A 72,089-nucleotide genomic window follows, 5' to 3' on the forward strand; every position below is an offset into this window, starting at 1 on the left:
CAACCTGCGAGTGGAGGAGAGGTGGGGGCCGAGTCTCACAGTCTGGGGCCGGTTTGTGAGGAAATCCTTAATCCAGGCACATGTGACAGTGGGGAGGCCGAGAGTGAACAGTTTACCAATGAGGATGTCCGGGATGATTGTATTAAAGGCTGAACTAAAATCCACAAAGAGCATCCGGACGTAGCTCTGCCCCTGCTCCAGATGGCTCAGCACAGAGTGGAGAGCTACGGTGATGGCGTCTTCTGTGGATCTGTTTTGGCGGTAAGCGAATTGGTGGGGGTCGAAGTCTGGTGGTAGATAGTCCTTGATGTGCTGGAGGACCAATCTCTCGAAGCACTTCGTGATTACCGGATTGAGGGCAACAGGACGGTAGTCATTAAGGCTGGTGATGGGAGACTTCTTCGGCACAGGGACGATTGTGGCTGATTTTAGGCAGGACGGAATAACTGCCTGGGCCAGGGAGAGATTGAAAATTCTGGTGAAGATGGCAGTGAGCTGGTGGGCGCACGCTTTGAGCACCTTACCAGGGACTCCATCTGGGCCGGTAGCCTTCTTGGGGTTCACTGCCAGGAGCACCCGTCTGACATCGTGTTCCCCGACAGTGAGTGGGGTAGTACAGGAGCCAGGTGAGGGTGGGAACAGGGCTGTAGCAGGTGAGTGCTGCTGTTGTGATGTTTCAAAGCGGGAGAAGAAGCAATTTAGCTTTTCTGCCAGCGGCGCACTCAGGTCTTCTGACTTTGTGGCACAGCCTCTGTAGTTGGTAATGTCTTGTATGCCCCGCCATACCTCCCGTGTATTATTGCTGGACAAGTGGGACTCTATGCTCCTCTTGTGGTCCGCCTTGGCCTTTTTAATACCACTTTTCAGGTCGGCTCGAGCAGCCCTGTACAGAGCTCTGTCACCTGACCTGAAGGCAGCATCGTGGAGGGGTAAAATGCAAAGCCGAGAGTGAGGGATATGGGTAGAATGGGACACGGGGGGGAAAGGAAAGAGTGGGAATACAAAGGGAATAGGGAAGGGTTAGAGATGAATGGAAGGGGAAGGGGAACAAACAGGGTGATGAGGCAGTGGAACAAAGGTTTGTGCACAGCGAGGTGGGGATAGTAGGGGGTTTGGGGATCGTTTACTTGCAATTGGATAAATCCAAATTGGATACGGCATTGGGGAAGTTTGTTAAAATGGCTAGCAACTGGACGTTCCACAAGGCCTTCCATGACAGAGTGCAAGTATTCAACAAAACAGTTGATTAGCCTATGCTTGGAGGGGACAATAGGTGCAGGTCCAATTCGGCCCTTCGAGCCAGTACCTCCATTCAATGTGATCATGGCAGATCATCCCCAATCAGTACCTCGTTCCTGCCTTCTCCCCATATCCCTTGACTCCGCTATTTTTAAGAGCCCTATCTAGCTCTCTCTTGAAAGCATCCAGAGAACCTGCCTCCACCGCCCTCTGAGGTACAACAAATTACCACATTAGGGACCACATTAGGTGCAACAAAAGCAATAAACGAGGCTGGAAGATTAGCTTTTTCTAAATGTGCATTATCTAGAAAAATAGTACTTTTTAAACTGTCCTTGCATTAAAAAATGTGAATTTACTATGTGGCATCTCTTCATTAGCAAGTGCCTGGAAAATCCACAGAAATATTGGAGCAAGTTATTTAACTCGACAATTAATCCTTTAAGATTCAAGTTTACCTATTACCTATCCTATTTCAGTTAAAGGCTACTGAAAGATTATATATATATATATATATTTGGCAAATATCCTCTTGGCATTCATGCATTAAAATGTCAATTTTACAGATTGTTTAATTAAGCTTCCAATTTGGACATAGACATATTTCAAATTTGATTAAATTGTAATTCAGAATTAATTGCAGGAGATTTAAAACAAAGGTTATGAAATATGTATAATTGATACCAATAAAGAAAAGCAAAGCTCGTCCTTTTATTGTAATGAAAGTAGAAAATGGTATCAACATGCAGCAGGTGGTCAGCACCTGTGGAGAAACAGGCCTGACATTTCATTTTACTGCATTAGAACAAATAAATTAAGTGCAAGTACAATAAGTACAAGTTGTACAGAAACAAAGGAATGCCTGGGACAGGGCAGGTCAGAAAAGATTGAATGGTATTGGGCAGGAAAGGTACCAGAAACTAATGAATAACATAAAATATATGCACAAGTATGATTGAGAGCTAATACAAGAATGATATAGCATGGAAACAGGCCTTGCAGCCCAACTCGTCATGTTGACCAAGATGTCTCGCTGAGCTAGGCGTATTTGCTACCATTTGGCTCATTGCCCTCTAAATCTTTTTTATCTATGTACCTATAGATTTGTCACTTAAACATTGTTATTAAACCCACATTATAGCTTCTTCTCAGCTTGTTCTATATACCCACTGCCATTTGTGAAAACATGTTTAATATATCATTATGCTTTTTGAACATTGAAATTTGTTTATCCTTGTTAACTAACAGTTTTCATAACATCTCTGTATGCACCAGAAGAGAGTAAAGGAGATCTATTTCAGTTATTATTCAGATTCCAATTTTTCTAAGACCATTTATTAGTTAATGTACTCACCTTCTTGAATGATGTACATCAAATAATGTATCATCTTCTTCTTCATCCTCCTGATCTAATGGCCTCATTTCCATGTTTTCCATATTAGTTTTCAGTATACCATACTTTCGGTTTTTTCTGTTAATTCTCCTCATCCTACAATTAAATTAGACAGAAATGGTCACATAAATAAATAAATAAATAAATAGATAGATAAATAAATAAGCGGTCACATCAATAAAACATCACCATAAAGATGCATCCAACTGTGCAGATATTCAGCTCCCTTTAAGGATATTCCATGTTATAGAATGCTCATCCGTAATAAATTACATTAAATGCTTTTGACTGGTAAATATCTCAAACACCACAAACAAAATGATAAACCTAATCTCACGTCCAACCTCCGCAGTTTTGGGGACAGAGCCTTCTCCAGGGCAGCTCCCAGGCTCTGGAACTCCCTCCCCCAACTGATCCGCAATTCCGTGTCCCTCACCATCTTCCAGTCCCGCCTCAAGACCCATCTCTTCACCTCTGCCTATCCTTAGCCCCACGTGCCGTCCCTTTTCACCTGTGCATTAATTGCCTCATACTGTGTTTTGTATTGAATTCTGTATTTACTTTGTGTACCAGTCATGTCTCTACTATTTATTTCATTCCCCTTACATGTTTTTCCTCTACCCGCTAAATTTTTGTAAGGTGTCCTTGAGACTCTTGAAAGGCGCCCATAAATAAAATGTATTATTATTATTAATCTCCTTTTACTTTAAGTACAACATCTGAGGGAGGCCTGACACACAAAAGCATGAAAGGAATATGGAGGTGTGAATGGTGAAAAAATATTTTCCCATAAAATACCATTGGTTCCTAATAAAAGTATCACCCACAGTGAGCAACAAAACAAAAACTAACTGTTATTGAAATATGACAGTTTCAAATCAGGACGAGGAAATTACAACCACATTTTGCAGATCATTTCAGATATTTGACCCTCTTGCTATGGCATTGCCAACACTTTGGGAGCCAAAATGTACTCTGATGTGCATTTCAATATCCATCACCAAGAATGACGTATGACCGCTATCCTAATACCCGAGGTTCAAAACAATAACAGAGATGGTAGAAAAATGCACCTGGCTTCAGCCTCATCCATATGTTGTTGCTCATGTACGCCTCATTGAGAATTGTTGAGAGGAACACACACAGAACTCGTGGAGTTGAAATCCACAACTTCCATTATGTTGCATTGGATTATCAAACTGCTGACTGGGATACATTTAGATGGACATGGCATCGGCTCAAAACTGAACAACTGCAGAATGAGTTTCGGGTCAAGAGTGTTTAATTGTCATATGTACTGAAAATGTCACAATTACATTCTCATAGCAGCATAACAGGTCTGTAAACACAGTACTCATAAGTAACACAATAAAAACAATTCAATACATTAATAAAATACTCACTCCTCCTGGTTGTACCAATGACATCTACTAGTTTAGTAGATAATAAATCCATAAAAAGTAAAAGTGAGATCCTTATCGATTATTATTTATATGCAGGTGTAAATGGACACACCTTCCTACCCAAATCTACTATACTCTGATGTCTCCTTGTATATCACTGTTACAGTTATTCATCCAATCCTTAGTCCATAATGTAATACAATAAACTTTTCTCCACATAATTCTTCCCAAATGTTCAGCTCACTTGCATGAACAAGTTTTAAATAGAGAACCATGTTGGCTGTGTGGTGCAGAAAGTAACTAAATCTAACATAACTAAAACTCTCATCTTGTTATCTTCTGGTTTGCGTCGATTTTACATTTGCGAAAAATTACATTCGTGATAGCGCTATGATTTTCGCCAAGGCTGTATATTTTAAAAATTATTAAGGTTTAAAAACCTCCGCTGCCAGTCACCAGCCGCGGCCCACCTACCTGAACGGCCCACCTAAGTGCCTACCGGCGCAGCATTCCTGCCCGGGATCCCAAGGCCTGGGCGCTGAGCCTGGCCCTGAGGGCGCCGAAGGCTGATGCTCGTCCTGGGCTCGCAAGAAGGGAGAGGAGCGGCAACCTCGAGATCCTGGGGAGGTGAGGAGGGAGAGTGGGGGGATTGAGGGAGAGGAGTGGTAGGGAGGGAGAGATAGAGGGAGAGATAGAGGGAGAGATAGAGGGAGAGATAGAGGGAGAGATAGAGGGAGAGATAGAGGGAGAGATAGAGGGAGAGATAGAGGGAGAGAGAGGGAGATAGAGGATAGAGGGAGATAGAGGGAGATAGAGGGAGATAGAGGGAGAGGAGGGGAGATAGAGGGAGAGAGAGGGGAGATAGAGGGAGAGGAGGGGAGATAGAGGGAGAGGAGGGGAGATAGAGGGAGAGGAGGGGAGATAGAGGGAGAGGAGAGGGGGGGTAGGGAGGGGAGATGAGTTATGGAGGGAGTGACTGAGGGTAGGGGAAAGGTAAGGTGAGGGAGGGATTTGGGGTGGGGTAGGTGGAGAGGAGAAGAAGAGGGAGGAGGTGAGGGGGGAGAGTGGTGAGGAGATAGAATACAGGGAGGGGAGGGAGAAGTGGGGGAAGTAGGTAGTGGGGAATAGAGGGAGAGGAGGGCAGTGGTGGAGGTGAGGATGGATAGTGGGAGGGATAGGAGGGGGTTAGGGAGGTGAGAGGAGTTATGGAGGGAGGGCGGGAGTGACTGAGGGTAGGGGAAAGGAGAGGGAAGAAGAGGTGAGGGAGGGATTGGGGAGTGGAGGGAAAATAAGAGGGAGGATGAAGAGATGGGGGATGGGGTGCTGGGATAGAGGGGAAATGAGCCGCGCCTACGCAGTTGGGGGCTATGGGTGAGTGGTGGAATATTGCGCTGGGGGAATGGATTGCGTTGGGGGACCAGGCCTCCGTATGAGCAGGAACCCAACGGGTCCCACTTAGTCTAGTAGGTAATTAAAGTCAGCAATATTTCAATTTTTTTGTCATGACTTTAACTCATTAAAATCACACCACCAATTGTGATCTATTTATAACCATATAACAATTACAGCACGGAAACAGGCCATCTCGGCCCTACTGCCGAACAACTTTTTTCCCTTAGTCCCACCTGCCTGCACTCATACCATAACCCTCCATTCTCTTCTCATCCATATGCCTATCCAATTTATTTTTAAATGATACCAATGAACCTGCCTCCACCACTTCCACTGGAAGCTCATTCCACACCGCTACCACTCTGAGTAAAGAAGTTCTCCCTCATGTTACCCCTAAACTTCTGTCCCTTAATTCTCATGTCATGTCCTCTTGTTTGAATCTTCCCTATTCTTAAAGGGAAAAGCTTGTCCACATCAACTCTGTCTATCCCTCTCATCGTTTTAAAGACCTCTATCAAGTCCCCCCTTAACCTTCTGCGCTCCAGAGAATAAAGACCTAACTTATTCAACCTATCTCTGTAACTTAGTTGTTGAATCCCAGACAACATTCTAGTAAATCTCCTCTGTACTCTCTCTATTTTGTTGACATCCTTCTTATAATTGGGCGACCAAAATTGTACACCATACTCCAGATTTGGTCTCACCAATGCCTTGTACAATTTTAACATTACATCCCAGCTTCTATACTCAATGCTCTGATTTATAAAGGCTAGCATACCAAAAGCTTTCTTTACCACCCTATCTATGTGAGATTCCACCTTCAAGGAACTATGCACGGTTATTCCCAGATCCCTCTGTTCAACTGTATTCTTCAATTCCCTACCATTTACCATGTACGTCCTATTTTGATTTGTCCTGCCAATGTGTAGCACCTCACATTTATCAGCATTAAACTCCATCTGCCATCTTTCAGCCCATTTTTTCCAAATGGCCTAAATCACTCTGTAGACTTTGGAAATCCTCTTCATTATCCACATCTGCATACTTACTAATCCAATTTACCACCCCTTCATCCAGATCATTGATGTACATGACAAACAACAAAGGACCCAACACAGATCCCTGAGGCACCCCACTAGTCACCTACCTCCAACCCGACACACAGCCATCCACCATTACCCTCTGGTTTCTCCCATTCAGCCACTGTTGAATCCATCTTGCTATTCCGGCATTTATACCCAACAGTTTAACCTTCTTAACCAACCTTCCATGAGGAACCTTGTCAAAGGCCTTACTAAAGTCCATATAGACAACATCCACTGCTTTACCCTTGTCAATTTCCCTAGTAACCTCTTCAATAAATTCAAGAAGATTAGTCAAACATGACCTTCCAGGCACAAATCCATGTTAACTGTTCCTAATCAGGCCCTGTTTATCCAGATGCTTATACAGGTGCACAACCTTTTATCCGGTGTTCCAGAAACCGAAAAGCTCCGAAAACCGGCCATTTTTTCCAGATGTCGTCTGCGCACCAAAGCTCGCGTTTGGCGCCAAACCTGACCCAAAACGACCCACGGTCAACCCAGGTCTGTACTACTGTAGCGGCTGCCTCCTCCCTGGAGACCGGGAGACGCTTAAACATCTGTAAATCATTGCTTAAATGTTAGTCAGTTAGTTCGGAGGGCTTTTATGTGAAGGGGGGTGAAGGGGTAAACTTTAATTCTTAGTCCCCTACCTGGTCGGAGAGGCGGGGAGCGGTCAATGCCTTACCGGGTCGCTGTGCAGTAAGCTCCGCAGCACTGGGGCCGGTTGTAGCTCCGACCCCGGCAACTCTACCCCTGGCTGCGAGGCGCTCCAAATCCAGCGCGGCCCGCGGCCCGCCGCCCCAGCGGGGTGCGGGCAATGCCTTACCGGGTCGCCGTGCGGCAAGCTCCGGAGCGCTGTGGCCGCCTTCTTCCAACATCGCGGAGCGTCGCTGGATTTGGAGCCGCGGAGCTGGGGGCTCCGTCCGGCCGCGGGCGGCGCTGGTTGGAGCTCCGACCCCGGCAACTCTACCCCTGGCTGCGCGGCTCCAAATCCAGCGACGCTCCGCGATGTTGTGTGTCGGCGGCCACAGCGCTCCGGAGCTTGCCGCACGGCGACCCGGTAAGGCATTGCCCGCACCCCGCTGGTGCGGAGCTGGGGCGGCGGGCCGCGCTGGATTTGGAGCGCCTCGCAGCCAGGGGTAGAGTTGCCGGGGTCGGAGCTACAACCGGCCACAGCGCTGCGGAGTTTACTGCACAGCGACCCGGTAAGGCATTGACCGCTCCCCGCCTCTCCGACCAGGTAGGGGACTAAGAATTAAAGTTTACCCCTTCACCCCCCTTCACATAAAAGCCCTCCAAACTAACTGACTAACATTTAAGCAATGATTTACAGATGTTTAAGCGTCTCCCGGTCTCCAGGGAGGAGGCAGCCGCGGCCCGCCGCCCCAGCTCCGCACCAGCGGGGTGCGGGCAATGCCTTACCGGGTCGCCGTGCGGCAAGCTCCGGAGCGCTGTGGCCGCCGACACACAACATCGCGGAGCGTCGCTGGATTTGGAGCCGCGCAGCCAGGGGTAGAGTTGCCGGGGTCGGAGCTCCAACCGGCGCCGCCCGCGGCCGGACGGAGCCCCCAGCTCCGCGGCTCCAAATCCAGCGACGCTCCGCGATGTTGGAAGAAGGCGGCCACAGCGCTCCGGAGCTTGCCGCACGGCGACCCGGTAAGGCATTGCCCGCACCCCGCTGGGGCGTCCGGCCGCGGGCCGCGCTGGATTTGGAGCGCCTCGCAGCCAGGGGTAGAGTTGCCGGGGTCGGAGCTACAACCGGCGCCGCCCGCGGCCGGACGGAGCCCCCAGCTCCGCGAGGTTGGGAGTCGCCGACCAGGTAGGTAGGAGACTAAGAATTAAAGTTTCCCCCTTCACCCCTACACCACCACCACCACATAAAATCCCTCCAAACTAACTGACTAACATTTATGCAATGATTCTCCCGGTCTCCGGGGAGGAGGCAGCTGCTCCAGACTTTTCAAGCCGCCCGCGCTACCTACCTAATCTACGCTAAAAATCTTCCATTCTGAAATCCGAAAATGTCCGAAATCCGACAAGTGTCTGGTCCCAAGGCTTTCGGATAAAAGGTTGTGCACCTGTATATATGATCACTAAGTATCTTTTCCATTAATTTGCCCACCACTGAAGTCAAACTAACAGGTCTATAATTGCTAGGTTTACTCTTCCCCTTTTTAAACAATGGAACAACATGCGCAGTACGCCAATCCTCGGGGACTATTTACTTTTTAAATGAGCAGATAGTGTTAAACGTCTAATTACTGATTATGGTTTATTTATAAAATCATTTCCAACTAAGTTTCATTACAATTCATAGACCAATGGAATACATGCAAATTGAACTAATGAACCATGAATCATATCAGGAAGATCACAATTGCATTTTGCCACATCATTCTGGAACTCATTCTGCAATTGTGCATTGTGGAACAATGTGGCAATAGTTACTAAATCGGCCTGTTTATAAAACTTCACTAAATAATAGCTGGCCTTAAATCAACTCCCCCCCCCCCCCCCCCCCCCCTCCCCCCCCACCCCCCCCTCCCCCTCCCCTCCCCTCCCCCTCCACCCCCCCCCCTCCCCTTCCGAAGATCATAAAAGACAATATACAAATACAAGTATGTCTTCCTAATTAAGGGACTGGGGCTTAAATTAATTAGAGTTATTTGAACGCAAGCATTAGGATATGGTACGATCACTTGAGAATCGTGTGGCTCAGAATCAAGTTCAGGAGCGTGGTGGCAAAACACTTTTTTTTTTTTTTTTTTAATAGCATTTTCAGTTCCTGCAAGGAGTCTCTGATTGTGCTGTCTATTCAACACAATTTGGATCTTATCATATATCCAATGGTCAGCCTGTTTCTCAATCAACAAGTAGATCCTAATACTACAAGGCTCTTTGAGATTTTCCAGACTGCTGATGTTATTCTTTTATTTTTATACCCTAACACATCTATTTTTTTGGTTTATGTTACATAGTGTAATAATAAATCCCAGTTTAGTTGATGTGTCAAACACCAACAGGTCCAGATTTTAACTAATTGGTAGAGGGATTTGAAAGGAGGGGAGGAATATTTTTCTCATCCTAAGTGACAAGGTCTAGAACATACCTCACAAGAATAGTAGAGGCAGAAACCCTTACCATTTCTCAAAAAGAGCCTGAATGTATACTGCAAGACTAAGAAATCAAGTGCAGCAAGATGTAGCTCAATTGGGAACGATATTGGTATAAACATGGCAGACCAAATGATCTCATTCTATGCTATACATTTTCTATAAGCAATTTACAAAATTCAACAAATCTTGCAACAATACAAGACAATGTATTCCTCATTTAGATACCATTTACAACAAAGAAAACCCCCTTTTTCTCCCCAACGATTCAAACAAAGATAGAGGGGAAATCCTTTAGGACCGAGATGAGAAAAACATTTTTCACACAGAGAGTGGTGAATCTCTGGAACTCTCTGCCACAGAAGGTAGTTGAGGCCAGTTCATTGGCTATATTTAAGAGGAAGTTAGATGTGGCCCTTGTGGCTAAAGGGATCAGGGGGTATGGAGAGAAGGCAGGTACGGGATATTGAGTTGGATGATCAGCTATGATCATATTGAATGGCGGTGCAGGCTCGAAGGGCCGAATGGCCTACTCCTGCACCTATTTTCTATGTTTCTATACAACCCATGAGGTATTTTTAAGCTGTAATTGCTGTGGTAAAAGGAGAAAATACAGTAGGCAGTTGTGTTCAGATAATCTTCAAGAACAGCAAACACTTCATAAAAGACAATCTTGATGTAGGAAGGAACTGCAGATGCTGGTTTAAACCAAAGATAGAGGGACAGGCAGCATCTCTGGAGAGAAGGAATGGATGACATTTAAGGGTTTCAACCCAAAACGTCACCCATTCCTTCTCTCCAGAGATGCTGCCTATCCTGCTGAGTTACTCCAGCATTTTGTAAAGATCTACTCTTGATAGTATTTGCTAAAAGGTAAATGGTGACCTGAATTCCACTGCAAATAGTGTCTTTGAAAAACTCATCAAAATAGTACACCACAAATAAAATGGGTGGCTTAAACTGGAAAGGTAGCAACCATTACCTTTCCCTAATTGCCCTGACTTCACAAAAAGTCAAGCATAATGCAATAGCTAATTCCATGTATATGAACTCTTCTTGAAGGCGATACGTAAACTATTTGAGGTTTGATGATATTCAACACATTCTCCCCTCCAGATGATAATGCAGCTTGCATTTTATATGTCATGATTGGATTATGCTTTGAGGCACTTTGGCTGCTAATACTATGAAGGATATAAAATGAAATCAGAATTTATTTTTTGTTATAAAATGAATATTAGCAAACATACTAACCAACAGATTTAGATATAAATATGATAGAACTCTGTTGCATAACATGCCAGAAATGTTTACTCTGAATTTTATAACTGCGATTTTATTACACTAGCCAATTTGATGCAAGTCATTTGTTTCCCAGTACGTATTCCATTGCCATCATAAAATATTTGCCCAAACAGTATCAGATGCTCAATCCTGTTCCCCATATTACAATCGAAATATAGAAGCTGAAACGACAACATCGATTCAACAGTGAATCCATTGAACAAATTGTATTTGAGACACCAAGCATAACTGAGCTTGTTACCAAGATTCAAAAAATGTCTTACGTGCACACAGAAAAACATTACATTTATGAAAATGTTATACAAAGTTCAAACGTAAATACCATGCTTTGTTCTCCATACCAAACATGCTCACATTTATTTTTCTCACAAAAAACATAATGGTGCATCCTGCTATTTGAACAGAATTGTGCATGTTTTATTTTGTAAAGAAAAATGATCGATATGTACAATGCCAATGACACAGCAAGAAGATCGGGGTACATTGAACTTCAGGAACAATGGGAAAATAAAACCAGAAAAAATAACAAGACCACGGAGCATTGTTCTACGGCTCGATGGATTCAATGTAAATAGGGGGAAGTAAATATATCAAGGGAAAGAAAGTATTCAAGTGATTTTATTTTTATCTCCAACATCTGAAAAAAATGAGAACGAGGCGTTAACATTCAGAAGAAGCCTGATTGATAAGCAATTCTTAACTATTCACATACTATTAAAAGGGTACACCTAAAAAAAAATGATTTCCAGAATGTGGACATTGATGGGGGCCTGGCCAACATTTATTGTCAAACCTTAATTACACCTGAACTTGTGGGATGCCAATGTATTTTGGTGGGTTGTAAAGGAATCAGCCAGATTGGTGGGCAAGTGTGGATAACATTTTTTTTTGAAGGACAATCATGAACTAGATGTGTTTTTGCAACAATTAGGTAATTTACACCCCTTTCATTACTATTACTGATCTTTTATTAGCTTTTACTTATTCCATTCATTATTAGACTTGATTTTACAGCAAGCTGAACGAGCAATTAACTTGCATATTTATCACCAATGAAAGTCAGCGGGAGGGTACAAGATGCAATGCAATTCTTGCTGAGCTCTATCCAGCACCTAGACCGCCAGGGGACTTATACAAGGATTTTGTTTGTTGATTTTAGCTCTGCATTCAACACCATTGTGCCAGAGTTACTACACTACAAACTCTCCAAGTTGACTGTGCCTGAACTCCTCTCAGTGCAGTTCCTGACAGTCAGGAAGCAGCATGTGAGGTTGGGAAAGCACATCTTGGACCCGCAGATCCTCAGCATAGGAGCACTGCAAGGCTGCGTACTCTCTCCTCTCCTTTACTCCCTCTACAGCAACGACTGCACCTCCACAGACTCCTCTGTCAAGTTTCTCAAGTTGACACAACCCTGATTGGAATGATCCAGGATAGGTAGGAATCTGCCTACAGACAGGAAGTGACACAGCTGGCGTCCTGGTGCCTACGTAACAACCTGGAGCTCAATGCTCTTAAGACAGTGGAATCGATAGTAGACTTTAGGAGAGCTCTCCCTCACCATCAACAACACCAATCACATTTGTGGAGCCTTTTAAGTTCCTTGGAACCATCATCTCCAAGGACCTGGGGGGGGTACCATTGACCACACAGTCACAAAGGTCCAACAGAGGATGTACTTCCTGCAGCAGCTGAGGAAACACAATCTGCCACAGGCAATGATGGTCCAATTCTATACTATCATCGTAGAGTCTGTCCTCACCTTCTCCATCATAGTCTGGTTTGACTCAGCCACCAAGCACGACATCCGGAGGCTGCAGTGAATCGTCCGATCAGCAGAGAAGGTTGTTGGCTGCGACCTTCCCCCCCCTCCCCATTGACGAACTGTACACTGCAAGGGCCAGGAAGCGAGCGGGTAAGATCATCTCTAACCTCTCTCACCCTGGCCACAAACTCTTTGAAGCACTTCCCTCTGGAAGGCGACTCCGGATTGTCAAAGCTGCCACAGCCAGACATAAAAACAGCTTTTTTCCCCCATTAGTAGCTCTACTCAATAACCAAAAGTCGGTAGCCTCCTTTTGCTCTGGTATTTTATTTCATTCACATGTTTAAACTATAATGTTTTATTATTGTTTAATGCTTTATGTGTCATTCTTAATTGTTACTGTATGTAACGTTGTTACTTACGAGCAAAACACGAAGGCAAATTCCTTGTATGTGTACATACTTGGCCAATAAAGTTATTTATTCATTCATTACTCTTAGTTCCATATTAACGTGCATTTTTGTTGTTGTTTACAATAGATTCTGTACTATAATCAACACTAACTGCCTGAATCAGAAAATAGCAAGCATTATTTTGGTTATAAATTACAAACAGCTGGTATCTGAATTCTGTGTTGTGAGGCACATGTCAGAATTTAGTATGCAATTTTGGTCTTAATTGATTGCAGCATTAATGCTTCCCCTATCTGGGCTTATAGGTCCAAGGCCATAGTGTCAAAATAAGGGGTTGGCCACTCAGGAGAGAACAAGACATTTATTCAAACAGATAGCACTGAATTTCTGAATACCCTACCCGACAGATCTGTGAAGGTCAATTGTTGAAAATGTCAAAAAAGAGAATGATGGATTTTTACATATAAAGGGAATCAAGAAACATGAAATTATTGCAGGAAAGAGCAACCAAGGTGAAAGATGAACCATGGCCTGTGCAATAAAAAGTGTTACACTTCGGGTAAAAGAGACTTCATCCTTGAGCTGAAACGCTAACCACCATTTCCAGTTAATGGTGCCAGTTCCCACCATTTAAAAAATAATCTGATTTCCAGTATCTTTTTCTCCCATTAGCCATGAAAAAAAACTGTGCAAGAGGTTGCTGCTTCTATTTATTATATACTACAACTTGATCAATTCCATGCCACGTCATTTTTATGGAAGATGCAGAGAAATAGCTCACATCAATTCAGAAACTATACTGCTACCCTGAAATGGTAATAATGCAAGAAGTTTGGAGGAGAAGGGAGATTCTGTAATTACTGTAGGGGTCAGAAATATATATATTGACCACAAGAGGCAGCAGATGGTGGTGTTTTGAGCAATTACAAACTGCTGGCAGAATTCAGTTGGCCAAGTAGCATGCATTTAGACTGGAGCAGGTGCATGTAAACCTTTGTCTCACCTGGAAGGGTTGTTTAGGTCCCTGAACGGAGGGTGTAGAGACTAGCGTTGCAACTCCTGCAGTTGCAGGGTGTAAGTGGTTGGGGTGGGTGAGGAAGGATGAGCGAATCAAGGAGCCATGGCAAAAGTGATCTCTGCAGAAAGCAAATATGGGTGTGGAGGAGAAGATGCAACTTGTGACGAGATTATGTGAAAGGTGGAAGAAATGCTTGGGGTGAAAGGTAAGAACCAGGCCAATTTTATCCCTGTTCTGCCTGAGGAGGCAAGAGCAGAACTGCAGAAAACATGGCTCAATCCACAACTGCAAGGTGGAAACTATGTTTACTGAAGAAGAGGACGTCTCTATAAAGACCAAAGGCGCTGGTCAGGTCGCATTTGAAGTATTGTGAGCAATTTTGGGCCCCCTGTCTGAGGAAAGATATGCTGGCTCTCGAGAGGGTCCAGAGGAGGTCTTCGAAAATGATCCCAGGAATGAGTGGGTTAACATATGATGAGTGTTTGATGGCACTGGGCGTCTTACTCCCTGGTATTTAGAAGGATGAAGGGACCCCATTGAAACTCACCGAATAGTGAAAGGCCTGGATAAAGTGGATGTAGAAAGGATGTTTCCACTAGTGGGAGAGTCTAGGACCAGAAGTCATGGCCTCACAATTAAAGGACATTCCTTTAGGAAGGCGATGAGGAGGAATTCCTTTAGTCAGTGGGTGATGAATCTGTGGAATTCATTGCCACAGAAGGCTGTGGAGGCCGTAATTGGATATTTTTACGGCAGAGATAGATAGATTCTTGATTAGTGCGAGTATCTGGGGTTATGGGGAGAAGGCAGGAGAATGGGATTGGGAAGGAGTGATAGATCAGCCATGATTGAATGGCGGAGTAGACTTGATGGGCCGAATGGCCTAATTCTATGAAATGATGAACACTTATCTCAGATGTTATAGAGACGAACACCTCAAACTTGAGAACATAAGAGAAACTGAGAGAAAAGGGTTACATCTTTGCAAGAGACAGGGAGTAAGGAGGTGTAGTCAAGGTAGCTGTGGGAGCTAGTGGGATTGATGTAGTTGCCAGTGGATAGTTTTGCTCCTGAGATGGAGACAGATAGATTAAGGGTAAGGAGGTGTCAGAGATGGTCCAAATGAACGTTAGGGCAGGGTAGAAGTTGGCGGCGAAGTTGATGAAATTGCCAAGTTCTGCACAGGTGCAGGAGGTAGCCTCGATGCTCTCATTGATGTAGCAGAGAAAGATTTGAAGAGTGGTACCAGGGTACATTTGTAACAAAGAATGTTCAATGTAGCCAATAAAAAACAGGCATAGCTGGGACCCAAGCAAATGCCCATGGCTACCCTTGTGATTTAAAGAGAGTGCAGGAATCAAAAGAAAAATTGTTGAGGGCGCAGGGCTCTCGCTTAGCTTTTTTTCCCTGTTGCCAGCCGGGCAACCTAGGCAGCTTTTTAGGTTGCCAAATGACAGTTTAGGTGGTCATTTAAGACGGCTTCCATGACACGTGCGATAATGTGCTTGGACGAAGTGCGTAGTTACCAGTCAGAATTATAGTCAATGAAGCATTCACATATTATTTCTGCTTCAAATAAAGTCACAAACTAAACATATTCACCAATCAAGACATGATATATACCACAATGACATGCAGCAAAATTACAATATCTCATCTCCTTTTACACGTTGCAAAGAATGCAATTTCTATTATTTCTTTCCACTTCGAAACAAAATTCTGGCTGGATTATTCAGCGTATGATCAAATTCAGTGAGACCAAGTGCAGGCTTGGCGATCGCTTCGCACAACACCTACACTCAGTTCACAATAACCAACCTGATCTCCCGGTGGCTCAGCACTTCCCCTCCCATTCCGAATCAGACTTTTCTGTCCTGGGCCTCCTCCGTGGACAGAGTGAGGCCCACCGTAAATTGGAGGAGCAGCACCTCATGTTTTGCTTGGGCAGTTTACACCCCAGCGGTATGAAAATTGAGCTCCAATTTCAGGTAGTCCCTGCTTTCTCCTCCACTTCCCAGTTATCCCTCAGCCCACTGTCTCCCCCTCTTCCTTTCTTCTTCCCACCCCCTGCACCCTCACATCAGTTTGAAGAAGGGTCTCGACCCAAAACGTTGCCTATTTCCTTCACTCCATAGATGGCTGCCTTACCCGCTGAGTTTCTCCAGCATTTTTGTCTACCCATTCACACAAGTTCTGTTATCCCACTGTCCTCACCCATTCCCTACACATTAGGGGCAATTTACAGAGACAAGTTAACCTACAGAGCCAATGCATCTTTGGGAAGTGGGAGGAAACCCACAAGCTTGCAGGGAGAATGTGCAAATTCAACACAGACAGTGCCCGAGGACAGGATCGAACACAGATCCCTAGTGTGTGAGGCAGCAAGTCCACCAGCTGTGCCACTATATTTTATTTTCCAACACACAAAAAAGTATACGTTGATAACTTTGGTTACTAAAAAAAAAGAAACTATCCATTTTCACTCTTAAATCTCTAAGTGATGCTATGTCCCCCTTTACAGCTACTGTTTTAATTCAGTTCAAGACTATGGGGCAGTACATTGGCCATAACGTTGTTGCCTAAAATTGCCAGAGAACCGGAATTGATCCTGCATATGGGTGCTGTCCGTATGGAGTTTGCTCCTTTTCCCTTTGATCGCATGGGTTTTTTCCACGTGCTCTTATTTCCTTCCACATTCCAAAGGTGTGCAGGAACCTTTTTCAGACCCAACCCAAAACGTAATATTTTCCTTTTGTCCAGAGATTCTGTCTGACCTGTTGAGTTACTCCAGCTTTTTGTGTCTATCTTCAGTTTAAACCAGCATCTGCAGTTCTTTCCTACACACACGATACTATAGGATAGAACTTTATTAATCCAAGGAGGGAAATTGTGTGTGTGTATAGTTATATATTCATATATAAATATACACTGTTGTTTTCTCGTTGATAACATTGTTTACAGAGTACTACGTTTACATATTCTGTTGTGCTGCTGCAAGTAAGGATTTCATTGTTCTAACTGGGACATGAGAGAATAAAGCAATCTTGACTCTTGACTTGCATCGCTAATGTGTGGGATAGAACTAGTGTACGGGTGATCGGCGTGGACTCGGTGGGCCGAAGGGCCCGTTTCCATGCTGTATCTTCAAATTAAACTAAAACACTAAAACCAGAGGAAATGTAAAGAAGGGTCTCTACCCGAAACGTCACCCAATTTCTTCTATCCAGAGATGCTAGCTGCTCCATGGAGTTCCGCCACACAATTAAAGCATGGAATAGTTTTCACCCTACTATAGGCACCCAACCAGAAGCAATTAAATTTAAGGTAGCTCTTCCTTTAAGTAACGTTCACATTTCTTGGCAACTCATTATGCTTTTCACTGTACCTCAGCACACGTGACAATAAAGCTTTTCACTGTACCTCAGCACACGTGACAATAATAAACTAATCAGCTAGCTGCATTTTGTTGAGGGGTTTAGGACAAGCATAATCTATTACAATGTTGCTGGCAACATTAACATGCTTGCACAGTAATTTACATACCAATTCAGTTGACCTGTCATTTGACTGTTTCCAAAACAATAGACAACAGGCAATAGGTGCAGGAGTAGGCCATTCGGCCCTTCGAGCCAGCACCGCCATTCAATGTGATCATGGCTGATCATCCCCAATTAGTACCCCGTTCCTGCCTTCTCCCCATTTCCCCTGACTCCGCTATCTTTAAGAGCCCTATCTAGCTCTCTCTTGAAAGCATCCAGAGAACCTGCCTCTGAGGCAGAGAATTCCACAGACTCACTACTCTCTGTGAGAAAAAGTGTTTCCTCATCTCCGTTCTCAATGGCTTACTCCTTATTCTTAAACTGTGGCCCCTAGTTCTGGACTCCCCCAAAATCGGGAACATGTTTCCTGCCTCTAGCGTGTCCAAGCCCTTAACAATCTTATATGTTTCAATGAGAATCCCTCTCATCCTTCTAAACTCCAGAGTGTACAAGCCCAGCTGCTCCATTCTCTCAGCATATGACAGTCCCGCCATCCCGGGAATTAACCTTGTAAACCTATGCTGCACTCCCTCAATAGCAAGAATGTCCTTCCTCAAATTAGGGGACCAAAACTGCACACAATACTCCAGGTGTGATCTCACTAGGGCTCTGTACCACTGCAGAAGGATCTCTTTGTTCCTATATTCGATTCCTTGTACCTGCATGCTTCAATGACTGATGTACAAGGACCTCCAGATCCCTTTGTACTTCCCCTTTTCCCAACTTGACACCATTTAGATAGTAATCCAAACAACTTGCAATTATTTGAACTCCAAAATCTCTGATGTTTCATATTTTCTGACTCCTCTGGGTCCAATGCTTTTTTTGTAACTTTCTGCTCTCATCTACAACACTGTGGTATTGAACTATATACCATCCTTAGCAGTACATCCTTATATTATATGCTAAGATATCCATAGCAATGTACACACACACTAATGTTAAGTCATTCAGCAACATGGTGATGAATTCCTTATCTCTCAAATGTCATGAATCGTTTTGGTCAACTGGAATACTCTCATCACCTATATTTCATAGATAATGAGAAATTATTACTTCTCCAACACAAATAAAGTATAATGGAACAGAAATAATGAAATTGGAGATGAGTATCATCCAATCATCTTCCTGAATGGCTCGAGAGCACAAATAAACTACTTTGATTTCTTCTGTTATGGTTAAACTGAGTTGAAGTATAGATCACTTATAATCTAATTTACTGGCTCATAAGGTTTAATGGTGCAGTGCTTGCTGTCCCTAATAACTCAAGACTATATTCTATGTTGGAACGATTCCTTCCAACAAATTCAATATAGCCCTGCAATGGCAGCACAGCAACTGCTGAAGTCCCAACAGCTCTCCAGGTCATCGGTCCGAATGGGAGCCACAACTTCAGGGTCAGCCTTTAATGTCACCACCACTGTCAAATTGGGAACTGTTCATTTTTATAAACAAAGAACTGCAGATGCTAGTGTGCAAAAAAAAACATAGCGCTGGAGTAACTCAGCAGGTCAGGCAGCATCTCTGGAGAACATGGATAGCAGACGTTCCAGGTTGGGATCCATTGGGAAATGTGTAAGCGAGGAGGATCAGGACAAAACCTGACATATAATGGGAGTGATTACCTGCTACCTGCCAACCTTGGTCATAGAAACATAGAAAATAGGTGCAGGAGTAGGTCCTGCTCCTTCTCTCTTCCAGCTTTCACTCCCCCCCCACACACACAATCAGTCTTAAGAAGTGTCCTCCATCCGAAACGTCACCTATCCATGTTTTCCAGAATGTTACCTGACCAACTGTTAACTTTTAGTCAGTGATATTTGTCAACAGCGACAGTCGCTGCCACAAATCCCTGGCATTAGGCAAGGCCTCGAGTCCGCGGCAGGCCGTCTGGAAGGACAGTGTCGGATGGAACTGCAGATACTGGTTTAAACTGAAGATAGACACAACATGCTGGAGTAACTTCAGAGTATGTGAAGATTTATATTCATATATATATATATATATATATATATATATATATATATATATATATATATATATATATATATATATAGTCTATATTTAAGAGGGGGTTAGATGTGGCCCTTGTGGCTAAAGGGATCAGGGGGTATGGAGAGAAGGCAGGTACAGGATACTGAGTTGGATGATCAGCCATGATCATATTGAATGGCGGTACAGGCTCGAAGGGCCGAATGGCCTACTCCTGCACCTATTTTCTATGTTTCTATGACCCGAAACGTCACCCCTTCATTATATCCAGGGATGCTGCCTGTGCCGCTGAGTGAGTTACTCCAGCATTTTGTGTCTACCGTCTGGAAGGGCTGGCTGGCAGGTTTCGGGCCCCACAACCATCACTGTCAGCGGCGCAGAGACTCCCAGCCCCATCGCCCTCGGTCCCCAGCCGCCGCTGTCCGCTGTCCTCACCTGATGGTCCTCACCACGAAGTAGATGACCACCAGGGCGGTGACCACGACCAGCACACAGAGTGCCCGCTGGATCATCATGGTCTGCTCGGAGCCGGGCACCGTGTTGTAGCCGCCGTCCGTCCTGGCCTTGTCCCCTTGCGTCGTTGTGTTGGAGGTGTTGGTGCTGTTGGGCCGCAGCCCCGGGTCGGGCTGCACCCCCACCGCCGGTAAGATGGGCACCGCATCCCCGGCCCATAGCAGCAGACAGAGGCGCAGCAGCCACGGGCCTCGCACTCTCTCCCACATGGCCCGCCCGGAGCCGACCACCGGCCGTCGGACTCCCTGATACCCGCTGTCCGAGGCCCGGTCACCAGCTGTCCGACAACCCGCTGCTCAAGGCCCGGCCACCAGCTGTCCGACAACCGCGGATGTTGCTGCTCAAGGCCCGGCCGCCGTCCGTCCGTCCGTCCGTCACCCCGGCAACGGCCGCTGCCCAAGGCCTAGTCTCCAGTCCGTCCGTCCGTCACCCGCCGACCGACCGCGGCCTCCGCTGCTCAAGGCCCAGCCGGCGCCGGCGCTGACGTCTGTGGAGGCGGCGCCGCTCCCTCCCTCCCTCCCTCCCTGTGGAAGCGCCTCACACCATAGATGCCAGAGGAGCCTCACTACCGCGCTGCTGCTTTGGCTGCAAGTGTCCGAGCGAGTCGCAACCGCATCCGACGTCAAGCCTCTGTCAGGGAGCAAGGACCGCAGGCCAGGGTCATGTCATGTCATGTCGCTGATGGACGTTGAGGGGCTGAATCCAGCGACGTACACTCTCCAACAAGGGGAGGGATATCACCCCAGCAGATCACATGAGAGTGTTTTTTATTTACTCATAATTGGCGCATGGGATGCGTTGCAAGGGCGGCTGGTGGTGGCAGATAGGGTAGTGAAGTTTAAGAGCCTTTTGGAAAGGCAGATGGATGTGCAGGGAATGGAGGGAGAGAACCCTGCTACATTTCCAAACCAAGTCAGTGTTATTTTTTCTCTCCTTTCTGATTTTATAAGGAATGTTCAGTCTGAAATATTAACTGTTTCTCTTTTCACTTTTGCCACCTGACCTGCTGAGTGTTTCCAGCATGTTCTGCTTTCATTTAAGATTTACAAAGTTGCAGATGTTTTTGCTTTTGGAATCGAACTTTCAGCCATGGGTTTGCCCGACAGCTAACTGCTGACTGTGAGAATGGAGTTTGAAGTTGTAGTCTGAAGAAATGTTTTCCAATTCTTGCAGAAATGCTTTTTGACCCACTGAGTTCCTTCAATCGTTTGAATTTAACTGGTTATTGCAAGGATGGGATGATATTTTTTTGCCATGTCCTTCAAACATAGAAATGAGGACAGGAGTAACAGTCTGATGATAACCTCAATGTTGCATTCCCACAGTGACCTTTCAGCTCCCCCACCAAGTGTCTTTCTACCTCTTATATTGTTAGGGTTCAATAGTCTGTCTATCTAGTTTCTATGTGTGCGAGTGTGTGGATGGATGTCTGCGCATGTGATCCTGGAACTACACCAAAACGGTATTCGATAGCGCTACAATTTTTGGACCACCTTACTCACTGTGATCCTGTGGTCTTTTGTATCAAGTTTCATTCTGATTGATGTTATATTTTACAAGTTATTCACATTTTTAACTTTACAAAACCCCACTTTGAGAAAAGATTATTCCCTCTGCACTGGCACCTGCAGCTATGATGCCACAATGGGATTGTAGCCCTGCTCGCTACAATGTTGTTATCCCAGGACACTGAGTCCTGCAAGCCCCAGCAAGAGCACTTTTTTTTTTAAGTTTGAAAAGAGGGAGGGTATATGGCAAAATGAGCAGCCCCAGTTGGGAGCTATGGGTGAGTGGTGGAATATGGTGTTGGGGGGACAGGTGTGTGGTGGAATATTGCCATGGGGAACAGGTTACGTTGGGGGACCAGGTCTCCCGTGGGGTTATGGGTGAGTGGTGGAATATTGCATTGGAGGAACGGGTTGTGTTGGGGGACCAAGCCTCCCGTGTGACAGGGACCCAATGGGTCCCACTTGGTCTAGTATAGTCTATAACTCTCATCTTGTTTGTTTGTGAGTATGTGTGCATGTGTGTGGGATAGGGGAGCGGTGAAGAGTGGGGGAGCAGGGAGATAGAGGGAGAGGTGGGGGGTAGGGAAGGTAGAGGGGGTTATGGAGGGAGGGATTGACTGAGTAGGGGGAAGGAGAGGGATGAAGGGGAGAAGGAGTGAGGAAAAGGAGGGGGAGTGTTGGGGAATGAAGGGGGAATGGAGGAGGATAGGGGTACGAAGAGGGATGGCGAGGCACAGTTGGGAAGGGATGCCGTGACTCGCATCACAACGGGGATCTCTAGTGTCACAACGGGGACCCATCAGCCGAGCCTGCGCTGTTGGGGTCTATAGGTTCAAATTGATGGCATAATTTACAAGTTATTCACATTTTCAACTTTACAAAATGCAGTTTGAGAAAAATAATTTGGTTGCAGTGGCAGTTACAGCTATGATGTCACTGTGATCTCATTTACATAAACTGCCCATCAGCAGTGCTCCACCCCACAATGACATCACAATGGGTTCTCATTTACATTAAAAAAATGTTTTCATAAAAACAGCAGCTTCCACCTCACAATGACGTCAAGAGGCAGAGGGAGGGGAGAGGGGTTATGGAGGGATCGTAGAGGGGTTATGCAGTTGGGATCGAACCCGGGTCTCTGGCACAATCATCGTGGTAAGGCAGCAACTATATCGCTGCGTCACCGTGCCACCCTCATTATATAACATACCATTCATTATATACCATACAAAACTGGTACAACTTGATTTCAAAGATATTAATAGCTGTTCCTGGGCCAACCTTCCTGAGGCTGCTGACATATTCAGACTTTAGCAACATAAATATGTTTTTCTGTGCACTATCCAGCTGAAACAACAACTTGCTTTTATATTGTACTAGTGTAAGTGGGACCCCGGGTCCCTGTCACAAGAGATGCCTGGTCCACCAATGCAGACCTTTCCCCAACGCTATATTCCACCACTCACCTGTTCCCCCAACGCAACATGTTCCCCCAATGCAATATTCCACCACTGACCATAGCCCCCCCATCTGCGCAGGTGTGGCTCAATTCCCCTCAACCCCAGCACTGGATACTCCTCCACTTCCTCCTCTTATTTTCCCTCCCATCCTCTCCTCCCCAAATCCCTCCCTCAGCTCTCCCTCCCTCTCTATCCCCCTACCCTCAGTCACTCCCTCCCTCCATTACTCCACTCCCCCTCCCTACGCACTCCTAATCCTCTATACCCCAACCTCTCCCACTCCTCACCTTCCCCCTCCACTATCTCTGCTGACCTTCCCCACTGCCCTCATCTCCCTCTATTGCCCACTCCCCCTTCTGCTCCCTCTATTCCCCCTTCACCCCCACTCTCCCTCCTAACCGCCCCCACTTTCCCCCCTCTCTTTCCCTACTCCCTCCTCTCCTTTAATCCCCCCCCCCACTCTACCTCCTCTCCTCCCCAGGATCTCGAGGTTACCGTTCCTCTCCCTCCTTGCGTGCTAGGAGCAGCAGCAGCTGTCGGCCTCAGATCCTTGGCGTGGCCTCAGCCCGCCACGCGGGCCCGGAGCACCAGCCGTCGGCCTCAGAGCAAGCGCTCAGCACCCAGGCCCCGGATCGTCAGAACGGCCACTCCCCGCCCGGCCTCTCCCCACCGCAGGAGCCGGCCGGGCGGGGATCAGTACAGGATGAATGGGAGGTTCAGTACAGTGTGGATCAGAGGGTCTGTGCTGGATGAATGGGCGATCACTACAGGATGAATCAGGGGTTCAGTACAGGGTGAATGGGGGTTCAGTACAGGGGAGAGAATGCGAGAGGGAGTTGGGGAGGAAGGAAGGTCAGCGCTCCTCGGACAACATCGCCCTGCTGCCTTGGCTGACCCTGTCCACCGCCAAGTGCTGCCACCAAAGGGGGAGGCAGGTGGGATCTCCTTGCCACCCCGCCTCCCCTCCTCCGCCAGCCAACACCAATAGTTACAGGATCTTTGGTGCAGCTGCTTCAGACGGCGGAAGGAAGCCTCCCCCTCCCTCCCTCCTCCTGGCCTCGGCGTGCTGGAGGGTTTGTTTTGAAAGCCGTTATCGCCATTGGCAGAGTGGCAGGCAGCGGCCACTATCAGGGTGGGCGGGGTGCGGGAGGAGGAGACGGTGGAGCTGCTGTAGCGGCCGCTGTTGCTGCTGTTCGGAGCCCATCATTTCGTCACCACGCACCTAATGACACAAAACGTCACGTTCCTTTGCTCCAGAGATGCTGCCTGACCCGCTGAGTTACTGCAGTTTTTTGTGTCTACAGTATAAACCTGTATCTGCAGTGCCAAGCCGGGTAAAATGACTCGCCATTTAGGTTGCCCCGCGGCACTTTGGGTGGTCATTGCCACCCGGGCAACCGCTAATTTCCAGCCCTGCGTGACCGCCTGGGTATTCTCCGAGATCTTCGTTTTCCTCCCACACCCCAAAGACGTATAGTTTTGTAGGTTAATTGGCATGGTATAAAGGAGAATTGTTACTAGTGTGTTAAGATAGCGTTAATGTGCGGGGATCGCTGGTCGGTGTGGACTCAGTGGGCCAAAGGGTCTGTTGCTGCTCTGTATCTCTAAATTAAACAATATTATTTAACTATTTTTAATTTTTTTTTAATTGAAATGTTAGAGCAAGAAATGAAATGGACCAAATCAGCTTCATATTTCTAACATTTACTTATTTAAATCATCCTTTGGCTGGTTCGCCTACTAAACCCCAAATTCTGGGACATTCTGACCCATGCAGCTCCAAATCTTTTCACTAATTTGCTTCCTAGCCTGGTTTAAAACATTTCTCATACTGTTCTTCTACAACTCTACTTCATGCTCCCATTCTTTTTCTCTTCCAATTAATTTAGCAATCTCCAAAGCATTGTTCTTCCCAATGGTAAAGAAAATTGATAATCAAAAGATATTTGTACTCAATCCTCAGATTTATATTGCATGTGCAAGTCCAGTTTATCCTTTTTGGCGCATAGTTAGAGATGTGGTGTGACAAAGAGAAGACTGTTCATGTTTTTTTAAACTGTTTTTTTCTGCTTTAATTGCTATGGTTTTAATGCATTGATGAACATGTCAGGTCTCTGTTTATGAGCAAAAAATCCTTCTGGGTTTACTGTCCCCAAGGTGTGGAACTTGATGAGTATGGGAACTTTGGTAAGGTAGGGGTGATAATGAACAGGGTGGCAATGAACTTGGGGTGGTGATGAACTCATCGCTGGAATTGGTTTGAAAGTGTGACATTACAGTTCAAAAGTGCCATCAGTGGCAGACATCCTGAAGGACCATGCTGGGGCACTGGAGAAGCAGCTGGATGACCGCGGGGCCATCCAGGAAAAAAGAGTTTCCTGGGATGGAGTTGAATGGGAAGTGACTACAGGAAAAATTACAAATGTTTCTCGAATTAATGGGAAGTGCAAATTACTTAATGCACACAGGTCTGAAGTTTAAATCATCTTTAATCATAACATATAGTAGAGCGGTACAGCAGGTTGTTAGTTCATCACGACCGCTTACAAGACTACTTAATGTAGGAAATGGGTGTTAATATAAAGTGGACAGTGGTGGGGTTAATGATGCTACACTACTCTGATTGATTCACATGCAATAACCAATCCACAGGAAAGAAAGTTCGAGAAGGGATAAAAGAGTAAGGTCAGGGCCAATTGCGAGCAGTGCGAGAGGAGACGTGAATACGGATGTCAAAGGGTTGTATATGAATGCGCGAAGTATAAGAAATAAAGTGGACGAGCTTGAGGCTCAGTTGGCAAGTATGATGTTGTGGGAATTACAGAGACATGGCTGCAAGAGGGCCAGGACGGAACTGAATATTCAAGGGTATACCTCCTATCGAAAAGACAGACAGGTGGGCAGAGGGGGTGGGGTAGCTCTGTTGGTGAGGAATGAAATTCAGTCCCTTGCAAGGGATGACATTGAAATGGGAGATGTGGAGTCAGTATGGATAGAACTAAGGAATTGTAAGGGTATAAAGGCCCTAATTGGACATCTACAGGCCCCCAAACAGTAGCCTGGACATAGGGGGCAAGTTGAATCAGGAGTTAAAATTGGCATGTAGCAAAGGTAATGCTGTGGTTGTTATGGGAGATTTCAACATGCAAATAGACTGGGAAAATCAGGTTGGTACTGGACCCCAAGAAAGGGACTTTGTAGAGTGCCTTCGTGATGGATTCTTAGAGCAGCTTGTATTGGAGCCTACCAGGGAGAAGGCAATTCTGGATTTAGTGTTATGTAATGAACCAATGATTTGATAAAGGGCCTCGAGGTTAATGAGCCATTAGGAGGCAGTGACCATAACATGGTCAGGTTTAATCTACAATTGGAGAGGGAGAAGGGTAGGTCGGAGGTGTTACAGTTGAATAAAGGGGACTATGGGGCCATGAGGGAGGAGCTGCCAAAGTTGACTGGAAAGATACACTAGTGGAACAGAAATGGCAGGTATTTCTAGGAATAATACAGGTGCAGGATCAGTTCATTCCTAGGAGGAAGAAAGATTCCAAGGGGAGTAAGGGGCGACCGTGGCTGACAAGGGATGTCAGGAACAGTATAAAAATAAAAGAAAAGAAGTACAACGTAGCAAAGATGAGCAGGAAGCAAGAGGATTGGGTAATGTTTAAAGAGCAACAGAAGAGAACTAAAAGGACAATACGGGGAGAAAAGATGAGGTACGAAGGTAAGCTAGCCAAGAATATAAAGCAGGATAGTAAAAGCTTCTTTAGGTATGTGAGGAGAAAAAAATCAGTTAAGGCCAAAGTTGGACCCTTGAAGACTGTAAAAGGTGAATTTATTATGGGGAACTAGGAAATGGCAGATGAGTTGAACTGGTACTTTGGATCTGTCTTCACTAAGGAATCTTCCTGATTTAGTAGTGGCCAGAGGATCTGGGGTAATGGAGGAACTGAAGGAAATCCACATTAGGCAGAAAATGGTGTTGGTTAGACTGATGGGACTGAAGGCTGATAAATCCCCAGGGCCTGATGGTCTGCATCCCAGGGTACTTAAGGAAGTGGCTCTAGAAATCGTGGATGCTTTGGTGATAATTTATCTATGTTCTGTAGACTCAGGATCAGTTCCTGTGGATTGAAGGGTAGCTAATGTTATCCCACTTTAGTTCATCACTAATGCATATGAGGAGATATATGAGGAGACATTGAGTAATGCAAGCTACTGTTCGGAAGCAAGAAAGGTGACCTCGTTGAAATAGAGCCCTTCATCCCACAATATCTGTTTCAAACATGAAGCCAAGTTTAAAATAATCTGCTTTGCCTGCATGTGATTCACATCACCCCATTCCCTACATATCCATGTGCTATCTAAAAGCCTCTTTAACGTAACTATCGTATCTGGTTCCACCATCACCCTTGACAGACACTCACCACTCTCTTGATAAAAAAAACTTTCCCCACAGATTATCTTTCCCCCTTTGCCCTTTCACTGCTTATTAAAGCTGTGCCCCTATTTCCACCCTGTGATAAAGATTCTGACTGTCTACCTTATCTATGCCCATCATAATTTGATGTACCTCTATCAGGTCTCCCCTCAACCTCCAACGCTCCAGAGAAACCTATCCAGTTTTGTCCAACATTGCCTTATAACTAATAGGCTCTAATCCAGGCAACGTTCTGGCAAACCTGCACCCTCTCCATATCTTCACTGCAACAGTGTACCCAGACTGCACATAATACTTCAAACATGGCCTAACTAAAATTCTATAAAGCTGGAACTTACATTTTGATTCTTATACTCAATGCCTCGACCAAAGAAGGTAAGCATACCACATGATTTTTTAATCACTTTATCAACTTGTGTTGTCACTGTTAGGAAGCTATATGAAACATTTGAAACACTTAAAAGACATGTTAGGGAAGACTTGAGGAGGCCATTTAAGATTCATTCAAAGAGTAGTGATTCTTCGAAATTCACTCTCCGCGGGCAGTGTGGAGGTTCAGTCATTGGCTACGTTCAAAAAAGATTTCAGTTTATTTCGGTATATTCACGGAATCAAACGATTTGGGTAGGAAAATGGAGCTCAGGTTGAAAGCAGATATGATCTTGGTGATGCATTCTATGATGCAGAACTGCTCCGAAATTCATGTTCTTATCTATCTATCTATATATTACTAAATCTCTGTTCTTGACTGCTTTTGCCCTACTGTGCTGCGATTTCCGAGAGAACGCTGCCATCTACGGCCGTCATTTTTGGCCACCTCGCTCAGAGCCCCCCTCCGCCGCATGTGTGCCGAGGATTTTTCCCGTCGATGAATAATGACAGAGATATTAATGTTTTTACAAAATTCCCCATTCTCTCTGCTGCCCCCACTGGCGGCAGGGGGGAGGGAGGGACTATAAAACCAGGAAGTGGTGTGCCTCAATTAATCTCTGCAAGATGGAGCTCTGTCAATTAGTCTCTGTCACTCTGAGTGACACTGAACAAATATCTACAGCACTGTGAGTACCCTTAATTTGGTTTGAAAATGAAAATATGGTTAGAGGTAAAAAAAAAGCACTGCCTGCAAATGGTTGTTTGGGTTTGGGTTGAAGTAAAAAGGCACTCTCTCTCTCTCTCTCTCTCTCTCTCTCTCTCTCTCTCTCTCTCCTCTCTCTCTCTCTCCCCCCCCCTCTCTCTCTCTCTATCCCTCTCTCCCTCTCTCCCCCCCCCTCTCCCCCCCTCCTCTCCCTCCCCTCTCCTCTCCCCCCCTCTCCTCTCTCCCCCCTCTCCTCTCCCCCCTCTCCTCTCCCCCCTCTCCTCTCCCCCCCTCTCCTCTCCCCCCTCTCCTCTCCCCCCTCCCCTCTCCCCCATCCTCTCCCCCCTCTCCTCTCCCCCCTCTCCTCCTCCCCCCCTCTCCTCCCCCCCCTCTCCTCCCCCCCCCCCTCTCCTCCCCCCCTCCCCCCCCCTCTCCTCCCCCCCCCTCCTCCCCCCCCTCTCCTCCCCCCCCTCTCCTCCCCCCCCTCTCCTCCCCCCCCTCTCCTCACTTCTCCTCCCATCTCCTCCAATCCCTCTCCTCTCCTCTCCTCACATTTCCTCCCCTCTCCTCTCCCCCTCTCCTCTCCCCCCTCCTCCTCTCTCCCCCTCTCCTCTCCCCCCCCTCCTCTCACCCCTCTCCTCTCCCCCCCTCTCCCTCTCCCCCCCTCCCCCCCTCTCCCGTCTCTCTCTCCCCCCCCCCTCTCTCCCCCCTCCTCCTCCCCCCCCTCTCCTCTCCCCCCCCCTCCTCTCCCCCCCCTCCTCTCCCTCCCCCCCCTCTCCTCTCCCCCCCCTCTCCTCTCCCCCCCCTCTCTCCTCCTCCCCCCTCGCCTCTCCCCCCTCTCCCTCCCCCCTCTCCCCCTCTCCCCCCCCCCCCCCCCCTCCCCCCTCCCCTCTCCTCCTCCCCCCCCCCCTCCTCCCCCCCCCCCCCCTCCTCCCCCCTCCTCCCCCCCCCTCCTCTCCCCCCCCCCCCTCCCCCCCCCTCTCCTCTCCCCCCCCTCCCCTCCACCCCCTCTCCTCTCCCCCCCCTCCTCTCTCTCCTCGCCCCCCCTCTCCTCTCTCTCCCCCCTCTCCTCTCCCCCCTCTCCTCTCCCCCCTCTCCTCTCCCCCTCTCCTCTCTCCCCTCTCCTCTCCCCCCTCTCCTCTCCCCCTCTCCTCTCCCCCCTCTCCTCTCTCCCCTCTCCTCTCCCCCCTCTCTCCTCTCCCCCCCTCTCCTCCTCTTCCCCTCTCTCCTCTCCCTGCTCCCCCCTCTCCTCTCCCCCCTCTCCTCTCCCCCTCCCTCTCCCCTCTCCTCCTCTCTCCCCCCTCATCCTCTCTCCCTCCCCCCTCTCCTCTCTCCCTCATCCTCTCCCCTCTCCTCTCCCCCCCCCTTCCTCTCCTCCCCCCTCCCTCTCCCCTCCCCTCCCCCTCTCCTCTCCCCCCTCTCCTCTCCCCCTCCTCCCTCTCCCCCCCCCTCTCCTCTCCCCCCCCTCTCCTCTCCCCCCTCTCCTCTCCCCCCCCTCTCCTCTCCCCCCTCTCCTCTCCCCCCCCTCTCCTCTCCCCCCCCTCTCCTCTCCCCCCTCTCCTCTCCCCTGCCCCCCCTCCTCCCTCCCTCTCCCCCCCTCCCCTCTCCCCCCCCTCTCCCTCCCCCCCCTCCCCCCCCCCCCCTCCCCCCCCCCCCCCCTCCCCCCCCCCCCTCTCCCCCCCCCCCCCCTCTCCCCCCCCCCTCCCCCCCCCCCCTCCCCTCCCCCCCCCCCCCCCCCCCCCCCCCTCCTCCTCCCCCCCCCCCCCCCTCTCCCCCCCTCCCCTCTCCCCCCCCCCCCCCCCCTCCCCCCCCCCCCCCCCCCCCCCCCCCCCCCCCTCTCCTCTCCCCCCCCTCCTCTCCCCCCCCCTCCCCTCCCCCCCCTCCCCCTCCCCCCCCCCCCCCTCCTCTCCCCCCCCTCTCCTCTCCCCCCCCCCCTCCCTCTCCCCCCCTCTCCTCTCCCCCCCTCTCCCCTTTCCTCTCCCCCCTCTCTCCTCTCCCCACCTCTCCTCTCCCCCCCTCTCCTCTCCCCCCCCTCTCCTCTCCCCCCCTCTCCTCTCCCCCCCTCTCCTCTCCCCCCCTCCCCCCCTTTCTCTGTCCCCCCCTCACTCTCTCCCTCCCTCTCTCCTCCCCCACCTTTCCCCCCTCACCCACTCTCCCTCTTATCCTCCTCTCCACCCCCCTATCCCTCTTGCCCCTCTCTCTCTCTGTGTCTCTGTCTCTCTCTCTCTGTCTCTGCCCCTTCTCTCTCTGCCCTCACTCTCTACCCCCGCCCGCCCCCGCCCCCCTCTAGATGTGACTGCGTTGGGGGCTATGCGTCAGTAGATAGGGTGGTTATGGGGTAAAAGGAGCAAATTAATAATTAATATAATATCAAGGGGGTAATTAGCGTGAGCGCGGGGGAGGGGGGGGGGGATAGTTAGTGTGTGTGACGCTGCGTGCCGCCTCCCCCCCACAACCGCACATTGGGGGAACAGACCCAACTGGTCTGCACTTGGTCTAGTGTATTTTAAAATTATGAAGGTGTTGGATAGATGAGATATTGTATCTGTTGGGGAGAGCAAAAATAAATGGAAAAAAAATCACTGAAATTCAAGGAAACTTTTAAGAGAAATTTATTCACCTGGGAAGTGACTAAATTGTGGAACTTGCCACCATTTGGCCTGAGGGTGGTATAATGGCTCAGTTAATGGTGCTGCTGCCTCACAGCACCAGACACTTGGGTTTGATCCTAACAGATGCTATCCGTGTAGAGTTTGCTCATTTTCCCTGTGACCATGTGGGGTTTCCCCCGGTTTCTTTGACATCCCCAAAATGTAGGTTTGTAGGTTAATTGGCCTCTGTAAACAATTGCTCTGAATGTGTAAGGAGTGGATGAGAAAGTGGGATTGCATAGTGTGAACTGGTGATCAATGATCGGCATGGACTCAATAGGTCGAAGAGCCTGAGTCCATGTCGTATCTCTAAACCAAACTGCGTTAATATAGGTGAGCTATCACAGGGCTGTGTGCCGAAAGGATGGTGTTATTTTGGGCATAAACAATCATTTTTTGGATGTTCCCTTTCACAGAGAAGAGAAAGATGAACCCTAAACAGGATTCCAATATTAGAGCAGGGAAGTCTTGAGGTTTTACTTTAGTTTTACTTTTCTTTATAGATACAGTGTAATAACATTGCATCAAGTCTGCGCTAACCAGCAATCACCCCAGACAGTAACACTATCTTACACACTGGGGACAACTTACAATTTTACCAAAGCTAATTAACCTACAAACTTGTACGTCTTTAGGGTGTGGGAGAACATCGGCACACCCAGAGAAAACCCATGTGATCACAGGGAGAACGTACAAACTTCCATACAGACAGCATCTGTAGTCAGCATCGAACCCAGGTTTCTGGCACTGTAAGACAGCATTTCTACCGCTTTGCCAGTGTTCCACCCCAAAAGGTAATGAAGGTGTTGGTAGGATTTCATCAGCCAGTGATTGAACAGGAGTAGGACAATATTTAGATTTATCGTAGGGATATATTGTCTCTTTACATTCTTTACATATACTCGTCAAAATCTATCATTTTACACTTTTCCAAAGTGAATTTGATCTGCTGAATCCATTCTTTGGATAAATCTACATACTATACTAATGCCCCTGTCCCACTTAGGAAACCTGAACGGAAACCTCTGGAGACTTTGCACCCCACCCAAGGTTTCCATGCGGTTCCCGGAGGTTGCAGGTGGTTGCCAGAGGTCGCAGGTAGTGGAAGCAGGTAGGGAGCTGGCCTACAGGGAGGAGGTCCAGCACTTAGCAGCATGGTGCACTGACAACAACCTGGCCCTTAACTCCAAGAAGACCAAGGAGCTCATTGTAGACTTCAGGAAGTCCAGAGGCGGCACGCACACCCCCATCCACATTAACGGGACGGAGGTGGAACGTGTTTCTAGCTTCAGGTTCCTGGGAGTCAACATCTCCGATGACCTCTCTTGGACCCACAATACCTCTACTCTGATCAAGAAGGCTCATCAGCGTCTCTTCTTCCTGAGGAGACTGAAGAAGGTCCATCTGTCTCCTCAGATCCTGGTGAACTTCTACCGCTGCACCATCGAGAGCATCCTTACCAACTGCATCACAGTATGGTATGGCAACTGCTCTGTCTCCGACCGGAAGGCATTGCAGAGGGTGGTGAAAATTGCCCAACGCATCACCGGTTCCTCGCTCCCCTCCATTGAGTCTGTCCAAAGCAAGCGCTGTCTGTGGAGGGCGCTCAGCATCGCCAAGGACTGCTCTCACCCCAACCATGGACTGTTTACCCTCCTACCATCCTGGAGGCGCTACAGGTCTCTCCGTTGCCGAACCAGCAGGTCGAGGAACAGCTTCTTTCCGGCGGCTGTCACTCTACTCAACAACGTACCTCGGTGACTGCCAATCACCACCCCCCACCCCCCGGACACTTATTATTATTTATTCAAATCGTTTGCTATGTCGCTCTTCCAGGGAGATGCTAAATGCATTTCGTTGTCTCTACTGTACACTGACAATGACAATTAAAATTGAATCTGAATCTGAATCTGAATCGGAGACTGATTAAAAACCTCTGGGAACCTCCGGGAACCACATGGAAACCTTGGGTGGGGCGCAGTCTCCAGAGGTTTCCGTTCAGGTCTCCTAAGTGGGACAGGGGCATTAGTTATCACTGTTTATCATACCCAACAGGTACCAAATAAATACTGTGGTTAATTCAATAATCATGAGTGTTAATCAGTAATCATTACTACGTGTATCAACTGGGAAAGCCAAATCCCTTGCAATAAAGTGGAAGATGGATTCACAGATTGGATAAATGATGGTTTTCTGGATCAGTTTGTACAAAAAGCCAACAAGGGAATAAAGCAGGTGCTGGAAGTCTGAAATAAAATCAGAAAATAGAAAACGCTGGAAATGCTCAGTGGGTCAGGAAACATCTGTGAAAAGACAACCAATTATTGTTTCACTTCTGTGAGTTCATTAGAACTGGGACAGAAAAAAGAAATTTAGTTTTAGGTTGCAAAGGAAGTGGGTGATGAATGGATAGGACTAAGGGCAGCATAGTGGCACAGCGGTGGAGTTGCTGCCTTATAGTAAGAGAGAGAGACCTGGGTTCAATCCTCACTACGGGTGCTGTCTGTACAGAGTTTCTACGTTCTCTCAGTGACAGCATGGCTTTTCTCTGGGTGCTCTAGTTTCCTCCCACTTTCCAGTGATGTGTAGGTTTGTAGGTTATTTGGCTTCTGTAATAGAAACATAGAAACATAGAAATTAGGTGCAGGAGTAGGCCATTCGGCCCTTCGAGCCTGCACCGCCATTTAATATGATCATGGCTGATCATCCAACTCAGTATCCCTTACCTGCCTTCTCTCCATACCCTCTGATCCCCTTGGCCACAAGGGCCACATCTAACTCCCTCTTAAATATAGCCAATGAACTGGCCTCAACTACCCTCTGTGGCAGAGAGTTCCAGATAATTTGTCGCTGGTGCATAGAACTAGAACTACTATACGGGGATCGCTGGTTGGCACGGACTCGGTGGGCAGTGGGCATGTTTCTACACTATATCTCTTAAAAACTAAAAATATAAAATCTTTGAGAAGGTTAGACTAAACAAATTAATGTTTATTTGCTATTGGAGGCAGATTATGCTTCTTTGCGTGTGTTATCTGTTACTAATAGAGGGCTGTGAAATGTATCCAATTGGACAAGCTATATTAATGGAAGAAATCAAAGTCAAAATTACAGATCGATGACTGTCAGAAATACTCCGTTTTGATATAGACAGATAAGAAAAGGTGGGAAAGGATATTTTAGATCTTGTATTGTGCATTTATGAAGAGAATAGACATTGTGCAGGGAATTATTGACCAGGCAGTTTAACATTGCAAGTACAAAAAAAATTGAATACCATGCTAAAGGAAACTGGCAAAAAACCGAAAGTGAGCAGTATAACAATAAACAATGTGGCTAGATATCGGAAACATAGAAACTAGGTGCAGGAGTAGGCCATTCGGCCCTTCGAGACTGCACCGCCATTCAATATGATCATGGCTGATCATCCAACTCAGTATCCTGTACCTGTCTTCTCTCCATATCCCCTGATCCCTTTTGCCACAAGGGCCACATCTAACTCCGTCTTAAATATAGCCAATGAACTGGCCTCAACTACTTTCTGTGGCAGAGAATTCCACAGATTCACCACTCTCTGTGTGAAAAATGTTTTTCTCATCTCGGTCCTAAAAGACTTCCCCCTTATCCTTAAACTGTGACCCCTTGTCCTGGACTTCCCCAACATCGGGAACAATCTTCCTGCATCTAGCCTGTCCAACCCCTTAAGAATTTTGTACATTTCTATAAGATCCCCCCTCAATCTTCTAAATTCTAGTGAGTACAAGCCGAGTCTCTCCAGTCTTTCTTCATTTGAAAGTCCTGCCATCCCAGGAATCAGTCTGGTGAACCTTATCTGTACTCCCTCAATAGCAAGAATGTCTTTCCTCAGATTAGGAGACCAAAACTGTACGCAATACTCCAGCTGTGGTCTCACCAAGACCCTGTACAACTGCAGTAGAACCTCCCTGCTCCTTATACTCAAATCCTTTTGCTATGAATGTTAACATACCATTTGCTTTCTTCACTGCCTGCTGCACCTGCATGCCTACTTTCAATGACTGGTGTACCATGACACCCAGGTCTCGTTGCATCTCCCCTTTTCGTAATCGGCCACCATTCAGATAATAGTCTACTTTCCTGTTTTTGCCACCAAAGTGGATAACCTCACATTTATCCACATTATTCTGCATCTGCCATGCATTTGCCCACTCACCCAACCTATCCAAGTCACCTTGCAGCCTCCTAGCGTCCTCCTCACAGCTAACACTGCCCCCCCCAGTTTTGTGTCATCCGCAAACTTGGAGATGTTGCATTCAATTCCCTCATCCAGATCATTAATATATATTGTAAATAGCTGGGGTCCCAGCACTGAGCCTTGCGGTACCCCACTAGTCACTGCCTGCCATTCTGAAAAGGACCCTTTTACTCCTACTCTTGGCTTCCTGTCTGCCAGCCAGTTCTCTATTCACATCAATACTGAACCCCCAATACCGTGTGCTTTAAGTTTGCATACTAATCTCAAGAAAAGGAAGGTCTTGCTTAAAGGCAGAAAGTAGACAATTGACATCCAGTAAGTATGATCATTTGGACCCCACCCTTCAGAGACAGAGAATTCCAGAGATGCTGAGAGAAGGTGTTTCCACATACCTCGGTTTTAAATGATCACCCTTTTTTTAAGCTATGTTCTCTTCATGATTCTCACACTTGTGGAAACATTGCAACATCTCCCAATGACAGCCCTTTTAAGAATTTGCATGTACTTCTAAACGCTAAGAAAAATGACTCGACTACTGGGCTCTCGCTTAACTTTTTTCCCCTTTTGCCAGCCGGGCAACCTTGGCAGCTTTTTAGGTTGCCAAATGACAGTTTAGGTGGTCATTTAAGACGGCTTGCATGACACGTGCGATAATGTGCTCGGACGAAGTGCGTAGTTACCAGTCGGAATTATGGTCAATGAAGCATTCACATATTATTTCTGCTTCAAATAAAGTCACAAACTAAACATATTCACCAATCAAGACATGATATATACCACAATGACATGCAACAAAATTATAATACAGTATCTCAACTCTTTTTACACATTGCAATGAATGGAATTTCTATTATTTCTTTCCACTTCCAAACAAAAATGTGGGTGGATTATTCAGCATAAGATCAACGTGTCAATAGATCCTGGACCATGATAACATATATGCTTAACCATGCACACTACAGATTAATGCAAGCATGTTTTCTGTGAAGGACTGAAAATTATCATGTTGGGTGTGAATCAGTGCAGGATGGATAATGGTGGTGGGGGGGGGGGGGGTAGATAAGGCATTCGGTGCGTAATGGATGGATTGAGGCAGGGGAATTAGTGCGTATAAGTAAAATTGTGAGGGAAGAGCGCGGGAGATGACAGTGGGGGGAGCAGTGCAGGATGAAGGGGTGGAGCAGTGCAGGATGGATGGGAAGTGGGGGTGAGTACAGGATGAATTGGGGGGACCAGTGTAAGATTGATGGGGAGTGGCAGGAGAATCAATGCGAGGTGGATAGGGACATCAGTACACGATGAATAGATTGGGGGGGGGTGGGGTGTAGATGGGGAGGGGTGCACACGGGATGTCAGTGAGGTCTGAATAGAGACAGGAATGAGGATCAGTGCGGGATGGAGAGGAGGGGGTCTGTCCCCTATCCCCTACCTCTCAAAATAGGTAGGGGGTGTGTCTGTGTGTGATAACTTCATATCCTGTTCTTCTAGCGGCTGTGGAATGCTGTGCAGCTGCTGAGTTCAATAATACCATCACGGCATGAGGAACAGTCACGACACATGGGTGATCAAGAACGATGGGCATTGATTTTTCTATCATCGTAGCTGTTGCCGCTATAGCTCGCAGGCAGGTTGGCATGCCACTTACTACAGCTGGTAAAGCCACGGAACAGTAGACTACCAGTCTTTTTCCCCCTCCATGCTCTTGAACCAGGACCCCAGTCACAAACCCCTTTGATACTAAGCGGGCGATTGGGATCACTATTTTGTTAATAGCTCTCAGGTCCCGGACAAAATGCCATTCATTACGTCTTCCCACTTTCAGGATTGGCAGAATAGGAGTATTACACGGGCTTTGCGTTTTTACTAATATTCCTTTTGTTATAAAGACTTGATGATTATAGCTATTCCTTCTTCAGCTTCCGGGGTCAGTAGATATTGTTTTAAACATGGTAAAGCAGCATCCTTTTTTAAAATTACTTTATGCTCAGGGGCTGAACGCACTCGCCCCACATGATTCTTATATTTTGCCTATAGTTCAGAGGGTACTTGGACCGGAGCCATTGGTAACCTTGGCAGATCCTCAGTAGGCAGCTATTGCTTTTCAAAAATAGTTTCCCATTCCGTTATGACCCACGTGATTTTTCTTTCCGTGTCATTAAAAAAAGTCAATCTGGACCTCGTTTTGCCATTGGCAACTTGAAAACATGAAATGACCATTTGTCCTTCAGCCTTTTAATCATCTGTCCTATTTCCTCCGCTGCTGCTGGAGGTCTTGTAGCTGTGGTCAAGTGTGACTCAAAAGTGTTTCTCATCTCAAATCGTTCCCTTTGATTTTGTTAGAAGTGCAATATTATTTCTAATCCCGGGATCCCAAAGAACAAATAAGGGGTCACTGTTAATTGTTCGAGTTTATTCAACCAGGGGGAGACTTTTTCCTGGTACCCGGAATTAGGGAGGAGCGTATATAATGCAATGCAATGTGTTCGCTTATGTTCTTGACTGGTTTCAACAAGATACTGTAAATACCGTCCTTTTGAATCCTACACTCTTTGCAGAGCACAATGCATTTGATTAACCAATTGACTGCACGTATTGCTACTCGATTGCCAACAATATAGGTTGGGCATCTTTTGCCATTGTTCTTCCTCCTTAATTACATTTAGCAATTGATGTGTTTGCATTTGAGGGAGTTCCATAAGCATGCGTCTGTAGTGCAGTGTAAAACCGATCCCAGTTTATGTCTTCCCAGTAACGGGAGTGGGGCTGTTCTGGAGATTATAAAAGTATCTGTAAGGGGCTGGACATTCACCTGAATACGAATGGGTTCTGATAAAGGTTCTATCATGGGGACACCAGCAACCCCAATAGTATTAATATTTGACTGACTGACGGGGATGTCCACGGAGGGGGGCACAGATGACATAGTGGCTCCGGTATCGACCAGAAGGTCTAAATGGCAGTCACCTATCTTGACTGCAGCCATGGGTTCTTCTTCCATTGATTTAGACAATCTGATCACAGCCGCCTGCACCACATTACCTCCACAGCATCCCTATGCTGATTGATTAGGATTACCGAATGAGAAGGGGGCAGGGGCTGGATCCCCTCCCTGTTGCTGTGGGGAACACCTGCAATCTCGATCCCAATGCACTTTTTCCCCCCATCTCCTGCATTTACTGTGTGTTGTGTCTTTTATTTGCCCTTGTACCCTTTCTCAGCCCCTACCTCTACAACTTCCTCCTTCTCCCCAGCCCCCTCTCCCCATGTAATACTGGCCTGATGTTTTGAGTTTCGGCTGTCTTGCTTATGCAAACAGTCCCTCCCTTTCCACGTTCGCAAACGCTGTTATCACGGTTTCCCATGGCCTATTGTCCCGCATTATACAGTCCCGCATTTTCCCATGGCAGGACTGGCATATGCTGAGAGAATGGAGCGGCTGGGCTTGTATACTATGGAATTTAGAAGGCTGAGAGGGGATCTTATTGAAACATATAAGATTATTAAGGGTTTGGACACGCTGGAGGCAGGAAACGTGTTCCTGATGTTGGGGAAGTCCAGAACCATGGACCACAGGTTAAGAATAAGGGGTAAGACATTTAGAACGGAGATGAGGAAGCACTTTTTCACACAGTTAGACAATAGACAATAGGTGCAGGAGTAGGCCATTCGGCCCTTCGAGCCAGCACCGCCATTCAATGTGATCATGGCTGATCATCCCCAATCAGTACCCCATTCCTGCCTTTTTCCCATATTCCCCAGACTCCGCTATCTTTAAGAGCCCCATCTAGCTCTCCCTTGAAAGTATCCAGAGAACCGGCCTCCACCCCCCTCTGAGGCAGAGAATTCCACAGACTCACAACTCTTGCTGGCAACAAGCCACACGACCACATAAACATAAACATCCATCACAGGGGATTCCACATTCCTCACTGTGATGGAAGGCAATAAAGTTCAATCTTCGTCTTGTTCCTCTCATGACCTGGAGGATACATTGGAGGGTATTCATATCATGTTTGAATGGGAAGTACAAGTGAATCAGTGTGCAGGTGAGATGGCTGGTGACTGTTATGACTAGACAGCTACACAGCTAAGTTATTTCTCTGTTGCTGTGTCTAGCCTTTCAGGTGATATCCATTTAGAGCCTGTACACTGTGGAAAGATAGGATTATTCCAACCTACACCCACGGAAATACACTGAACTTTGTGAAGGAACATGGTAAATTGACCAAGTACACTTATTTAGTCCACTACTTAACCTGTGGCAACTTCTTTGACAGGTGTGGTAGGGTACATCTTAGTATAGATCACAGAAACTACCATTGGATTTTCAGTTCCTTTGTGCACTATAATGCTGCCAAGCCAAATCAGGCTGTTGAGGGACCCAGCCACACTGGAATGTATTAATTAGTCACTAATGAGGTTTCTGCATTTTAAATCAATCCCACATCCATAGTTCTCGAGGCTATTAAAGAACCAGAAATCAGAAGTCACACAAGTATTCTATGTGGCTGACAAAAATGCTGGCTCAAGATAATGCATAGCATTAAATTGTTTACAACTTCTAAAACCTCCGCAGATTATCAGTGCCCCCTTGGATGTGCACTTCTGAAATATTAGCTCTGCAATGGATAAGTCACATTTATTTATATAGCACATTTAAAAAACAACTCTTGTTGACCAAAGTGATTTACATTTGTTATAAGAATAGTATACAAAAGCAAGCAACATACATATATACAAATAGCCCTCGCTCAGAGGACGTCAGGAAAGGCTTGGGAGAACAGATAAGTTTTTAGTCTAGACAATGGAGGGGGCAGTTTTGATGGGGAGGGGGATGCTGTTCCACAGTCTAGGAGCTGCAACCGCAAAGGCATGGTTGCCCCTGAGCTTATGCCTAAACCGCGGGACATTCAGCAACCCCAAGTTGGCCGATCTGAGGGACCTGGAGGTGGTGCAGTGGGTGAGAAGACTTTTAATGTAAGGAGCAAAGAGTTTTGTGCCCAGGTCACTAATCCGCAATCCAGTCTAAGAGGATTCTACGTAGATATTGGTGCCGATATTTGAGAAGCTAAACATAGTTGTATGGGAGAATGGGGCCCAATGACTTTTGTGTTGTGGATTTCAGTTTTAAGAAATGGCGGTAATCTTCCTTGTCAATTTTAATTTCATCCCTTGCCTTGCTTTTGTCATAGTATTTTTCCATAATCACAGTAAAATGTATTTGTAATACCAATGTATTCAGTGTGTACCAGAGATCAACTATTTGAGTGACTCTGAGGACAGATTGTACTATAACGCATTTGTAGTAACTCGCTGTTTTAATTTCCCTGTGGTACGGTTGATAATTATAACAATTGCAACATGAGTTTCATTGGATTCTACTTCTGTTCTTTGTTCGTGAAACATTTTCAAGAACCATGTTTGTAAGGGATAACTCTGGCTTTCACAGAAGTTTAAACTAAAAAAAAAGTGCCTGGCTACCATGTTGATGTAAGCTTTATGTTAGAGCAATCCAAAGCTCAACAAATCCAAAAATCCTTCTCTCTCCATCCTTTATCTCCACCCTGTAACTACAGATCCATTATATTTTATTTTTATTTTTCAGAAGAATTCCACTTAGGATGACATCTGACCCAATCAATGTGTCACATAAATTTATTATTATACCTATTCCTATTAGTGGCTGATGCAGGAACCGGAGCTGGAAGAACTGAGCAGACTCACTGAGTCAGTGAGGCTGGCTGGCTGGCAGCCGTTCTTCTCTTGCTTGTTCTCTCCTCGACTGCTCTGTCTCCTGTCACAGCTTCTCTCCTGTCTCCTCGCCTGCTCTCTCTCCTGTGATCCCCTCCCATACATTTTTTTTTTGTTCACTTCCAAATCACAAAGAGTACAAGTTACAAACTGTTCTCAGGAATGGAACCCTGTTGTAATCAGGGGACTGTCTACATGTAATTTCAGTTAGCTGTGGATAGGCTATTACACTCACTGTGTGGTATACTATTGAAACTTGGAAATATGCCTGTGTGCCAGCTGACATTATGGCACTACTTAGCTATTCTTGTTTATGATTCTCTGCCACTTACTGTTTTTGTGAATTCAGTTTCCATTGTGGCAAGAAATTGTGAAGAAAACACATTGTAACAATGCCGGGCACTGCAATGCCTCTTAGCATGTGATACATTATTATTAAAATAGGATATTGTTTACATCAGTGTACTTATCATTGTTTATTGCAAAAACTACCTTTCCTGAGTAATTTTTTGGCAGTTTTTGTAAAATTAATGGAAAGTGCACCGTACATAATCTTAAAGGTAGCCAAAAATGCTGGAGAAACTCAGCTGGTGAGGCAGCATCTATGGAGAGAAGGAATAGGCGATGTTTCGGGTTGAGACCCTTCTTCAGACTGATGTCGGGGGGCAGGGGGGAAAGAAAGTAGAGGCGAGACAGTAGGCTAGTGGGAGAGATGAGAAGGGGGAGGGGAAGGACGGAGAAAGCAAGGACTATCTGAAATTGGAGGTCAATGTTCATACCGCTGAGATGTAAACTACCTAAGTGAGGTGCTGTTCCTCCAATTTGCACTGGACCTCTGACAATGGAGGAGGCCCAGGGCAGAAAGCTCAGATTCGGAATGGGAGGGGGAGTTGAAGTGCTGAGTGCGAACTGAGCGGAGATGTTGGGCGAAGCGATCGCCAAGCCTGCACTTGGTCTCGCCGATGTGGAGAAGTTAACACCTGGAACAGCAGATGCAGTAGACGAGGTTGGAGGAGTTGCAGGTGAACCTCTGCCTCGCCTGGAAAGACTGCTTGGGTCCTTGGATGGAGTCGAGGGGGAAGGTAAAGCGACAAGTGTAGCATTTCCTGCGGTTGCAAGGGAAAGTTCCCGGGGAGGGGGTGGTTTGGGGGGGCTGGGACGAATTGACCAGGGAGTCACGGAGGTAGCGTTCTCTGCGGAAAGCAGAAAGGGGAGGAGATGGGAAGGTGTGGCCAGTGGTGGGATCCCGTTGGAGGTGGTGAAAATGTCGGAGGATTATATGTTGTATGGATGCGACCACTGATAGGATGGAAGGTGAGGACAAGGGTAAGAGCTGAGCTGTGGGATATAGAGGAGACCCTGGTGAGAGTCTCATCTATAATAGAAGAGGGGAACCCCCGTTCCCTATTTCTCTTTCTGTTTGTATAATCTAGCCTGCTGGAGAAATCCACTAGGGGCACTGCATTGAAGGCACCTCTGCCTACAGCCTGTCCGTTTTTTCCCTTTTTTAAATTTTAGTTTGTCTAAACTGTTTGTTTTGGGGTTATTTTAGCTTTTCTATGTGGGGGAGGGGGGTAGGGTAAGGGGGAAACTGTTTCCGGGCCAGAGCTACAACAGCGGCGGCGCGGGCGATGCCTTCCTGGCTCGCCGTTTGGAGCATCGGCATCGACATCATGGAGCTGTGGTTCGTGGATCGCATCGACATCATGGAGCTGTGGTTCGTGGAGCTCCCAATGCGGGCGGCGCTGACTGTCATCGCTGAATCCTGGGCCCTTTGCCGAGGGCCGCCAGCGTTAAATCTCTGCCCGGCGCGGCCTGGGTAATGCCGGGAGCTGCGGACATCGGTGGGAAACGGCCATTTTGGAGGTCCAAGCCGCTGAGGTTGGCCTCCAGCCCCGACGTCGGAAAGCCAACATACCGGCGAGTGGGCCTGAGCGGCGGGCTGCCCGAAGGGGCGACTGCGGAGGGCTCCGGAGGCCCCAGCCACGGGTGAACATCGAGGAAGAGACTGACTTTGGTGCCTTCCCTCACAGTGGGAAACTTTTGATTCTGCTGTGTGGGGATGTTTTATGTTGAACTCTATCGTGTTGTGTGTTCTTTATTTTATTGTATGGCTGTATGGTGATCACATTTCACTGTGCCAGCTGGCACATGTGACAAATAAATATATCTTGTATCTTGTAAATTCTACAGCTCAGCGATTATTACCGCATAACACATAAAGTATAATCTGATTTTCAAAATGATAATTCATCTGTTTTTTTCTTTATCAAATGTATTTCTTATTTTCTAGCAATTCCCACCTTCTCTGCTGCTGAAAAATAACCTGATTTCTTTGTGTCTCCTGAAACGTTAACTGCTTCACCTTTCACAGATGCTGACTGATCTGCCGAGTGTTTTTAGATTTTCTGTTTTATTTCAGATTTCCAGCTCGTGCAAATTTTTTGATTTGCTTCAGTTATTGTTTCGATCCCTTAATCCCAGCTGGTAGTCTGGTGGTTCAAACTGCTTTTACTCTGAGGCTGATACATCCTTTCTTTGATGTTTTGCCCAAAGTAGGTCACAACATTTCTGGGAACAGAAACAAGAGAGGGCACCATGGCCTCCTGAACCTAATCCACCATTTTACACACTAATTTTCAGCTTGCTTTCAAAACCCTTTGATCCAAATTATTGACAATTCCTACAATATGATCGGATGTTAATGTCCGTATTAGAGAGAAACACATAAACCACTGTGACTGGGGAGCGAGTAGGCAGGGGAAAAGTGAGTGGGCGAGTCTGATCAGTGTTCCCAGTTTTGCTTGGCCCAACCCTGCCCCTGTGTGTTGCGAGTCGGTGGGGGATTGGGTATTTGGGGGAGAAGGCCCGTGGAAATGTCCCATTCCCAAGAGGCAATAGATACATGCGGCAGCAAGCATGTCCATTCCCATCCATCCGGCTGGATTCCCAAATGCCCAGAATGTACCCTGCTTGATCCCAAAATAGACTGCCTGAAACCCTGCAGCAGCTGGCAAATCCATCCTCATACTGGCAGCTGGCACAATGGCTCAAACAGCCTGGTCCATCGCCAGGCTCCAACTGCTTTGGCCAGCTCCAAGCCATTTCACTCATATCACAAACTCAGCTGCAAAGCTCTGCTGTAAAGTTAGTGAACAGATGTAATAACTCCACTGAAATCGAGTTATGGTCATCACAACTTTGTTAGGTTCAGGCAGGAGGCTCTGCTTCAGGTGGTCGAGCAGCTAGAACTCAAATTAAAATTCAGAATTTCAAAGATAATAATCTCTGCATTATTACCTGAGCCAGGTATAAATTGGCATGGTGTCATAAAGATGAGGGAACTATAAGTGTGGCTGAAGGATTGTTATGGGATAAATGGCCTTCAGTTCATGCTTCAGTTCATGTGACATTGGCAACCGTGTTGAGAAAGAAGAGCCTGTAAATAACACATCATTTGCAACAAATGCAATTTCCTTCTAGGTGTAAAAACACCATAATAACCAAGATTGCAAGGGAAGTGATAGGCAGCATGGAAAAAGCTTATAAAGTTGCGAGAAAAATGCAACAATAATGACCTGTGGAGTGGGAGCATTTTAGAATTCAACTAGACCAAGTGCAGACCATTACCGCCCTATCCACTATTGCATAGCCCTCAACTCGCAGGCGAGTCTAGAGAGGGGGGGGGGGGGGGGGGGGGGGGGGGGGGGGGGGGTAGAGAGTGAGGGCAGAGAGAGAATGGGGAGAGACAGAGAGAGACAGAGGGGAGAGAGAGAGAGGCAGAGACAGAAGGGCAAGAGACAAAGAGGAAGGTGGGTGAGGGGGGGAGGAGGGGGAGCGAGTGGGGAGGAGAGGGAGGGGGAAAGGGGGGCTGAGAGGGGGGAGAGGGGGTGGGATGGAGGGGGAAGGTGGAGGGAAGGGGGTAGAGGAAGGAGTGGAGGAAAGGGGGTAACATCTTAAATAAGATATCCTCTCATCCTTCTAAACTCCAGAGTATACAAGCCCAGCCGCTCCGTTCTCTCATCATATGACAGTCCCGCAATCCCTGGAATTAGCCTTATAAACCTACGCTGCACTCCCTCAATAGTAAGAATGTCCTTCCTCAAATTAGGGGATCAAAACTGCACACAATACTCCAGGTGTGGTCTCACTAGGACCCTATACAACTGCAGAAGAAAGTATTTGCTACTATACTCAACTCGTCTTGTTATAAAGGCCAACATGCCATTCGCTTTCTTCACTGCCTGCTGTACCTGCTGCTTACTTTCATTGACTGATGAACAAGAACCCCCAGATCCCATTGTACTTCTTCTTTTCCCAACTTGACACCATTTAGATAGCAATCTGCCTTCCTGTTTTTGCTACCAAAGTGGATAAACTCACATTTATCCACATTAAACTGCATCTGCCATGCATCTGCCCACTCACCCAATCTGTCCAAGTCACCCTGCATTCTCATAGTACCTTCCTCACAGTTCACACTGCCTCCCAGCTTTGTATCATCTGCAAATTTGATAATATTACTTTGAATCCATTCATCTAAATCATTGATGTATATTGTAAATATCTGCGGTCCCAGCACCGAGCCTTGCGGTACCCCACTAGTCACTGCCTGCCATTCTGAAAGGGACCTGTTAATCCCGAATCTTTGATTCCTGTCTGCCAACCAAATTTCTATCCATGTCAGCACTACCCCCAATACCATATGCCCTAATTTTGCCCACTAATCTCCTATGTGGGACCTTATCAAATCCTTTCTGAAAGTCCAGGTACACTGGCCGTCCCTTGTCCAATTTCCTAGTCACATCCTCAAAAAATTGTTCCTTGTCCATATTCCTTGTTACATCCTCACAAAATTCCAGAAGATTAGTCAAGCATGACTTCCCCTTCATAAATCAATGCTGACTCGGACCGATCCTGTTACTGCTATCCAAATGTGCGGCTATTTCATCTTTTATAATTGACTCCAGCATCTTCCCCACCACTGATGCCAGGCTAACTAGTCTATAATTCCCTGTTTTCTCCCTCCAACCCTTGTTAAAAAGTGGGATAACATTAGCTACCCTCCAATCCACAGGAACTGATCCTGAATGTACAGAACATTGGAAAATTATCACCAATGCATCCACGATTTCTAGAACCACTTCCTTAAGTACCCTGGGATGCAGACCATCAGGCCCGAGGGATTTATCTACCTTCAATCCCATCAGTCTCCCCAACACCATTTCCTGCCTAATGTGGATTTCCTTCAGTTCCTCCGTCACCCAAGATCCTCTGGCCACTAGTATATCAGGGAGATTGTTTGTGTCCTCTCATTCTTCTGAATTCCAGTGAATACAAGCCCTGTCTTTCCAATCTTTCCTCATATGACAGTCCCACCATCCCGGGGATTAACCTTGTGAACCTACGCTGCACTCCCTCAGTAGCAAGGATATCCTTCCTCAAATTAGGAGATCAAAACTGCACACAATACTCCAGATGCGGTCTCACCAGTGACCTGTACAACTGCAGAAGACCTCTTTACTCCTATTCTCAAATCCTCTTGTTATGAAGGCCAACATGCCATTAGCTTTCTTCATTGCCTGCTGTACATGTCAATACCCTGCCCCAATAGCATGTGCTCTAATTTTGCCTGCTATTCTCCTGTTTGGGACCTTATCAAAGGCTTTCTGAAAGTCCAGATATACTACATCCACTGGATCTCCTTCATCCATTTTACTTATCACATCCTCAAAAAAATCCAGAAGATTAACCAAGCAGGATTTCCCCTCAGTAAATCCTTCTTTCTTTCTTTTAAAATCTTTTTATTGTTTTTTCCCCCAAAAAAACAAAAATAAAACGTAAAAAACAGAGCAAAAAGAATAATGATAAACATAACAATGGTATTGATACATAGGGATCAGGATTACATTAGTAACAGGTATAACCTAATATGAGGCCAGTCAAAATACGCAATGGATATAGACCTCCCGGTCTCTATGTAAATATAGTTAAATCTTTAAAAGGAAACATATAAATGTAGAATAAAAACGCAAAGATAAAAAGACAAAGAGAAAAGGAAAAAAGGAAAAAACAAAACACCCCTAAACTAAAGAAAAAAAAGAAAAATTGATAATAATAAAATAAGAATAAAAATAAAATAAAAATAAAATAAAATATAAAAAAACAAAGCAAAGCAAAACCGAATCTGAGCTGAGAATTTCAACAATGTAAGTCTGTTTGTCGTCAAGTCCGTTCCAACCTATAGAGGTAAAATAATTTTTATAGCAGTTAAAGAGGGAGCAATTTATGTTGTATGAAAGTGTTCAATAAATTTTCCCCAAGTCTTAGCAAATTTATCCAAGGGTTCAACAATGTCACTCCTGATTTTTTCTAAATTTAAACATGATATCGTTTCAGAATACCACTGGAGTGTGGTCGGAGGGTTGGAGTCTTTCCATTCAAATAAAATAGATCTTCTGGTGATTAATGTGGTAAAAGCAATCAACCGATGGGTGGAGCGGGACAGATGAATAGAATCTAACATTGGTAGCCCAAAAATTGCAGTAATAAGATGAGGTTGTAAATCTATACCAAAGGCTACAGAAATAGTATCAAAAATGTATTTCCAATATTTTTCCAAAAGAAAGCAGGACCAAAACATATGGGTCAGTGAGGCCACTTCAGAGTTACATCTGTCACAGGTAGGATTTATATGACCATAAAAACGAGCGAACTTATCTTTTGACATATGAGCTCTGTGAACCACCTTGAATTGTATCAAAGCCATGCTGACTTGGACAAATCCTTTTACTGCTATCCAAATGCGCCATTATTACTTCTTTAAAATTGACATTAGCATCTTCCCTACCACCGATGTCAGGTTAACTGATCTATAAATTCCCGTTTTCTCTCTCATTCCGTTCTTGAAAGGGGATAACTTTAGCTACCCACCAATCCACAGGAACTGATTCTGAATCTATAGAACATTGGAACATGATCACCAATCTGTCCACGATTACTAGAGCCGCCTCCTTGAGTACCCTAGGATGCAGACCACCAGACCCTGGGGATTGATCAGCCTTCAGTCCCATCAGTCTACCCAATATTATTTCTCGCCTAATGCAAATTTCTTTCAGTTCCTCTGTCTCCCTAAATCCTCTGTCCTCTAGTACATCTGGGAAATTGTTTGTGTCTTTCTTAGTGAAGACAGAACCAAAGTATCTGTTCAACATTTCTGCCATTTCCTTGTTCCCCATAATAATTCTACTTGTTTCTGCCTTGAAGGGACCCACATTTGTCTTTTCTAATCTTTTTCTCTTAACATACCTAAAGAAGCTTTTGCTATCCTTCTTTTTATTCTTGGCAAGCTTACCGTATTTCATCTTTGCACCCCGTATTGCCCTTTTTGTTACCTTCTGTTGAAGGTCCTTTGAAAGTTTTCCAATTCTCTGGCTTTCCGCTACTCTTTGGTATGTTATACACCATTTATTTTAGTTTTTTACCATCCCGAACTTCCCTTGTCAGCCACGGTTGCCACTTACTCCCCTTAGAATCTTTCTTCCTCTTTGGAATGAAATGATCCCGCATCTTCTGGATTATGCCTATTGCTGTTCCACCATCATTCCTGCTCGGATCCTTTTCCAGTCGACCTTAGCAAGCTCCTCTCTAATGCCTTCAGAGTCCCATTTGTTCAACTGCAACACTGACACTTCTGATTTAACCTTCTCCCTCTCAAATTGTAGATTAAAACATCATACCTCCAAGCGGTTCCTTTACCTTATCAAATCCAGTTCATTAGACAACAATAAATCTAGAATTGCCTTTTCTCTGGTCGGCTCCAATACAAGCTGCTCTAAGAATCTATCTCAGAGGCATTCTACAAACTCCTTTTCTTGGGGTCCAGATCCAACCTGATTTTCCCAGTCTACCTGCATATTGAAATCTCCCATAACCACAGTGGCATTACCTTTGTTTCATGCCAATTTTAACTCCTACTGCAACTTGCATCCTATATCCAGGCAACTGTTTGGGGACCTGTAGATAACTCCCATTAGTGTCTTCTTACCTTTATAATTCCTCAATTCTTTCCACTGCAACTCTATATTGTCAGTCCCTATGTCACCTCTCGCAAGGGACTGAATTTCATCCCTCACCAACAGACCTACCTCACCTCCGCTGCCCACCTTTCTGACCTTTTGTATAGGACGTATAACCCTGAACATTCAGTTCCCAGCCCCGATCCTCCTGCAGCCGTCTCTGTAATCCCCACAATGTCATATCTACCAATCTCTAACTGATATCGTCGTATATAGCATGGAAACAGCCTCTCATCCGTGCTGATCAAGATGCCCCATCAAAGCTAGTCCCATTTGCCTGCATTTGGGCCATATACCGTAATAAAAGTTGGAATAAATAGATCTCAGGTTGACAGCATATGTAAGGGCTTGAAGTATCCACTTCGGTAGAGAAAAAATAAATACGATTTTTTTTTAATGGAGAGAGTTTGGGAAAAGTTTATTTTCAAATGGTACATGGTGTAATTGTGCACCAGATACTGAAATCCAACCTGTAGGTATATCAAGGAACAGGAAGACAAATGTTGTACCACAATTACTGTATGCATAGAATATTGTGTTAAATTTTCTCCTTAGCCAAACAATGCTATTCTAAACACAGAACGAGTGCAGCAAAGTTCACCTGACTGGTACCAGGTATGGGTGGGTGTGTTATATGAAGAGAGGTTGATTTAGCTCCATCTCTATTCCAGAGAGATCAGAAAAAGAAGGTTTAATTTAGTTTAGTTTATTAGTGTCACAAGCACCAAGATACAGTGAAAAGCTTTTTTGTTGAGTGCTGTCCAGTCAGCGAAAAGACTACACATGATTACAATCAAGCTGTCAACAGATACAGGATAAAGGGAATAACATTTAGTGCAAGATAAAGTCCAGTAAAGTCCCATTAAATATAGTCCAAGGGTCCCCAATGAGGTAGATGCTAGGTCAGGACCATTCTCTAGTTGGTGATAGAATGGTTCAGTTGCATGAGGTGATCTTATCAAATTAATCCAAATTCCATGAACAGTGAGAGGGTAAATATAGATCAGTGGTTCCCAACGTGGGGTGACGCCCCACAAGGGGGCAATTTGATTTTTATGGGGGGCAATTGAGCGCGACTGAGGAGGTCTGGGTCCAAATTTTTGATTTTTATTTTTTTGGATTTTCCATCAGGTAAACATATGTAGTTTATGTTTCAGATGTTATTTTGAGTAAATAATTTTTTTTGGTTAAAAAAGGTCTTTATTTTAAATGATAAGAATTATATATCACCACATTGGGGGGGGGGGCATCAGGATTTTAGAGGTGATATAGATAGAGTGATCGTCAACAAATTATACAGCACAGCAATGGATAGAATGTTTCCCCTGGTTGAATAGTCTAGATCTTGGGGGTCACATTTTCAAAGTAACAGATTGGTCATTTATGACTGAGATAGCAAGGAATTCCTTCAATCAGATGGCGGTGAACTTTGAAATTCTCTATTTTGGGGGGCTGCAGGGCCCCTGTCATTGATTGTGTCCTAAAAATAATGATTGGCATCTGAATACTATACAAAAGGGGGTGGAGAATAGTGTTCAGCATGGATGATCATTGATGTTGAATTATGTGGCTGCTCTGAATGACTTTCCTTGGCAGCTATTTTTCATGTTTCATTGAGAGGGGCACATGATTGTGTTTGTAGCAGTGCCTCAATGAATCAATTTAAATAGTGGGTAGAGTTTTCAAGGGAGGAACATTTAGAAAGTTAGAGGAAAAGACAAGGTGATTGTGTAGGGCAACAAAATGGCTAACAAGCAAAGTGTAGAGGCATAAGAATGTACTTCTAACATGTAAGGAAAATGGTAAAAAGGCAACATGTTCTTTAAATGAAAGTATAAACCCCTTAAGGCACAAACCCCGATGGGAAAAGAGCTTAAACTGCAGCTAAAATGAGGTTAAAGATAGTGTTAGATCAAAGGAAATGATTTATAATGTTGCTAGGAAAAGCGTTAAGCCTGAGAATTGAGAAAATCTCAGAATTCAACAGAGGATGACCAAAGCATTGATAAGGAAAGGAAAAGCAGAATTCAAGAATAATCTAGCGTGAAACATAAAAAAAGAGTGAAAAAGCTTCTAGAGATATGTAAAAAAAAGATTAGCAAAAGTTAATTATAAAATAAACTGAAGAAGGAAAAATTATATTGGGGACTAAGGAAATGAAGTAAATGTGTGGTTTGACAGAAGGGAAGCCTCCCAAGCTAACAAAGATCTCTACACTGCTACACCAGGCTGTATATGACAACAAAGTATCATGGTGAGATGCTGGAAAACATGAGCTGTTTGCACATCTGCAACTAGAAAGGACCCTGTTGAGACATACCTGAAATATTGCTAAGACATTTGGCCTCCCTAGTCGAGTAATATTCTTCTGATGGAAGAAGCAAACTTTTATCAGATTTTTACTGGGATGGGGTATTTAATTTATGGGGGGAGATTAAGCATACTGGGCCTCCACTAGTTTGGAAATATGAAAGGTGATTTAATTAAAAAGTGCAAATGTCTGGAGCAGGATGATGTCTCTATTGTCTGTGGTATCTAGAACAAGAGCTCACAATATCAAAATAAGAGATTGCTGTTCAGGATAGAGATGTGGAGACATTTCTTCACTCAGCGATAGTGAATCTTTGGAATTCACCATGCAAGAAAGCTGTGAAAGCATAGTTTCTGAATATATTTAAGAGTGGGGTTGATAGTTACTTATGTATTAACAGAAGCAATGGGTATGGGGGAGTATAGAAAAATAGCATCAAGATTAACCATGATATTACTGACTGAACAGGTGTAAAGGATGAAATGGCGTGCTCTTGATTCTGTTTCTTATGTTCTTATAGTGTTGTGGTTCAGTTTCTCCCAAACAGACATAAACTCAAATAAAATCAGTAATCAAGCAGTAAAATCTTTATTTCGCCAGGCGGGTGTGGTTGTGACTCTTACAGTATGTAGATACAGACTATACAGAGCAACTCTGATCCCACACAAAGGGGCAGTGTTTAAGTAGATATTTATACCTCAATATTCAGCGATTCAGCAATACTTTATCTTACAGAGCATGGTACCGCCTCTTGCTTCTTAAGATTGACAGCTTCTTAAGATTGACAGGTTCTTCCGAGTGAGGGAGGGTTAGTTGTGACGAGAAGGCTATTTTTCTGCAGATCAAGCATCTTGGTTTTTTTACTTAAATGACGCACATTATAATCTTATTGAGCAAGGGTAGGACCAGATTGTCTGAACATCCTCTTAATGTTTATATTATAGAGGAGACATTCATGAAGTTGTGCTTGTTTTCTCACTTTTGTTATGGGAAAAATAACATAATTATATTTGTTAGCCTTGTTAGTGTAATAGGAGCAAGGGTAAGCGTTTTCTGCTGGCTTTGCAATTATATAGGAGAAAGGTAATTTCTAGTTTCAGCTGAATCCATTTTTGTAACTTTTAAATCTTTTAAACTTCCTCAACAGAAGGTCATTTTGTTGTGGCAGAACAGTTCAAAAAGCACCCCCAACAAAATAAGATCAATTGTTTCTCAATAAGTTTTGAGCATTTCATACAGATAAAACATGAGTTGTAAAATGCCATAAAACATCTCCTGTAACATGTTGCAAAACTGGCTTTCTGCCCTGCTCTCATAGACAACTGTCTCAAGCCTTGTCTATATTTATTTGAACATGAAACTGTTTTCCCCGGGGCTTTTTGTTTTCCCATTTAACACCAAATGCAACCACTGAAGGAAACAACACTAAGATCAAATCAATCTTTTATCCTTTCATCAGTTCAAACAGGCACAATTTGTGATTTCTACTTTTTTTTGTTCAGTACAGTCTGAAATTGATTTCTTGCTCTCATAAGTTCAGACATCAGGAAGCGTTTTCAATGTAGAATAGAATAGAATGCAATTTATTGTCATCCAAACCTAGGTTTGAACGAAATATCATTTCTACAGTTTACACACAATCCAAGACCCACACTTAACACAGTTTTCCATAAACATCCATCACAGTGAGTCTCCAACATCTCCTCACTGTGATGGAAGGCAAAGTCTTTATCTCTTCCCATTGTTCCTTCTCCCGTGGTTCAGCAGTCCAACTGCAGTATCGAGGCGAACTGGGGCACCGACGTTAAAGCCCCCGGCGGGCGATGGTAAGTCCTGCGGCCATTTAAGCCACGCCGGGTAATGTTAGGGCCCGGCTCCATGTCCTTAAACCCGCGATTCCAGCGGGAGAAGTCGCCGTTGCGGAGCTTGGAAAAGCGGTCTCCCACCAGGGACCTGCGAGCTCCCGATGTTCCCGTCCACCGGGTCTGCGGCCGGTGCCTCTGAACTCCAAAAGTCGGGTCGCAGCCGCACGCCACCACAGCTCTTCCCACTCCGAAGTTGGCCAGCTCCGCGATGTCAGTTCCGCAGGCTCTGCAACTGGGGCCCCCAGGTTAGTCCCGGCCGGAGGTCGCCGCCAGCTCCACGATGTTAGGCCCAACGACATCCGAGACCCGACAGGGAATAGTCGGGTCCCCGCACAGGGAAGAGATTCAAAACGGTTTCCCTCCCACCACCCCCCACATATACACAGCTAAAAAATAAAAACTGACTCAAAGACATACATTGAACAAGACAAAAATAAAAAAAGACAGACTACTGTAGTCGAGCCGCTGCCGTTAGGAGCCACCACTAACTCCCTCATAAATCTGAGATTTGAAAAAGATTTGCCACGGTTGGGAATGTTTTGAATGGGCTTATTCTTGTGCATCCATGTACCATTCAGTTCAGTATTCAGTATTTCTTTAATATAATTTTCACTGAGTACTCGCATACACAGAGGAAACGAAAAAACGTTGCTCGATCAGTTTCCATTCAGTTAACTGATAAATTAATGTTAACTTGGTGACTAATACTTGGAGTGACCTTTTGTAGTGAAGCTTTTTTTGGATTTGGATTTCCCAGGTATGTTATTAAAGTTAGATTTTCCTCCTGACAGGCAATATTACTGTGGACATTTTGTGTAAATAGCGCTGGCATTTGTAATATCTGTAATTTCTGAAGGTGGCATTTAGTTTGCCCATTTAATCCTTTGACATGCTTTTCATCACTAAAGCTTGCATCTCCATGGAGGTACAGGTTAAAAATGGTTATCTGTAGTTCCTCACTTCAACCACTGGATGACTCTAAAGTAGTCTATTCTCTTAAACACTAATTAATTATTTATTGAGTTAAGTCTCAGCTGGCGTTTTGACTTCATTTTCTAACTTACTTGTTCTGCAATGTCCTGTTATTTCAACGTATTTTACCCCATCACTTTTCCACACGGAGAACTCTTGTTCTCCAAGTCCCCATTTATAAGTACAAGAATCCCTCCTACTTCCAATATCCTCCTAACATGAACCTCAAGACTTTCTTCAATCCATTTTCTCTCATACTAGGTTGGTAGTGACAGATATTTTTTTAAGAAGTCACCATTACTAGGAAAATGGACAGAGTAGAACACACTTCTAGGAAAGGGAGGAGGAGAAGGATGGGTAGCTTGCAAAAATGGATATCAGTAGGAGGTTAGGATGTTCGGAGAGCGATTCCTTCATTTGTAACTCAGTGAAAACTGTATGTGAGACACAAGGAACTCCAGAAGCCGATTTACAACACCAAAACACGAAGTACTGAAGCAACTCTGTGGGTCAGGCAGCATCTTTGGAGAACATGGATTGGTGACAGTTCAGGCTTGAACTCTTCTTCAGACTGACTGTGGTGGTGGGAAGAAGAAATCTGAAAGAGAGGAGGAGCATGACAAAGCCTGGAGGTGATAAGTGGATACAGGTGAAGCAGGTTTTTGACAGACAGATGATTGGACAAGGCCAGAGGTGAAAAGCCAAAAAGCATGAGGTAAGGATAGGTGTGAATTGTGAAGCCAGAGGAAGGAATTATAGGTAAAGGGGATGGGAGGAAGGGGAGAAATTGGTGCTAATCCAGGTGGAGCACGAGGAAGAGAGAGCCTTCTTCAGAGATGACCCTTCTTCTGTGACCCTTCTTCTCAACCCAAAACGTCACCTATTCCTTTTCTCCAGAGATGCTGCTTGACCTGCTGAGCTACTCTATCATTTTATGTCCATCTTCAGTGTAAATCAGCATCTGCATATCCTTCCTACACTGTTCGGTTTAAGGTACCCAAATGGGATTAAGAGGTGCTGTTCCTCCAGCTAAGCTAAGTACATATGTAAATGTTCTTAAATGTTGCAATATTACCTGTCTCAACTCCCTCCTCAGGCAGCTTGTTCCATACACCCACCACCCTTTGTGTGAAAAAGTTATAGATTAGGATCCTATTAAATCTTTCCCCCTTCACCTTAATCCTATGTCCTCTGGTCCTCGATTTTCTTCTCTAAAGCACATTTGTGAACCAGGCGGGTTTTTATGGTTGGTTCATGGTTACTATAATAGAGCTTAGCTTTTATATTAAATTCAAATTTTCAACTTTGATTACATTAAACCAACCCACTGTCATTGGAAATTAAACTTGTGTCTGGGACAGAGTAATTAAATCACAATGATGGGGCTAGCCTCTCTAGGCCACTGCTGGAGAGTTCGCTGTCCATGTTCATTCAAGTTGTTGCCTTAAGGTTTCCATTGTTATTGATTATCCTACTCACTAGCCCCTCACTTTTATTGTCTTTATCTCCCCTTCATTCATCTACCTGACCCAACCTTGCGTTTTCACATATTTCTCATTTCTCCTTCCACCCCAGCCCCACCCAAGCCCCATCATGTCCTGCTTTATATCCCAATTCTTATGGAGATAGAGACTTCAAGATAGTGCGGTAACATTTTACACGAGGCTCCTTTTAAAATAGTTAAAACAGTGTTTTATGATTATTTCTCCTAATTAGCCATAGTGAGAAAGTCCTTGTGCTGAAAATCTCTTATCAATCATCACTATATCACTATTTCAAATGATCTCTCGGAATGACCAATCTTTATTAGATTTGATACTACCGGCACAGCTGTGATTACACACAAGGAAGCAGGACAATTTGGGGGCAAAGGAGGGGTGTGGGACGGTAAAGTAATGCATATCCCAACCCCCCCCCCCCCCCCACCTATTCCCAAGCATATTTCCAGCCAACATTAAATCACTCGGGGGCAAGCTTGAAGAACAGAGAGCAGGGACTGTTGTGTTCTTTGGTTTACCAAAACATGGCTCACTTCTGATTCACCTGACCCTGCTGTACAACACACATTTATTGTATGGAGCGTACAGAATCATTAGGCAAGGGGAAAGACATCTGCATTGTTGGTCCATGCTTTGGGTGCACTAACGTGATGGTCAGCTCAATTCTGCTCCTCTGACCAGGAATAACGGTTCAAAAATAACCATTCCTCTTGTCTATCAAGGGAGTTCACCTCCACCATCTTGGTCACGTAGCACATGAACCAATAACACCGGACAAATTATATTCTGTTATCAACTTTCTGGAGACAGCAAACCCTGATGTTCATCATCGCTAGTGACTTTGATCATACTATCTTCAAATGCCATCAATATATCTCCTGCCCCATGTATAGTGACCACTGATACACCATCATCAATATGCCTTCATTTTGCTCGGTCTGATTATCTGTCAGTGCTGATCCTGCTGGTTTACAGACAGAGAATGAAGAGCGAGACACCAACAAAAATATTACTGCAGGAGTGATCAGAGAAGGCCAAGGTTTACTTCAGGAGTGCCTTGAACATGTTCAAGATCACTTCATCCAGCCTGGATGAGTATACCTTCAGTCGTCACTAATTGAATTGAAATCATGAGAAATGCACTGAGAACCAACTTCTGACTAAGATAATTAGGGTCCATCCTAACCAGAAACCTTAGATGAACAGGGAGATTCACTCTCTCTTAAAGTCTAGATCCAAGGTTCTCAAGAGGGGTACAAAAAAGCCAAGTATGATGTCTATAAGGCCATCTGGGAATTCCAAAACAAGCTAGAGGCTCTGTTCAATCAAGAAGACCATGGCAGGACCATTACTGGCTACAAGCTGAAATTGGGAGCAATCTCTGGCAATGATGCACCTTATGAATGAGCTTATCCCTGGCAATGATGCACTTTATGAATTATACTCATTTTGAGCATGCAAGTAAAGTTCTAGTCTCAAATTTCTTCACATGCGTTTTAGAAAGTATTCTGACGGGATGTATTTCAGCCTTGTATGGCGACTGCTTTGCTCTTTACCACCTGAATGGGCAGAGAGTGGGGAACAAAGACCAATACATCACTTCCTCCTATCCAGTCTGTATCTTCATAGTGCATTGCATCAGGAAGGCTGGAAGTGTTACTAAAGATGCCCACCACTCTGGCCATTCTCTTTTCTTTATTCCGAGCGAAGATACATGAGCTCGGACATCCAGACCTAAGAAGAGCTTCTTCCCCACTGCTATCAAACTCTTGGACTAATCACCTCTTCACACAGATAGGCTGCCACTTACTGATAGTCTTAACCCTACCCTAGTTAGTTATTCTATTACACTACCTTGCATTGTGCATTACAACCTTGCACCATTCTGCTGTTTGGCTTTCATTGTATTTATTGGTGTATTTACCCATTACTGTATTTATACTGTTCACTCTGTGAGCTTCATGCCAACAAGGAATTTCATGGTGCATGACAATAAACTATCTAATCTAATCTAATCTGCATATAATGGACGTTTAGCACTGCACAATAACTAATGTTCCTCGAAAGCTCTACTTCCAAAAGCAAGAGCTATAATGGTTCCAAATCAGCTACAGTTTGTGAATTAATTGTATTGCATTTGGAATAGATTCAATGGATCAAATTGTCTCCATCTGCACTGTAATGTTCTTGGATTCTGGTAGTGAAAATCAGAAAAGTAATCATTTCAAATGTTCTATTTTTCAAAAATAATTCAGAACAATTCCCATCCTGAAGGAATGAAACACTCCATTTATTAACTGTTTAAGTTAATTGTTGACAAAGGATTGATTTATCAAAAGAGCATCTGTGCTTTTCATTAAATCTCTCTGGCTAGCTTAGTTTCTATTTGCAATGGAAATGCAACAACTTCACAGCATTCAGAGCTTGTCAATGATGAGGAAGGCAATGAAATGCATTTTTTGCAATGCTAATGATGGAGTAACATGTCTTGGACAGCACGTTTCAGTCATTTGCATTTAATTGTACATCTGTCTGTCATTGGCCACACCAATCTTTTGATAAACATTTGAGAATAAAGGACAAAATAATCGGAGATTGTCATAGAAACATAGAAATTAGGTGCAGGAGTAGGCCATTCGGCCCTTCGAGCCTGCATCGCCATTCAATATGATCATGGCTGATCATCCAACTCAGTATCCTGTACCTGCCTTCTCTCCATACCCTCTGATCCCCTTGGCCACAAGGGCCACATCTAACTCCCTCTTAAATATAGCCAATGAACTGGCCTCAACTACCCTCTGTGGCAGAGAGTTCCAGAGATTCACCACTCTCAGAAATGGACACGGTCTATTTTTATCTTTATTAACCCCAAAGTATGCCTTAACTATGGAGTTCATTGGTTGGTCAACCTTTGGAATTCTCAACTCTAAAGACCTGTGAAATATCTGTCATTGTATTTACTTAAGAGATCAATAGAATTTGGGGGCATTAAAGGAATCAAGGGACATGAGGATAGTGTTGGAAAATGACCCTTAAACAGAAGATCAGCATGTTCCAATGAATAGCTGAGCAGACTTAAAAGGTTGGATGGCACGATGTGGGACCATGTTACAGGAAAGACGTTGTCAAGCTGGAAAGGGTACAGAGAAGATTTACAAGGATGTTGCCAGGACTCGAGGGTCTGACATATAGGGAGAGGTTGAGCTGGCTGGGACTCTATTCCTTGGAGCACAGGAGGATGTGGGGTGATCCTATGGAGGTGTATACAATCATGAGAGGATTAGATTGGGTAGACACACAGCCTCTTGCCCAAAGCAGGGCAATCAAAAACTAGAGGACATCGGTATAAAATGACCCAGTCATACTCACGAACATGGTATAACAGTATTTATTAAAACGCACTTATAACACATTACAGCATGTTGCTTCAGATGAGTAGCAGCGTAGACTGCCATCACGTTGGGTTGCGATAAGATGAACAGTGTAATAGGCGGAGCTCTAATAATAAAGCATGCCATTGGTTAGTAAATGAAGTAAACAATCTACAACAGGTTTAAGGTGAAGGGGGAAGCATTTACAGTAATAGGAATCTGAGAGGTAACCTTTTCACACAAAGGGTGGTGGATGCATGGAATGAGCTGCTCGATGAGGCAGTGGTAGTGAGGTAGGGACTATTGCAACGTTTAAGAAACAATTAGCCAGGTACATGGATAGGACATGTTTAGATGCTTATGGGCCAAACACGGGCAGGTGGGACTAGTGTAAATGGGACATTTCTCATGTATGTTCTATATTTAAAAAGGGAGACAAAAAACAAGAAACAACAAGCGAGTTAGCTTTGCCTGGCACAGGAAAAATGTTAAAATCATTTATTGAAGATGTTTTTGGAGGACAGTAAGATAAATACAAGTTAATCAGGCATGCTCAACATCTCCCAATAGTTCTTTATAGACTACCTATAGAGTCCTGGCAACATCCTGGTAAATCTTCTCTGAACCCTTTCAAGCTTAACAGCATCTTTCCTATAACATAGTGACCAAATCAGAACGCAATACTCTAAATGTTGCCTCACCAACGTCCTATATAACTGTACATTGACCTCCTGACTTTTTTACTCGATGCTCTGAAAGGCCAATGTGCCGAGAGCTTTCTTGACTACCCTATCCAATTGTGATGCAGCTTTCAAGGAGCCATGCACCTGCACTCCTAGATCCCTCTGCTCCAAAACACTTACAGACCTCTACCATTCACAGTATAGGTCCTGCTCATGTTAGACCTCCGAAATGCAACACAACACATTTCTCTGTATTCCATTAACCATTAAATTCCATTAAGTTCCATTAACCATTCCTCAGCCCACCCGCTCAACCAATCAAGATCCTGCTGTAATCTTCAACAACCATCGTCACTCTCTACAGTACCACCGACTCTTGTGTCATCTGCAAACTTGCTAATTCTGCCATGAACTATCTCATCCAAATCATTGCTATAGATGTTGATAAACAATAAAGATGGTTTACCCCCCCCCCCCCCCCCCCCCCCCCCCCCCCCCCCAATGAAGGTACAGTCTCCCCCGCTCTTGTAATCATCCCTAAATCTTCAAGTTCAAGTTCCAGTTTTTGTGTTTATTGTCACATAACCAATGAAGGTACAGTGAAATTTGAGTTACCATATAGCTATACTAAATGAAAAGCAACAATACACACAGCCATATAAATAAAATTTAACATAAACATTCACCACAGTGGTTTGAAGTTCCGGGCCCCTCTCCGGGAAGGGCCACACCACTCCATGTTGTAGGCCGCAGGGGGGAAGGAGATGCGACACAGAGAAAAATCACATTTCCGTCGAGGTAAGTGATTGAAAAAAGTTTCTCCCAATCCTCCACCCCCACATGAAACATGATATGAAAACATATATTTAAAACATACTTAAAATAATAAAAACAGAGAAGGAACGAGACAGACTGTTGGCGAGGCAGCCATTGCAGGCGCCACCTGGTGGTTTCAATTTCATTTGAAGTATTGTCCAACCCTCAACGTTCCTTTGCAAAGTTGAGCAGCACCATTACCTCCATCCTTTATTTTCCAGATGCACTGTCCAGTTAACTTGAAACGGCATATTCTCCTATGAACATCTTAATGCTCTCAAACAATACATTCTCTTTGACCACCTTTTGTTTATCCTGAAGATAGACACAAACAGCTGGAGTAACTGGAGAAGGGTCTTCTGAAGAAGGGTCTCGACCCAAAATGTCACCCATTCCTTCTCTTCAGAGGTACTGCCTGTCCCGTTGAGTTACTCCAGCATTTTGTGTCTATCTGGTTTAAATCAACATCTGCAGTTCCTTCCCTCACCTTTTGTTTATCCTGGGTGGCTATTTCTTCAGCTCCTTCTCTTCCACTTACTATTTCACGAGGTTAATTCCCGGGATGGCGGGACTGTCATATGCTGATAGAATGGAGCGGCTGGGCTTGTATACTCTGGACTAGAAGGATGAGAGGGGATCTTGGAACATATAATATTATTAAGGGTTTGGACAAACTAGAGGCAGGAAACATGTTCCCGGAGTCCAGAATCAGGGACCACAGTTTAAGAATAAAGGGTAAGCCATTTAGAACGGAGATGAGGAAAAACTTTTCACACAGAGGGTTGTGAACCTGTGGAATTCTCTGCCTCAGAAGGCAGTGGAGGCCAATTCTCTGCATGCTTTCAAGAGAGAGTTAATGGCCTGACCCACTTGGCCGTCATTTACGTGACAGGCCGGTAGTGACTGATGCGTGACGGTCTCGCGACTGTCGCACGTGTCATCACGCGTCTTCATACGTCAGCACAGCCGTCTGGAGCACGTTACGTCATTTGAATACCCAGTTTATGATATTTACCAGTATGATATTGATGGTGATTTTCTAAAATGTTCCAGTTTCTTGAGTGATGCTAGCAATTGGAAAACTGCAGATGTAATGCCCTATTTAAAAAATGAAAAGTAGCAAGCTGCAAACCAAATTAATCTGTAGGTAGGAACTGCAGATGCTGGTTTAAATTGAAAATAGCCAAAAATGCAGGAGTAACTCGGCGGGTCAGGCAACATCTCTGGAGAGAAGGAATGGATGATGTTTCGGGTCGAGACTCTTCTTCAGTTTGAAGAAGGGTCTCGACCCGAAACGTCACCCATTGCTTCTCTCCAGAGATGCTGCCGGTCCTGCTGAGTTACTCCAGCATTTTGTATCACTTATCTGGTTTCTCCCATTTCTACCAACCCTTCTCATGTCATTCGTTCATCCAGCTGTTGGAGAAACAACATTTGTCTTTTTAACCTCTTCCTTACTCACAATCCAGGGACCCAAGTAGTCATTGCAAGTGAAGCACCAATTCACTTTTGCACTTTCCGGTTTAGTGTATTTTGGTGTTCACCATATAGTTTTCTCTACGAAACTGTGCAAATTTTTAAATCGCGTACATTTATATCCGTGACGCGTAAAAAGCGGGCCGACTGCATATGGGTGGCGTGCGGCAGTGCATGGTTACGCACGGTGACGTGCGTGGAGACACATCAGATTCAGATTTAAAATTGAATCTGAATCTGAATCTGATGTGTCTCCACGCACTACACATACGAGGTCAGGACGTCAGCGTGCAACTGCAATACGTCCGCTTGCGTAATCGTGCAACTGCAATATGTCCGCCATGCCGGTGTCGCGCAGCACGAAATCCTGGAGTGGTGCGCGATGCCGCACGCAACTCCATAGCCCTCCACGCCTCTCCATGTTCTTGTCCCGCGCTACCCACACGCTACCCGTGCGTCACAACGCGGTGACCACATTTTTGGATGTCGCGTAAATGGCGCACTAATGACGACCAAGTGGGACGCCCTTAAGATAGGGCTCTTAAAGATAGCGGAGTCAGGGGATATGGGGAGAAGGCAGGAACGGGGTACTGATTGTGGATGATCAGCCATGATCACAGTGAATGCCGGTGCTGGCTCGAAGGGCCGAATTGCCTACTCCTGCACATATTGTCTATTGTCTGCTTCACTCTATAAAACCATCTTGTTTCAATATTGTAAAATTCTTCACAAAGCCCCTTCTGATTGTGTATTCCATTGGTGTTTCTCAATCACTGACCTATGTATCTATCAATATAATATTGGGCTTTGTGTGGTTTCTTCTCTGGAATGATACGATGGTACAATGAAGAATAATGCTATGTAAAAACTAGTTTTTTGGTGATAAAGTAGTGTGGGATAAAGCCACAAATTAGCGGATGAAAACAATGACTGCAAAAGCAATTTATCATGTTTCTCTTTTGATATTGACCTATTTTCAATGTATTATTGTAATTTCTGTTGCTCAGAACAGGACTTCCCGGTTAAAATAAAGGAATGAAGTATTGAACCTTGAGAATGAAAATTTTAATTTGGCAGTGGTCCATAGATTCCTAATTATCACCCATTTCTGTCAATCATCAGCTTTCTTTTCACAACTTGGTCTGAATCCATGAACTATTATTATTGCAATGAAAACAATTGACAAAGTAGAACAATATGACAGGTTTGTTGATTTCCATATCTATTGTGAAAATGCATAAAAAAGTAAGAAGATATTGAATATATATTTATGGCTACAATGTCAAGTCCTTCACCATATAATTCTACAAATATTTTTTTTATAATTCTTCGTATTAATATTATTATTTGTTTTAATGATGTATCACCTCCAGAGAAGTTTAATGCCTTGCATGCACACTTGTAAAGGAAAGGGGAAACAATGATACACCTACACAAATCCCCAGCAGCCCCTGAGGATCCTGTGATCTCATTCTCTGCGGCAAATGTCAGACCATCCTTTAAGAGAGTGAATCTACAAAAAAACTCTGAATCCATAAAGGCGCTCAGCTCAAACGGTGCACCTTGCTGAGAACTAAACACCTGTGCAGACCAAGGACATCGTCAATCTCTTGCATCTGTGGTCTGAGGTTCTCATCTGCTTCAAAAGGACACATAGAAACATAGAAAATAGGTGCAGGAGGCGGCCATTCGGCCCTTCGAGCCATTCATGGCTGATCGTCCCCTATCAATAACCCGTGCCTGCCTTCTAACCATATCCCTTGACTCCACTAGCCCCTAAAGCTCTATCTAACTCCCTCTTAAATCCATCCAGTGACTTGGCCTCCACTGCCCTCTGTGGCAGGGAATTCCATAAATTCACAACTCTCTGGGTGAAAAAGTTTTTTCTCACCTCAGTCTTAAATGACCTCCCCTTTATTCTAAGACTGTGGCCCCTGGTTCTGGACTCGCCCAACATTAGGAACATTTTTCCTGCATCTAGCTTGTCCAGGCATTTTATGACACCTACCTTAATGGTGCCAAATAAGAGCACGGTGAACTGCTTCAATGTCTGATAGCACTTACTACCACTATACTGAACTGCTTTGAGATATTGGATATGGCACAATCAGCTCCTGCCTCAGAAATAACCTGGGTCTGCTTTAATTTGCCCATCGCCACAATAGACCAACATCTCTCCATTTTACCCATCTGGATAACAGGAAGACCTATGTCAGGCTGCTGTTTATTGGCTGCAGCTCAGCCTTCAACTACTATCCCTTCCAAACTCATTACCAACCTCCAAGACCTGGGCTAACATAGAAACATAGAAAATAGGTGCAGGAGCCTGCACCGCCATTCAATATGATCATGGCTGATCATCCAACTCAGTATCCCATCCCTGCCTTCTCTCCATACCCCCTGATCCCTTTAGCCACAAGGGCCACATCTAACTCCCTCTTAAATATAGCCAATGAACTGGCCTCAACTACCTTCTGTGGCAGAGAATTCCACAGATTCACCACTCTCTGTGTAAAAAATGATTTTCTCATCTCGGTCCTAAAAGACTTCCCTCTTATCCTTAAACTGTGACCCCTAGTTCTGGACTTCCCCAACATCGGGAATAATCTTCCTGCATCTAGCCTGTCCAATCCCTTAAGAATTTTGTAAGTTTCTATAAGATCCCCCCTCAATCTTCTGAATTCCAGCGTGTACAAGCTTCTGTACCTCCCTTTGCAATAGGGTTCTTGACTTCCGCATCAGCAGGTCTTAGTTGGTTTGGGTCAATGGCATCTCCTCCTCATTGATCATAAACATAACTTCCCCTCAAGACAGCTCCGATGCCATCTGTAATTTTGCCGTTGACACCATTGTGGCTGAGAGAATCACCACTGAGGCGGCATGATAGTTGGAACACCAGGTTGAGTGACGTGGCACCAACAATCTCTCGCCCAACGTCAACAAGGCCAAGTAGCTCATCGTAGAGTTCAGAAAGAGAAAGCTGGGTGACTATATGAAAGTTTTCATCGGTGGGTCAATGGTCGAGAGAGAGAGCAACTTCAAATTCCTGGTCATTAAGACTAAAGAGTTGGCGGAGGACTTTAGGAGGAGGGGAACACCCTGTCTCCATCAATGGTGTGGATGTGCAGTTTACCAGGAAGTACTGTAACTTTAGCATGTATCTCGACAGTAAACTATGCTGGTCCAGGAACGCCCAGGCCCTGTACAAGAAGGGACAGAGTCAGCTGTACTTTTTGACAAGACTCCACTCCTTCAACATCTGCAGTAAGGTGCTGCAGGTGTTCTACCAATCCGTGGTAGCCAGTGCCACCTTCTTTGCTGTTGTGTGCTGGGGCAGAGGGGCGAAGGCTGCAGCAAACTCATCAGGAAGGCTGGCTCCGTCCTGGGGGCAGAGTTGAATTCATAGGAGGTGGTCTTGGAGGGAAGGATGCTCCTCAAACTGCGGAGCATCTTGGACAATACACCTCACCCCCTCCATGACACACTGGTCAATCTGAGGAGTACCTTCAGCAACAGTCTGGTTCCACCAAGATGCAGGGCAGAACGCCACAGGAGATCCTTCTTCCCTGTGGCTATCAAACTGTACAACTCCTCCCCCTTCTGTCGTGGGGTAGACTGACTCCTCTCCTCCCCCCCGCCCCAATCTTTGCACATCCCCAATTCTTTCCACTCATCACTTTAATTTCATGTTTCATGTATTTTTGTGTTTTATGACTGTTGGCTGATCAATTTCCCTCCCGGGATAAATAAAGTTCTATCATGTTGTAACGTATTAACATCTTAGATGACCTGTCCTAGGCTCAACACATAGATGCACCAATGAAGGTGGCACACCAACACGCAACTTTTTTACAAGTTTAAAGAGATTTAGTTTGTCTCAGAATATACTAACAAACTTTTACAGGTGTTTTGTAGAAAGTATCTTGACCTTCACAGAATTAGCCTTCACAGAATTCCAACACAGATGAACTCAAGATGCTGCAGAGACTGGTGGACTCAGCCCAGTCCATCGCGGGCACAGCTCTCCCCCAATCCCCATCTAAAACATCTGCATGAGGTGGTGCCTCAAGAAGGTGGCATCCATCATCAAGGATCCCCACCACCAGGGCCATGCCCTCTTCTCATTGCTATTATAAGCCTGAAGTTCCACACCACCATGTTCAGGAAGAACTGCTTTCCCACAGCTATCAGGAACTTGAACCAAAGTACACAATCCTCATCCTAACTCAACAGCAGAACACCACGGCATGTCTTGCACTGATATGGGCTTGCATTATTTTACCAATTATATTTTTGCACTAATGTCTTGATTTTTGCATAGTTTTCTTTCTTTTAGAAATATTATGGAATTTATGTATATAACCATATAACAATTCACAGCACGGAAACAGGCCATCTCGACCCTTCTAGTCCGTGCCGAACACATATTCTCCCCTAGTCCCATATACCTGCGTTCAGACCATTACCTTCCATTCCCTTCCCGTCCATATAACTATCCAATTTATTTTTAAATGATAAAAACGAACCTGCCTCCACCACCTTCACTGGAAGCTCATTCCACACAGCCACCACTCTCTGAGTAAAGAAGTTCCCCCTCATGTTACCCCTAAACTTCTGTCCCTTAATTCTCAATTCATGTCCCCTTGTTTGAATCTTCCCTACTCTCAGTGGGAAAAGCTTTCCCACGTCAACTCTGTCTATCCCTCTCATTATTTTAAAGACCTCTATCAAGTCCCCCCTTAACCTTCTGCGCTCCAAAGAATAAAGCCCTAACTTGTTCAACCTTTCTCTGTAACTTAGTTGCTGAAACCCAGGCAACATTCTAGTAAATCTCCTCTGTACTCTCTCTATTTTGTTGACATTAATTTATATTTAATTTGTTCTTGTATGTTTGCCTGAGTTCATGTTCATGTTTGCCTGAGTTCATGTTCTCAAACGTTTATCATTGTACCTGTACCTCTCTGTACTCGTGCGTATGCCAATAAATTCATTTCACTCAACCTGAGCTCTAGGTAGATAGTTGCATGGATAAATGAATAACAACTTGGATTGATGTTCTCTCTGGGATTTCAGTCACTGACATTGCCAGTTTATTTCTAATTCTGGAGTTGACTCCCCACTATGCTGTACCATCACCCCACTTTAACTTCCTCCATGCTATTAGCCTCAACATCCAATAAATAAAATAACAACGCTATATCTGGTCCCGGTCTAATTAACAGCTTTTCCATCACACTTCCAAAACCAGAAAACACAATGGGAGGACAGTTAATTTTACAATCATTGTTTTAAAAAAACAACAAAAAACTGTTTAGTTTAAATAATTCATTGAAAATGAAATTGGCAATTAATGACAAGGCTTTACAAATGTGAGAAAGATATTGCATGCATGGTTCACATTAAATACATTTACAATTGTAATGTTTTTTTTGCCTTTAAATCTCTCTTTGATTCAGTGACAACATTGTCGCACTGTCACAAATCTGAAGTCAATGTCCACTGGGACCATTAACCATTCAATCTAAACTGCTGTCTTGCCAGAAGTGCCAGCTTTCACACAGAATTTTAAACTGCCTCTTCCAATGGTTTACGTAGACATGAATAATTAGGTTGGGCAATAATTCAAAGAATTATGAAATCTGTTGCTATCTATCCAGGCTTATTTCCAAACACATGGTCCAGTAAGTTCCCTTCTCAGTTTGGTTTATCCACATTCTCTTTCAAGAAACCGTCTGGAATACACCTAACAAATTATGCCCCATCTAAGTCTTTTGCACTGAGCAGGTCTCAGTCAATATTGGGGCAGATGGTCATCCACTAAGACAATTGTGGTGCTTTGGCAACTTTCGGTAACTTGTCTACACATCTGTTCCTCTATCTCTCACTTTCTATTGGGCGTGTCTATAATACAATAATAGTATAGTGTTTGCACCTTTCTTATTTTTAAACTCTATTTGTATTATATCAGTGGAGAAACCTTCCACTTGAGAGCACTTCTATTTCTCCTTGAAGGGATTAGGATCTAAATCAACATCCTTCTATTTTCTCAGGCACACAATCGATTATCTTGTCATGTTGCTGTTGTTGACATCATTTCTATTCATGAAGGATTCCAAAATGCCATTTCAGAACAGCCGCCACATTTCAAATGTGCCCTGGGGTCATGAAAGGCACAATACAAATGGATGCATTTATGATGTTTTCCCTTTCCTTCCTCCATCTGTTCCATCCTTATTTCCTCTCTTCCTTTCCGTCTTCTCTTCAATAGACATTAAAAACCTAACTACAAACTATTTCTTCTGACAAGCCAATCAGGGTTACTGGCCATAAACTAATGAAAATGCATGCCAAAGTCTGGATATAGAGCTACATTCCTTGCTTGTATTTTCCCTTCTGGCTCCCAATAAGCAAGTGCTTTCTGGATACCATATTGGAGGCTAAGAAGGCTGCCTCTCACCCATAAAGTGAGCTCTGGCACACTGTTTTCTGTAGTGTGCAGCTGTACTTTGCAAAATATAACATATATTGGTAACAGAATGTGTACCTCTTGCTGTTGTTTCTTCAGATGTTAAAGTTCACATTTTGTACAAGTTATTTGGACTTATAGAAGGCTGTGGAGGCCAAGTCAGTGGACATTTTTAAGGCATAGATAGATAGTTGTTTGATTAGTACAGGTGTCAGAGGTTATGGGGGGAAGGCTGGAGAATGGGGTTAGGAGGGAGAGATAGATCAGCCATGATTGAATGGTGGAATAGACTTGATGGGCCGAATGGCCTAATTCTCCTCCTATCACATGACTTTATGACCTTATTCACAGATGAATACTATTTATATATTTTTATTTCCACTACAGCTTCCTACATAAGGCATGCAATATTTCTTATTTTCTATGGAATATTGTGTATGATAGCTTTTGAGATGAAAATATGTTTCAATGATCGTTTTCAATACCTTGCATCAATATTACCCATTCCTTTTGCAGTTTGTTCCCCAGTGACGATGAAAGGAGAAAAGCTGAAAAATAGTAACATTCAGATGTAGCAAAATTGGAAAAACGGGTTTGTCAGTATTTGTAAAGTGAAGGTAATAGAACAATCACATATTAGACCTTTCAGATCAATTTTCTTTTTCCATTGTCATGCGTCACAAAAGAACATTGTGAAATAACTCTTAATACCTCAAAATATGTTTGCATTTTGAGGTGAGAAACATATTTTTGCTAAGAGATAAAGTTAATAGAATTGGTCCATTCATGAAACTACTTATGCGAAACATCAGAAGTGCTTTATCAGGCTATCTTGTAGCTGGATTTACTTTGTTATTTTTCACTTGTTTGGAAAACTCACCAACCCAAAGTCACAAACTAATCCTGAATAGAAAATATGCTGCACAAGAACATCCGATTCAGAAGTTTCATCTTCACTCAGGATTTTAATGCTCTGTAAAAATGAAAATATCACCAATGTCATTTTGATTCTGTCCTGCCAAATATACCGTATACAGTAACTTTTTAAAGATATGAGCTTATCGTGGAACTAAATGGTTAATATGCCACTTAACAGTTTTACTGTGGATTTCAACCATCAACCTTATTATCAACTGTGGCCCATTTATTAAACCTGCAACCATTGATTAAAAAAAAACATTTGGCAATGTCACCGAGTGCTTGAAAAGTAGCAACTGTGTAAATGTTTATTTTTCTGCAGTTGCTGGTGCTTATGCATAATTAATGCAAATCTGTTTTTTCCCCCCTAGAATGTATTATCAAGGCAGATAGTGCTAATTCATATTCTGAATACAAACATTAGTAATTTGTTTTATAAAATCTGAGGACCTTTTGACTTATAGTTTGAAACTCACCATGAAACTGAAACTTTCGCGGAGACGTGCCAGGGGCTTCAGCTGCGGGCGCAGGGTGGACTCTCGTTGCGGAGCGGGCGAGCCCTCGCCGGTGGTCGCCGGAGGGGAGCGCTCCGTTCACTGGCCCGCTGCAGCCTGAAGCCGGGGTCTGCGGACCTCCAGCCGGCGCAGCGTCCTGGGCCTGGGATCCCTCGTTGGGGACCACGGAGGAGAAGAGCTCCGACCGCCGGCCCGCTGCAAATTTCTACCGCGGGCGCGGTGGTGACTTACCATCCGGAGCGGGGTCCCTCGTCGGGGATCCCTGGAGGGGAGCTCCGACCGCCGGCCCTGTGGTGGATGTTTATGTTAAATTTTTGTTGTGTTTTTGTGTGTTCTTTTTCATTTATGTGCAAGTGACGAATAAAACTGATTGATTGATTGATTGATTGATTGATGTTCTCTTCCTTCAATTTGCACAGAGATGACTGTAATTTGATAATTATCCATGTCAGTGGTTTGCAGACCAATGGTTTCAGAATGTAATTTAAGGCTTAGCTTTGGCAGACAGACAATGATGAATGATTGGTAGAATACAAGTCAACCAGTTACCACCTAATTACAATAATAGTCTCGACGGGTTAATAAAAATATTTAAATTTATGAGTTTAATTCCTATGTCACATAATTTAAATGAATGGTATAACATCATATTCAATAAATGCCTGGAATGGAAACAGAAATGCATAATTTTTAATCAATCAACAATTAATCAGGACCCATTAAAACAATTAAAAGGACCCATTTGCACACTATTCTACCTGTTAACAATTTTCAATCCATGCCGTTATATCATGTTTAGTTTAGTCTAGTTCAGTTTAGATATATAGTACGAAAACAGGCTCTGGAGCTCACCTAATCCACACTGACCATCAATCACTTGTTCCCATTAGTTCTATGTAATCACTCCCTATACATTAGGGTCCAATTAACCTACAAACCCACATGCCTTTGGGATGTTGAAGGAAACTGGAGCACAAAGAGGAAACCGACGCAGTCACAGGGAGAATGTACAAATTCCACACACAGGCAGCACCCAAGTTCAGGATCGAAGCAGGGTCTTTAGCTCTGTGAGGTAGCTTTATCAGCTGTGTAACTCTGCAACCCATGTGCACCAACCTAATTCAGCAACCAGCAGCATGTGATTACACTGAAGATCTTCCAAATACATCATAACATATGGCTCCACTTTATTTACATTATTTCATATGTGCATAAAAACTTTAATTACAGCAACCAAAACTGACTTTCCTTTTACAAAAGTAGGCAAAAATACTGGTGAGGCAGCATCTATGGAGCGAAGGAAATAGGCGACGTTTCGGGTCGAAACCCTTCTTCAGACTGATGTGAAGGTGGGGGGAGGCGGGAAGAAGAAAGGAAGAGGAGGAGCCAGTTGGCTGAGGGAGAGCTGAGAAGGGGAGGAGAAAGCAGGGATTATCTGAAATTAGAGAAGTCAATATTCATACCGCTGGGGTGCAAACTGCCCAAGCGAAATATCAGGTGCTGCTCCTCTAATTTACGGTGGACCTCACTCTGGCCATGGAGGAGGCCCAGGACAGAAAGGTCGGATTTGGAATAGGAGGGGGAGTTGAAGTGCTGAGCCACCGGGAGATCAGGTTGGTTACTGCGAACCGAGCGGAGGTGTTAGGCAAAGCGATCGCCAAGCCTACGCTTGGTCTCACCGATGTAGAGCAGCTGACACCCAGAGCAGCGGATGCAATAGACGAGGTTGGAGGAGGTGCAGGTGTACCTCAGCCGCACCTGGAAAGACTGCTTGGGTCCTTGAATGGAGTCAAGGGGGGAGATAAAGCGACAAGTGATTGATGGTCATTTCC

The 72,089-nt window shown here is 44.9% G+C and overlaps 1 protein-coding gene across 1 annotated transcript; it reads right to left on the reverse strand.

The window, feature by feature from the left end:
- Positions 1 to 2,589: 2,589 nt before the first annotated feature.
- LOC129695866 (membrane protein FAM174A-like) lies at positions 2,590 to 20,934 on the reverse strand. Its single transcript, XM_055633270.1, has 2 exons — positions 20,093 to 20,934; positions 2,590 to 2,728 (listed from the first exon to the last, which is right to left on the reverse strand). The coding sequence occupies exons 1-2, from the start codon at positions 20,377 to 20,379 to the stop codon at positions 2,590 to 2,592; spliced, it is 426 nt and encodes a 141-aa protein (XP_055489245.1). The 5' UTR covers positions 20,380 to 20,934.
- Between the last annotated feature and the right edge of the window lie 51,155 nt (positions 20,935 to 72,089).

This window comes from Leucoraja erinacea, chromosome 3 (genome assembly GCF_028641065.1).
Source record: "Leucoraja erinacea ecotype New England chromosome 3, Leri_hhj_1, whole genome shotgun sequence".
NCBI lineage: Eukaryota > Metazoa > Chordata > Chondrichthyes > Rajiformes > Rajidae > Leucoraja > Leucoraja erinaceus.

What these genes read in the sequence shown, in the direction of transcription:
- LOC129695866 (XM_055633270.1), bottom strand. Translation starts at nt 20,379, where the DNA reads ATGTGGGAGAGAGTGCGAGGCCCGTGGCTGCTGCGCCTCTGTCTGCTG. An exon ending in TTCGTGGTGAGGACCATCAG is followed by an intron (nt 2,729 to 20,092) that starts GTGAGGACAGCG and finishes ATTTAATTGTAG; the next exon opens with GATGAGGAGAATTAACAGAA.